The sequence below is a fragment of the Podarcis melisellensis genome (assembly GCF_964234715.1).
Source record: "Podarcis melisellensis genome assembly, chromosome: 7".
Lineage (NCBI taxonomy): Eukaryota > Metazoa > Chordata > Lepidosauria > Squamata > Lacertidae > Podarcis > Podarcis melisellensis.
In genome coordinates this window covers 33230427-33290182 of record NC_138539.1, presented here as the reverse complement: position 1 = coordinate 33290182, position 59756 = coordinate 33230427, and the positions used below count along the sequence as shown (strand labels likewise).

Below are 59756 nucleotides of genomic sequence, written 5' to 3'. Positions count from 1 at the left end.
GCTTTCGAACTGCTAGGTTGGCAGGCGCTGGGACCGAGCAGCGGGAGCGCACCCCACCGCAGGGATTCGAACCGCCGACCTTTCGATCGGCAAGTCCTAGGCGCTGAGGCTTTAACCCACAGCGCCACCTGCGTCCCTTTTTAAGAGTACTAAAGTGCATTTAAGATGGCATCCATTCCGACCAAAGCGAGGAAGGGGCAAAAGAGCTATACCTTTCAGGAACTGATTTTAAAAGTATTAATTGGCGTAATGATTTTATGAGCAAGAACTATAACTGTTCTTATAAGCCCACCACCTCTACCATCAATCTCAGCTTGGTGTGAGTTAGGGGAAATGTTTTATTTGTTAAGTTGTATCCAACTGTAGTTAGTGACTACAGCTGCAGCTTTCAATGGCAAATGCCCAGATAATGCAGTAGCCAATATAGCTCCACAGCCTGAGTCCTAGGGTAGCCAGACGCAAAGAGGACAGGGCTCCTGCACATTTAACAGCTGTGTAAAAGAGGTAGTTTCAGCATCTACTTTCCCATCCCTCTTCTTCACAACTGTTAAAGATACAGGAACCCAGTCCACTTTTGCATCTGGCCACCGTACAGCAGAAATAGGCAGGTTACAGGATAATGTGGTGTGCTTTGGGTTTTACTAGAACCCTGAGGATCTGCTAAAGTGCTGAACGAAACCCCGTGGAGGCCCCTAGGCTAGGGGTCAGCAATCTTTTTCAGCCGTGGGCCAGTCCACCATCCCTCAGACCATGTGGTGGGCCAGACTATATTTTTTTTTGGGGGGGGGGGGGATGAACAAATTCCTATGCCCCACAAATAACCCAGAGATGCATTTTAAATAAAAGCACACATTCTACTCATGTAAAAACACCAGGCAGGCCCCACAAATAACCCAGATATGCATTTTAAAGAAAAGGACACATCCTACTCATGTAAAAATACGCTGATTCCCAGACCTGGAGCGGGCTGGATTGAGAAGGCGATTGGGCCGGATCTTGGGCCTTAGGTTGCCTACCCCTACCCTAGGCAGTCAAAATATCGGGGACCCCCGCTCTAGTGGGATAGCATTGAACTAAGAAAGCTTGACTGTAATTTTATTTCAAGGTCAAATCAATATTATTTTGATCCATTGTCACGTGGCCCCTAAAAGGCATGGAGCCCATAGGCCGGTGTCTACTCAGCCTATTTAGTAATCTGGCACTGCTGCTAACCAGGCACAGAGTCATAGGGAGGGCAGCAACATAATTTTAGGATTAAAGAACAGGTTGCTCATGCGCATACCAGGAATTTGTTTTCAGTCCCAGTTCTACCACACATAAATCCACTTCTGTCAACCTGCCAGTGAAGATGCCAACACTAAGGACTATTACATGAGAACCCATGACTCTTTGTAATAAAGACAATATCACATCACACAAACAGAAAAGCCCACAATCCTCCTTTAAGCAACACAATTCTTATTTACCTTTGTAGATTGTTTACATCTGAAATCCTGTTAAGAGGCCTAGAGCACATAGAACACATGATTAGAGTCACCAGTTTTGACTGTGTCCATTGTATTTTTATGGGGGGGGGACACTGTTGCACTGATTTAATCAATATGATGCCATGTTTTTAGTGCAGTTTCAACCCAGAAACAAACTTCAAAGGGTTTAGGCTTATATCATTCACATTTTGAGAGAGGAAAATAAGAAATCCTAAACTTGCTAGTTTTTGTATGCTAAGGGGGCAAAGTATTCTGAATGCTTTGCAGACTCCCCACCCGCACCGCACACACTTTCTTTAAAATAAAATTTAAACCATCATCTTTCCATCAGTAAATATGCAGACTTTCACCCATTTAATTAACCTAGGGCTAAATCTAGATTGTTATATTGTTGGGTGGGGAAAAAAGAAACAATATCGTTTAATCCCATCAAGGACGTTTTCTGCATCTCCCTATAAGTCTTACACTGAAATATCAAAAGGCTTTTTATATAAAATGTTACATTTTAAGTCAATGCCTAGCGAGCCGCATGCCATCCAGTGACAATAACAAGATTTGTGAATAGTACTTGCTGCACACACTGCTTGTAGAACCCTTGTATTCATGAGATCTCTTTGTATCTTGTCATCTACCATGTGACATATGTGCTAACAGGCAGATGTAAGAGCCAGATGGAGTTTGAGCAACCCAGTCAAACCTCAGGACTGAATCTCTCACACTCACTCACTCTCGCTTCCCTTTCATTTCTGAAAAGAAGGAAGCCAAGGACAATGGAAAGAATGTTTTACAGAGCATTCTGATTCCAAGCATAGAACAAATAATCTGCTGAAAGAAAACGAGCAATTATTTCTTATTTACCGCAGTTGCATTTATACTGTGCCCTTTCATTTAGGGTACAGCATTTTAAAACAATTTAAAGCAATACAATAAGATTAGAGTTCTTTTCTAGAAAGTATCATAGCAAAAATAATCCCAGTGTAAGATGCCTCCAACTAAATAAAAACATCTAACCTCCCATTTCAAGAAGATACTAAGGGCTACATCCAACATTATCTGCTAGAGCACATTTTCGCCTTCCCTCTGCTTACTGGCCAATATTTCAGAATGATTCTGCACACTTCCTATAAAGTACGCAGGTGCTGTGGCTTTTTCTGTTGGCATGTTCACTCAATGTTTATTGCAAAGATGCTCTGTTTGACTCCTCTTTTGCTGCACATGATCGAAAAGGCAAAATTGAGGGGCACAGAAATATACAGGGCAGGGGCACTGCCAGCTACTTAAAAAGCCGCAACCCCAGGTGCCCATATGCAAATTTGCATAACATCTGCATATGTTAGATTCTATATAGAGATGCTTCTGGGCAAATTAAGACAGCAGGTAGCTGGGGTCTCAACAGCAATTCACTTTGCAATATGACGGCAAAGTTTTAAAACACACACATTTTTTAAATGTTTAAATCAAGAGAGGGAAGGGGGCAAGAGATCCTGGACCTTGCACAAAAGATCCACCACTCAGTGCAGAGCCCCAGGCCACCCCATAAGAATTAAGAATCCATTGGCTAACTATTTAAAAAAAAATTTTTTTTTACATGAATGAGAAGAGAGCAGTTATTCCTTATTTTATTCCTTGACTACGTGACCTCTTTTTGTGGATTTGTTCTTGTGGACTGTTTTCTAAAATGCAGCCATCAGCGGAATGACTAACAGGATGAATAGGATAGGGATTCGCAATTTTACTCCAATGCCAGAATTGCTTGAGGCATCATGTGTATTTTTAAACGCTTCTGTGCCAGAATGGGCAAATGTATAGTGGGTGACTAATTCTAATGCTTGGAGTATGTACATATTTGCTTCCCTTAATTTGCCATCTACAATTTTCAGCCATTTACTCAGGAGACCTCCTAAATGTTTAGTTATAGGGGTCATATCTGAGCACATTGTGCAGCATCCTCATTTCACACATGCAGGCACATGTGATGTATCTTGCTTTATGTTCTGCTTTCACATATAAAGCACAATCCCACCAGCAGTTGCAGACCAGAATGTGTTATTCCAGCAGTAGCCAACTGTCACCAGCGAGCATATCAGGGATTGTAGGGGTCAGGGATTGTGGGAGCTGCAGTGGCGTAGCGTGGAGGGTGCAGGGGGGGCCGGCCGCACTGGGCGCAACATCTGGGGGATAGGGTTAGGGGGCGCAAATCCACAGGTTAGGGGGTGCAAATTACTTGCGTTGCCCCGGGTGCTGACAACCCACGCTACGCCACTGGGGAGCTGTAAGCCAACAGCACGGAAGGCATCAATATTATTTGATTTGATTTCCCTGTTCTATTTCCAATACTGCAGTGACATAGTCAACCAATGGACAACTTTTTCATAAAAGCATCTATCGTACATTTGCAGAGCAGCGCATTGTGATTATTTTCATACATTGAGGTATTGATTTTGCACATGTGGTGCCATCAGGGAAAGACTTTGAGGAAGAAATTCAGGTCCCTACTTAAAAAACTTTAAAAAATAAGTTATAATATTTAACGCCATCTTCTTTCAAACTGGCTGCAGAATAATTCTTGGAACAGGGAAGCACTGGGGTCTTTTGCAGATTTTCACAGGAGAGGCCAGAGAGATTTTCTGCTCTATTTCAAAAAGCCACAGTGTGCATTTTATCATAGTACTGCTGAGTGGTAAAAAATCATGACAACCCCTTTTAAAAAGAAGTACAAAGTGGAGGGAATCCCATTAAAGCACTTTTCTATTCCCATCTAGCCAGAGTGCTTGCAAGCCTTGCATCTGACTCAGAGTTCTTGAATAGAGCGGCATATGATGGGCAAGTTATCTGCCTGACTTTGCTATTTGTGAAAATATTTTCAGCTGTCAGGCATTTCCCTATTTTGAGGAGAAACTGTTACTCTCCTTCTGTTCTTCCGGAGCCTTTGAATGCCATAAAAATTAAAAAGTTAAAGGAGACTTGTCATCATGGGTGGGGAAGGCTTCTGGCCCAGCAGGGCAAATTTTTATCTCCCCACTCCCACCCTAGGGGCTAACTTTCAATCATCTGATGTAATGACAGTGTCACATGACTGACAGGCAGGCAGTCCCACCCACCTGTCAAAGTTGACCTGGGAGTCAGGGGCTGCACATTCCTCTCAGGGAGCACACTGACAAAGCAGTACCAAGCAGTACAAACCCATTGTAAAAGGCAATCCAAACTCAATAAAGCCCAATCTTAAAAGTTTATAATATGCATTTACTGTATTTTTTTCTTGAAGTTTTTAATGTAAAATACCATGGTATTTTACCACAGCAACTACATTGCTTGTTTGTTTCTTTCTTTGTAACAAGCTGGACCAAACAAGGTCACAAAACATAAAACCAAAACAAACTATTTTAAAGTACAAGCTTGAAGTTGATTATAAAATACAGTGATTCTAGCATTACTACTACTACTACTACTACTACTACTACGGCTACTACTCCTAGCAGTTGTGCTGTTAATAGCATGTTCTTGTTGAAACTTAATTTCAGAATTTCATGCTGCACTCTCCCTAATTCTTAGACTCCATGAGCCTTAACAGTAGTAGATTCTTGCAGGATCTGTTTCTCTAAGTAGAGATCTTCGTACATATTTCTAGATAGGATATTTTCATGACTTCTATTTATAGATGGTTATATAAGGGGTGGAGATGCAGAGTGTTGTTCACTTTGATGATAAAACTGTTTTTCCTTGATAGGCAGATAAAAGCCCAACTAAATATAGCAATCATCTGGTTATGGAATCAAAGGAGGCAAAACCTTTTGAAAAGAAACAGGCAAAAGTGGCAGGCCGAAATTCTGAAACAACTACCTGGTGCTCCTATGCACACAATATATGTGTAAAAAAAGACATGCCCTCTCATTAGGATAATAAAGATGATGACGACGTACTACCTAGCATTTGTAAAGTGCTTTTGAGTGTTCCAAGCACTGTACGTATATTATTATTACAACAGTCCTGTGAAGTAAGCCTTTATTATTGTCCCCCATACTGCAGAAGGGGTGACTGAGGCTGAAAGAGAGAGTAACATAGTTAGGGCCAGCTAGTAAATTCATAGTTGAGGCAAGATTCAAACAAATTCTGCTCTGTATCACAGCCTCTTAGATGCTATGCTACACCAGCTCTTCAAACATCCACCACCACTCTGCAATTCAGGTATGCTCTTCACATTCTGCGTGCTTAAATACAGCAGAGAGAAAAATGTGCAGGTTTTCAGGACAGTGCTTTGAGTCAAGAGAAAGTAATGTGTGAAGGAGCTCTCGGTAACACTTGCATATCTTTTGCAAATAAGAGAGTGACACTCAGGAGTCCATAAATAGAACAAATATGTTTGCTTCTCCTGATTCATCTGGCCATATGCAGTGCTCTGTGTTTTTGCAAACAGCCTTTATTTCTTCATGCTGCAAACTCCTGTTTAACGGAGGAAGCACTCGCAAGACACCTACTGGGCCGTACCTGACTCTACAGAACTAAAGAAGGTAAGGCTAGCTACAATTTAAATGTCACAGTTCAAATCTAAGCAGCTAGGCTTTTAAAAATAAGCCAGAGAGACACACGTTTCTGAGTCACAAAAGCCATTTTATAATTTGTCCAGAAGAGGGCATTGTTACTTTATTGCTTTAAAATGCTGGTTTTAAATAGAAAATGTTGGCGCCTGGTAAAGAATCAGCTTACAGCCGAAGGAAAAGGCCAAAGCCAATTATTTGAATGTCACATTTGTTGTCTCTGCACAATCCCACTTCATAAACAGCTAACCATTTTTTACAGTGCAATATATAAAAGATTCAATAATACACAGCACACTGTAAATGTAATGGGTTGTTTCCTTAAGCGTGTGTACACACACAGTAAAAATATGGCTTCAGAATTCATAATTCAGAAGTGCCTGGCAACCAAATGACCAGTTTTAAGTGAAAATGGGCACAAAGCTTTGCTTATTCATAGTGCCCTTTCTGACTGTTAACATTTAGTGGCGTGGGCTGTGGAATCCACTGCATGCAGCTGCAATTTCTATCCACACTGCTTGGTAGTATCAGAAAGTCTTGCTGGCTTGTGAGGAGACCATGCTCTCTATAGCTTTTTCCCAGTACTGTGCAGTTCTCAGGAGGAGCAATGCTATGGTGAAGGACTCTCATTCAATCCACTCTTCCATTGCAACCCAAGGTGACTGAGGTCATTAATGAACACTTGACTGCAAATAAGCTGTAAATCCAGACAAAACAGAGATGGTGAGTTAGACCGAGTAGTCTGGGAACAGCTAGTCTTGGGTGGTGCTGTACTCCCCTTGAAGACTCAGTTCCACAGCTTTGCTATTATTTTCCCCTAAGAGGTGATAGCTAAATGTTTTAAATAAAAATAAAATAAAATAAATTCTGTGGGGTGGAAGCAGGGAGAAACTATATTTCCATGCTGTTTACGTGACATATGTTCATGGTTCTAAAATTAGAAGCAGGAGCTCTCTAAGGCAAAAACAAGTTCGTTGGGGTGTGAATTCTTCTCTTCTCCCAACTATTTTTGTGAGTAGTAAAATAGACTGGTTGGGTCCAGAGTGTGATTAATGCTTCGCTGTGTTGAGGGGTTGGACCCAGCTGCATTGAAAGAGGCAGTGGTGTGGCCGCTGCTAAAGAAACCAGCTCTGAACCCTTCGGGTTGGAACGTATATTGGCCAGTTGCCAATACCCACTTTTGAGAGAAGGTGGTGGAGGGGCCTGTGGTGGGGCAGCTGCAGGAATTCTTGGAGGACACAGATTATTGATCCTGCCCAATCTGGGTTCAGACCTGGCCACGGAACTGAGTTGCTCTTGGCTGAGCCACAGAGAACAGGACAGAGAGAATGCAATCTGGCTCCTGCTTCTTGATATCTTATTGGCATTTGATACCATTGACCACAGTTATCCCTCAGGACTGGCTCTGGAAAATGGGAATTAGGGGTGCTGTATTATGGTGGTTCCAATCCTACCTTTGGGACCGAGTTTAGAGAGCAGCATTAAGAGAGTGATCCCTAGTGGCTACTTAATATCTGCAGGCAACTCATAATAGATATTTTCATAATAGTTTATTTCTGATTTTAACTTTTTAATATGCTTTTATGATATGGTTTTATGTAAAATTGTGGTAAACCACTCTGGTGTTTTTTTAATGAATTGTGACATATAAATATTTTAAGAAATAAAAAATAAAATATTTTATAAATAAAAAACAAAATATTGCTGTCTGATAGGTCATTACTCGTACCCCTATTGTTTACTTTGTTTTGTTAAAATCGTTGGCGTGCACTGTGTAATGTGAATTTTTCAATAAAATTACATTAAAAAAGAAGAGCTAGCTTTTTTTGAGATGAAAATAAGCACTAGAGGCTGAGGCACAGTAATTTTTGAAAACCCCAAAATATGTCAAAGAGAGCTGAGGCCAATATAAGGCTGTTTCCAAACTTGACGGACTGCCTTGTCTAGTATATCTCTGCCTGGCAAGCACACCTCTCCAAAGAGCAGGGCTTTGCGTATCACATGGGGTGCATTAACCATGCTCTAGAGACCAGGCTTGTGGTGTTACATCATCCAGTTCTCTGGAATCAGTTACCAACTGAAATCAGGCAAGTGTCTGATGTTTGGACAGTTGGGCACCTACTGAAGGCATTTTTTCTAAGAGGCTTCCCCTGAAATTTGACTCATTTTAAATGAATAATAACTGTGTAATTGTAGAAATGGGTCAATTGCTTTTATTCTATGGAGTTTGTAACCTTTTGTTACTTACCTTTTTATATCTAATGTACATTGATTCAGTAACTTTTTCCTGTGAAGAAGTTGATAAATCTGCAAACAAACAAACAAATAAGGGGGGGGACTTAAGGTCAAATAGAGAAGGCCCCCAAAAGGCACATTTGGTCTATGGGCCGATAGTCCCCCTTCCTTGAGCTGGAGGTGTCAGATCTATGGAACCTCTTCAGCTACCAGCATCTTCCCAAGCCCTCAGTTCTCTTGGTTTCCTTATTGTTGCTCCTGCTTTTTCACTCCTTGCAGCTGTGCAGTAGGAGTAGAAACAGAGCAGCAACTGTTACAACAATTGCTAAGTTTGGTGAAAGTCGTAAATAAAGAAACCGCTATAATTGCCAAACTTTTCATGGTGTGTGTGACAGACAGATAGACCATCACAAATCAGATAACCATCACAAAGCAGACTCCTTGGCTGAGTTGCTCAGGCTTTCCTGAGGTAAAACCTGACTCTCAACATCTTTCAGAGAAGTGTGCCACAACCACATATCAGAGGGGAAATATTATCATCACGTATCTCCCCATCAGTGAATGTACATCAGTGACTGCAATGTATGTTAAACTGCCTTTTTATTTGTCATTTTCCTTTTGTCCTGCAGGTGGCACCCATGCATCATTTTTATGAGGTGGCATGTAGGCTAGAAATCAACCCCATAAACAGAAACTGTTCCTAGGAATGATAACAAGGGGAAACAGTCTAAAAGTGAGCATGCCTACAGATTTGAAAACAGCCCTAACATTTGAAAATTTTAAATTCACCTTAGTGCAAGTTTTTTGAGATGAGCTTGACCTTGAATCTCATTCTTTCTATAAAAAAACCTTAAAAAAAACACATTTCGGTTTGTGAAGACAAAGCTATTCTCCTCTTTCACTGTTTCTTTGTTATTTCTGCAAAAACTGCAAAAGTCAGAGCTTCCAGAAGACCATATATTTGTACTCTCCATGCAACCAGCACATGCCCTTCTCTGGTTTCCAGTTTCCTAAAGTGTTATTCAGAATCCAGCACAAGGAAACTTCTCCATTTCCGACAGCCTTTTAAATCCATGAAGTTTTATGAAATCAGTATTAGCTTTCTTTGGATATGGGCTTCTGATGGCACCTTGTCTTTTATCTAGCTCATTTTATGGTCCATTAATTGAATAGATAATGTTTCTCTGCAAGGGCTGAAGGGTCATTTAACATTTTCAACAGGATTGCATGTCTACTCAGAAGTGCACCTTACTGACTTCAAGGGGGCTTACTCCAAGGTAAGTGGGTATAAGATTGCAGTCTTAATGCATATATGCACCCTTGGAGGGCTGGATCCACGCTTCCTGTGAAACAGTTCTGAGCCATTGATTTCAATGGAGAGGCAAACATGCGCTAAATCTCTCCCACCAAAATTAGCAGGACTTAAAACTGCTGAACTGTGGCTAGATCACCTCTTATATTCTTAACATCTGTATTTAATTTAAAAATTAAAAATCCACAATTTATAGAAAATGGGGTGGCGGTGAAAATAATTTGGTAAATACTCCCCCCCCCCTCCATTCCTCATTTGAAGAGCCTAGATACACACTGATAGCATTGTTGCGGCTCTATGTATGTGCTTGTAAAAGTCCCATTAGTGAGGAGAAGTGCCTAAATATGTAGCAGGTCTGACCCAATACACTTTGCTGCCTCAGGCGTAAAAACCAATAGTTGCCCTGTCAAGGCGCAAAATCCAAATCCAGACAGGTTATTTACAGTGGTGAACAGTGGAGTGGGGTGGTGGCAGTTACCTGACCGCTCAACAGCGGAGTCGTTGTTGTTTATGGGGAAAATGGGAGGGACAAGGTAGCAGGGTGTGAGGCAAAGGCAGCAGTCCCTGCAGTCCAACTCTCCTGCTGGTCCATTTGCACCACGCTGACCTCCTCACCACTTTTCTCCTACACTTTCCTTTTGTTAAATAAATTTGTATTGTTTCCCACAATTTAACTCCACATTAACACCAATAAAAAAGAACACTTCTACCCCCCAATCCCCATGTGTAGCAATATCTTTTCAAAACCTTTTCTTCAAGATTCCAAGAATCTCCACTCTTCCCTCTATCCCCTCTTCTGGTTCTTTATATAAACAAAATTCTCTTACATTTCCATATCTATTTACCCAGTTCTCTAATAATTACACAAAGTTAATCAAAACTTGCTAACACTTCAAATCATTTACTATGTAAGCTCTCAGAATACTTAGAATTAGCCAAATTGACAGATGATAAGACAAAAACCAAAAAGTGAAGTAAAAAGAGAATGGGAGTGCCTAAATGAATACCTCAAAAGTCAAGGTTTGAGGGCAGAAATCTGGCTGAGTCTGGAATAACCTTGTGAAGTGAAAGGATATGAAAGAAGGATTTATATCTAGATGTTAGGATAGAGATGATAAAGAAAATAGGAAAACAGGAAGACACAATGAGAGATAAAGGAGGTGCTGTGGGATTGGTGGAAGTCAATGTCTTGTTGTTGTTTTAGTGTTTATAATATTAACTTGTAAGATATGGATTTGTTTTTTTGTTTTTGTTTTTTGTTGTTGCTTTCTTTAGTTTTCGAATGTTTATTTTTGTGTGTTGTGTATTGTTATTTTTTGATATCTTTTGTGTTCTTGTTTGGAAAATACTAATAAAATTTATTTTAAAAAAACAAAACACAAATCATTTACCATTGTTTAACACAGATTTTCTAATAATTACCCATAATTAATCAAAATCTGCTAACACTACAAATCATTTACCATTATTTAACACGTATGTCATTTAAGCATCTAGAATATCATTTAACACAACTACACTTTTCACTTCTAAGTAAGCAGCTACTACTCAGCTCAGCATCAACGCCACACCAACAGACACCAAGCTGTCCACTACTGGCTGCTTAGGCGGCTAAGGAAGGAAAATGAAGAAGTACTCTTTTCTGTCCCTAGAAGTGAAGCTGGAGGCAACACAGAGACTGTTGTCATTGATGCCTAGAGCAGCCCAAAGGAGACCACAGCCATTCATTCATTCATTCATTGTCCAGAGGAGCCTAGAGGATATGGAGAGCTGATGTCTGGAAAGTGATTGTATCAGGTAGTTGCTAAAAGGAAAGCAACACTTTTGAGTGATCCTTTGAGAGTTGTTCTTAATACTCTCATACAGTATTGAATATGTGGTTTTAGTGTTGTTTTTCATCGCAAATCACTTTGAGTATTATTTGAACAGAAAAGTACAGTAAAAATGTTAACTCTAGTTTAATCTAATAATAAATTATCTAACATTCATTCGCTGCCTGATCACAACACCCGAAAATCCAGCTACCTCACTCTACCTAATGCTAGGGCTGACCCTGGAGAAGCATGCTGCAGAAATGTAGCAGAACCAGTCATTCTGATTCTGTCCAATGTGAAGCTATTTGGTATCTGAAAGGGGCTTTTGTCATTCGTATAATTAGGATTGCAGATTACCACACAAATTTGCAGTTCTAGCAGATGAGAGCACATTTCCTCATCCTCTTCCTCATCAGGAAGAAAGATTACTTTGTGGGGATGGGCATGTAAGGCCTCCTAATAATGAAGCACAAAATATTTGAGTAGGATTGTTTCTCCTGGCATGCTATGGCAAAATTATTTTCCATGGGTGTTTGTTGTATCTATGTATCTATGCTGTTTGTTTTTTTAAAGTGCTTAAAATTGTCGTGTTCATTTGGCAATACACTGGAACTGCAATACACTGGATTCCAAACCAGATTGCCCTCTCAATCTAGTTTGAGACCCTTCGCAAATTATACTGGCACAGCACGCAAGATTCTGAGAAAAGTCCTGAAAAGACCTACTTCAGTTCCCAGTATGTTTCCAAGCAGAATACAAGGTGGTGCAGACCTTTAAAGCCCTAAATGGCCTCAGTCCCATATACCTGAAGGAGCGTCTTCACCCCCATTGTTCAGCCCAGACACTGAGATCCAGCTCCGAGGACCTTCTGGCAGTTCCCTCACTGTGAGGTTAGAGGAAACCAGGCAGAGGGCCTTCTTGGTGGTGGCACCCACCCTGTGGAACACCCTCCCATCAGATGTCAAGGAGATATTCAATCTTTAGAAGACATCTGAAGGCAGCTCTGTATAGGGAAGTTTTTAATGTTTAATGTTTACTATGTTTTTGTATATGCTGAAAGCCATCCAGAGTGGCTGGGGCAACCCAGTCAGAAGAGCAGGGTATTATTATTATTATTAATTATTATTATTATTATTATTATTATTATTATTATTATAGACTGCACCCTTCCCTCTCCTTTACTAATCATTAATGACTAATGACTACAGCCACATTCTTTTTTTGTTTGATCAACTGGGGCAGCAGATGCTTAACAGAGTGTCCAATCTAAAAGGGGTATCTGTCTGTCTGTCTGTCTGTCTGTCTGTCTGTCTATCCTTATCTCCTCCATCTTTTGGGGTCCCTGGACATAAGAATAAATATATATCAAGGTCTGCTATCCAGCTGCTATTTGGAAACTGCGAAGCCTAAGATGATCTCCTCGTTGCCATCACCGCTTATTAGAGGGTTTTTTTCTTCTGGTGGCAGAGGACAGAGCCACGAGACCGGTGTAAAACACTCAAACAAAGGTTTTATTACAGCTATACAAAACAACAAAAACAAAGCATGTGGATGTTCTCTCTCTGCAGGCAAATTCAAACTGCAACTCCTCCTCCTTTTGTACTCATCACCAGCTGTACCTAATCAGCCTAGAAAACCACTCACAGAAACAGTTCTTAAAGTTATAATCATCTTTTCTGTTTCTTTGCAGAATGACTTCTAACACCACTCGCTCATCCAATTGCATTCTTCCAAGGGAACACCCCAGACCTGATCCACAGCACATACTGCCTAGAACAGGAATGGAGAACCCATGGGCCCCCCAGGTGGTGCTGGACTCTAATTCCCAACAGCCCCAGCTAGGATGGAGTCTAACATGAGTCTATCATCATCTGGAAGGCTCCACATCCTTGCTTTAGATTATTTTCATTGTTGCAAGCTTGCATCTTGTAGCTGAAGATCAAATTCCCCCATGGGTTTGTGCCAGAAATTCTAGCTGTTCTTTTCATTTCGATATAAATTGGTAAATAAATATGCTGTCCTTTGAGTTTCCTCCAAAAGCAGAAGAGCTCCCTCATTTTCTTAGGAGGAGATAAAGACCTGCAAAGATTTCTGTGTGGAAGGAGAGTGCTGTGTAAGAGAACAGAAGGATTTAATGATTGGAGGGGTTGGGAACAGGGGGAGAGTGTCTATAACACTTTGGGAACTGGAGAAAGGTAATCCCCAGGCTGGGAAAGGTAGAGAAGATGCAGAGGAGGAAGGAGCTGGAGGTATAGATTACCCAAAAAGGGAGAGAGAAGGAGGGGTCGCTAAAGAAAAAAAACAAGGAGTCAAATAAATGCCTAAACTAAGATTTGGCCATAACTTGCCAGGGAAAAATTACTTGGAGGTGGACGCAAGTAATTTTGAATGCAATTTTGATATAGTTATACACGTGAATTCATCACTTACAACTTTCAAAGCTCCTGTAAACCAGGTCAGACTTTCCCCCCAGTTAGCTGAGTCTTGTTTATTCTGCTGCTTGATGCTTTTCATTGGAGGTGCAAAGAACCAAACCTAGCAGTCTGTACGCAAAGCATTGAGCTGTGGCTCCTGGTGCCCTGTTCATATAATTGGCTGCCCATGACCCTCCAAAGTGCAATTCACCTTCTAATACATTTAAAGTGTCATTTTGATCACACACACACACACACACACACAGACAGGTTTTGATATTTTTCTTAGGCCTGACAATTACTTCCACAAAGCATCCATCACGGCACTGTTGGATAAGCGCTCTTTTTCATTGTGAACAGAATTGTTTTGAAGGGGATGTGCATTGTTTTTTGCAGAAAGGGTAGGATAAAAACCAAATAAATAGTACTAGAAGAATTGGTAAATAGATTTTTCAGGGGGTGGGGTGGGGAATGGCCTATAAGGAGTACATAATTTAAAGGGAGTAAAATATATGGGAAAGGAAGACAGAAGTACAATTCACAAGGACGACTCTCAATACAGCTCAGCACTTACAGTGAGGGGGGAAAGTATTTGATCCCCTGCTAAACCTTCTGGGTTTCTGGGGGTTTTCCTGTTGTTATTCTGTCTCTCACAGCTACAATAAACCTACCATTAAAATTATGGACTGGTCATTTCTTCGTCAGGGGGCAAACAGGCAAATTTAGATCAAATACTCTCCCCCCACTGTAGCTATCAAAGATTTTAACAGTATTTTGTAGGAATCAAAACTGCAAAAATGGGTTTTTTTTTCTATACATACACTGTATATACATTGTAATGTAATGATTATGGACTTCTTTAGATTCCTCTATTTACCTAACAAAAGGTCTGATGGAGGCTTTTTAGACTTCCTTTGCATAGATCCATCAAATGATGACATACCTAGAAGCAGGATGAAATCAGACAATGTCTCAGCAGGTTAAGGTAATATCTACTGTTTTGTCAGAAAGATCTGATAGGTATGTAGCCTTTTGACTAAATAGAAACCTTATGAGTTAAAGCTAATCCCAATTCATGCAAACCCTTTGGAAGAATTAAAGCTTATGAGGGGGTCTTAAAGCTGCAAAACTGAAATGTAAAAAGAACTTACTCTGTTGAATTCCCAACAAGTTATTTTATATACTCATTTTAACCATATGAACACCTATTTATTTATTTATTTATTTATTCAAAAATGTATATTGCAATTTTACAAAACAAATAGCAAAACCGTCTACAATGTTTTTCACTGAGCACACTGCACTCAAGCATAGGCATGTTTACACCAAATAAGTCATTTGCCCAAGTAAAAAACAAGGAAGGACATTTGTATGTTGCCTAGCTAACTCTTCCAAAACAAAGGAGGAAAGAACCATAAGTGGGGGGGGGGGAATCACACGAACTCTCTAAACAATGAAAATTGTACAAAAAGTTATTTAAAAGTAGGCAAAACAAGACTGCATGCAAGATGAATAATATACATAAATAACTGGGATGAGATCTCCTTGACTACATCCTGTTTCATGCTTCAGAAGAACAAAATGGCATAGCCTCATTTGATTTTTCAAAACTGTGTTGCTCTATGTTCATTTTAAATAGTGTAATAGAAGAAATTACCCATTTGAATGCCCAGAGCATCGGCTCATAGTAGGAAAAGCTTTGAGGTGTTTGGAGAAATAGTTGTAATTGCTATACCACAGTGGTTAAGACTCATATTTTAATATCTGTTCATTCTGCATGCAGTGTTACCTACTTATAATTCACTTTTTTATTCCCAGAGAACTCTTTTCACTGGGCACCTTGTAAAAGAATGAATGAATGAATGAATGAATGAATGAATGAATGAATGAATGCTGTAATGGTATGCATGTTTACCCAGCTGAATTCAGTGGGACTTACTTCTGAAAAGACATCCATATGATTACACTGTAAATTACTTTATACCAAATGAAGAGTCATTCTGTTTAGCATTTCAGTCTATATTCTTATCTTGTTTCCACATGCTGTGCATTTTTTGTTCTCTCTGAGCAGAGCTGGGCTTGCACAGAGGAATTATAGGCAGCACACTCTGAGACCCAGATTTATTAATGGAGTTGTAGGTCATACCAGGGGCTAGGTCTCAGGAGACATTTCTCAAGGAATAAATGAAGATCAGTCATCCAGTTAACAGAATGACTTATATCCCAGTACTCAGCACATTTACACAGAAGTAGTTTTCATTTATCTCAATGAGTGTGCACCCTAAAACAGAAACGAGCTTACCAATACCAGGATATCTGTTCTGTCTATGACTGTTTCCTGTCCTTTGGTTCTTTGCCCCACTATAGGTGTTAATACAATCATCTCAGCACGGCTAATTAAATGATCACCCATCTGCTACTGTAAAAAGTTGTGCCTATCTAATATACATTTAAGTTCTCGTTATTCATTCTTAAATCATGTTTTCTTTTGTTTTTAGGAGCATCATAAACCATGTCATTCAAGAAGGGAACTAACAAAAAGGAGAGAGAGAGAGAGGGGGGGGAGGGGAAAGGGCGAAAGAACAATGGGAGAAAATAGGGCAGTAGTACACTTTCCCAGTAGTGATGTATGGAAGTGAGAGCTGGACCATAAAGAAGGCTGATCGCCGAAGAATTGATGCTTTTGAATTATGGTGCTGGAGGAGACTCATGAGAGTCCCATGGACTGCAAGAAGATCAAAACTCTCCATTCTGAAGGAAATCAGCCCTGAGTGCTCACTGGAAGGACAGATCCTGAAGCTGAGGCTCCAATACTTTGGCCACCTCATGAGAAGAGAAGACTCCCTGGAAAAGACCCTGATGTTGGGAAAGATGGAGGGTGCAAGGAGAAGGGGACGACAGAGGACAAGATGGTTGGACAGTGTTCTCGAAGCTACCAGCATGAGTCTGACCAAACTGCGGGAGGCAGTGGAAGACATGTGCTCTGGTCCATGGGGTCACGAAGAGTCAGACACGACTAAACAACAACAGTACACTTAAAGTGCATTCCCAGACATATTTCTTCTAGTCCAACCCCCGGCAATGCAGGAATCTCCCAACCTCTACTTAAAAACCTCCAAGGAAGGAGAGTCCACAACCTTCCTGAGGGGAGACTTTTCCACTGTCGAACAGCTCTTACTGTCAGAAAGTTTTTCCTGATGTTTAGTCAGAATCTCCTTTCTTGTACAGTAACTTGAAGCCATCTCTGATCAGTTTGTGCGATCCCTATTAAAGCTCTACTTATTATCGGCTATAATTTTTGCACCTCGTTGTTCAACTCTCACCTTTTGATTTTCTCCATTACATTATCTGCCATGAAAGCTTATGACGTAATAAATTGATTTTTTTTAAGGTGCCACAAACTTCTTGGTTGCTTTATTCCCAGAGAACTAATATTATGTTATAGATATAATTCATGTGACTGTGTGTTAGGGATTATTCAAATACTCAAATTGTGCAAACCAGTCTAAATTCACAGATACGGTTGCTGATTTCTTGCACAATCCTCTTTTGTAGCTCAGGGAACTTTTCATGTAATGTGCAAAAGGTTGCTGCTTAGAATTATTTAAAGTCTGAGAAGCAAGTCATTCATAATGGGTTTTCTCTGCTGGGCAAGCTGCTGCAACTGTAGCATATTTAATTGTTTTTATAAGTAGAAGCTCTTCTACACTAGGAAAATGTGTTATAGAAAAATAATCCCCAAGCACTACAGTTGTTTCAGCTGTGCCTTTGGGAGCCCAACTTGAGACCTCAATTAGCTTTGATGTTGTTTATTAAATGTCCTAATGAAAATGGAAGGTTCACCACAAAACCACTTTGGAGAAGAACAAAAGTAGTCACAGTCCTCTAAGGTTCATCTTGATGTTACAAGAATGACCTTGGCTGCAATACTATGCTGTATCTTTAACACCCATTTCGGGGGTTTTCTTTATTTGAAAAGCAAAAGCAAATAAACTATCGACATGTGCAACTACTTAAAGCAATACTGCTCACTTTTCTATGGCTTTAATTTCTGTTCCTTGACCTGGTATGGATTAACCATTATGCTAAGTACATTATAGCATAGAGCGCCAGCAAAAATTTGGTACTGTTGTGATATGAGTTTCTCCATCATTCAAGGAAAATCTCCCCTCTGCTCTTCAGCTTATTACATGTTAGAGGTAGACAGGCTACACCACTGAAATGCTCCTTACTGCAGGGAGAAATCTCACATTTGAAATGTTCATCCTTCCTGATTTTGCATCCCTATTCCTAAGCCTCTCAGTAGTTCAACAAGCACGTGAGACTTGGATGAAATGTATGCTGTCCCTCACAATTCAGAACACTGATAAAAATGCTACTGCATTTGTGAAAAATTACTATCCTTTGCAATGTCACTAAAAGCCAATTATGGATGTCTGCCAGAAACACTGTGAGTCCTAGACTGTTGTTAGTCACTGACTAAAATTCAAACCACAACATACTATTTTATTTTACACCATGTTAAGCATTGTTATTATCTCTGACAACCATGACGAAGAGGTTGCTTGAGAACTCGTTAAAGGAATAAATAGGACCTAATGGACAATATGAAAATAATGTGCAAGTACTTTAATAGATAGAATAATCAGAAAGCACTACCTGCAGTGGATCACTGTCCCTCACAGCCTATGAATGGTTTTTAATAACCTTCCTCTATAATTTAAATAATGTTCGTATAAGCAAGAGAAAGAGAGAGAGTGAGAGAGAGATCATTATATTTTATTATTTCCTGTTTCTAACTTGTGCATTTATAGAATCAGTATAGGCTACAATAAAACTTAGTTAATTAGAAGTCTGCAATGGTAAATTAACACCCTCTTGTAGCCAGAAGGAGACTCAAAAATTAGAAGATAATGAGTTTTATCAGCACTCATAATGTCTTCAAAGCAGTGTTGCCTTGAAGTATTGGATCATTTAGGTACTTACTCCCCAAAGAGCTCCCTATAGGACCAAATGGATCAATGGCAAATTGATCTATTTGTTTCCAGTCTGTGACTCAAGCGATAACTACCAGCTGATAAGATACTGCTGCCTCTGATCTGGTTTGTCTGATTTGTAATGTAGTGAATTTGGGTGTTTCTCATAACACCTGTACAAGAAGTCAAGACTGTTGTAATTGCAGACTCCTGTACACAGCGGAAGGATGAGCAGTATATGCCACATGCTTAACTTTACTTTATTTACACTTCAATGCTGAGAGATTACAAACATGCATCTTGCCTCTGCGAGAGCAGAGAAGCAACTCCTTCCTCCTCGGAAACAAAGAACACCGAGAGAAACTGTGAAAAACAGGAAACCAGTGTACGTCACATCCAGTCTCCCATTCCCGTGGGAAACCCAACAGTACTTTGACTGTGGAATGCAAAACATTGTCCCGTGACAAGCACTTCGCTGCACAGTGAAGGAAGCAGAAACCAACATCTGGTATGGGGTTAAGAGGATCTGAATTGTTGACATGATCTTGTAGTGAGGACAAAAACCTAACCATTCTTATCACAAATCGTCCTAGCATAAATCCTAGGATTACTCAGAAGTGCTTCCTTGCATGCACCCATTCTTTGAATACTTCGGTTAATATGAGTGGGGAACACAGGTATGACCAGTGACCACAGACTGAATCAATTTTATTAGCTGATTCAATTTTATCAGACCAACAAACTAGCATCATATCAAAAAAGCCACCAAAATGGTACAAACATTTTGCAGACAAACAAAACCTAGGACTCAGCTATACAGTTGCAAATAAAACATTTTAAATGTGTTGTAAAGTACAATATACAAATCTGACACTAGATGGCGAAAATGAGCTACGCCAAATTCAATGTATTTTTCAAAACATTTTTTTTAAAAAAAGCATTTTCACAGTGTTTTTTATAAGTGTGTAGATTCCACCCCAGTCTGAACACCAACCCGGAAAAGGAAGTAGCTTTAACTGTAATTCGCAGGACCTGCCGGAACTCAGAAATCAACAAGCACACTATCTGATTAGCAGTCGGTTCTAGACCTTGGATCCATCCATCTGATCTACTTGACAGCAAGGCCCACAGGTGCTTCAGTTCTTGGCTCTGAACGTGTCCAGGTAAAGAAGGGGCTAACATGCTCTCTGCAAGAATACCAGTTCCTGTCTGCTCAGGGTTAATGCAACAGCTCCACAATGAAGATCCATTCCATTGCTACATATGCCAGACTAAAGCAACAGCAACAGGTGTCTAAATTTGTGGCCCCCTTTGAGCTTGAAGCCCAGGCCAAATGGCCCTCCTGCCCTCCCCCCATTAGCCCTTTGCTCAAACACACACGCCTAGATCATGTACATAGCAAAGAAGGTACAGGATTTATGGTCACATCCCTCTGATTTCTGCCCCCCCCTCCCCAACTCACTATGATGGACGTTGACCAGAGTTCAAAGGACTGACACATCTTCCAACCTTTCACATTTGGGAGGCTTCAACATCTCCTTTAGACCAGTCATTATTTTGAAAGGTGGACTTGTTTCGTTGAAATGGATAGAGAACCAGGTTAGAGGCTACGACAATAAATAATATATGAATGACAGCTCAAGAGCACAATTAGACCAAGGTTAATAAGCATTAATTCCAGAGGGCAGAGGCATTGTCCTTAAAAGTAACCACCATATAATAAATGTTCCTTACTCATTGGCTGTAATACCTGCTTGATAACCGTTAATTATATATCAATGCATCTAGGAAAAACTAAGAAAAGATCCACAAATTGGTCTTTGACGCATCAGGCCGCAAATTGTTTGCCATCAATCAATCAGAATCATAGCAGTGGTTATCTTATGTGGGCATACCAAACAAATCTGAAAATAATGTGTGCACTCAATTGATTTCAATGAGAAAGAGGAGTGCAAGTGTTTAATGCTCCAGCTAAAATCAATGCAACTTAAACAGAATTAACTTGGGATAGATCATGACGTTTTTCCTCATTACCTCTTTTATTTCTTCTGTCAAGCCACATCCACACCATACATTTAAAGCACTATTATACCACTTTAATAGGGATGTGGGTGGCTCTGTCGGTTAAACCACAGAGCCTAGGACTTCCCAATCAGAATGTTGGTGGTTCAAATCACTGCAACGGGGTGAGCTCCCGTTGCTCGGACCCTGCTCCTGCCAACCTAGCAGTTTGAAAGCACATCAAAGTGCAAGTAGATAAATTTGTGTGTTTTTTTGTTTTTTTGGCAAGTAGATAAATTTGTTAAGGGTGCAGAGTTGTTAAGAGACCACATCTTCCTAGGGAATTCTGGGAACTGTGGCTCTATTATTATTATTATTATTTTATTAAAGATTTTCTTGTGTTACAAAAGTGTTTGCAATGTCTCTCTCGTATTTTTTCCCCTCCATGTAACATTTTTACAAATCAGTTTTGTTTGTTGAGAAAAGGGGGAAAGAGGTGGAGGGGGTGGGGAAAGATGGGTGGGGGTGAGGTCGGACGACGGTGTTGCTATTTTATTTACTATATGTAGGGATTATTATTATTGTTTTAAGGCCAGGTTCCAAAAGTCTGCAAAACTAACTCCAGGTGCTCAAATGGAGTTTTGAACCAATTTTCTGTAATGCAACCGTATGTTGCTAGGCAAATCGAGGGAAGTTTCAATGGCAGTTCAGTATATTGCAAGGGTGAAGGAGCCACTTTTAGCCAAAGGACTAGTTCCAAAAGTGTAAAATCCTCCGCAGGCCATTTGGACAGGTGAAGCAGGGTCACCAACCTGTAAATCACCTGAGACATTCCATAATGTCATACATTTCTGGAGCTTCAGCTGTGAAGGAAGATTCATCCTCTGCACCTGAAGATTGAACTTGGGTTTTTTAAAAATTCAAGCCATAGCTACAAAGCCATTACAGCCACAACTCAAACTTTACTGCACTGGATGTCATATGATGCCAGATGTCATAAAGGTGAGCACAGTTTGCCCAAAATGACCTCATGGGTCAAATCCAAAGGCTCAGCAAGTCTAATTAAGGCCACTGGCTGGAAGTTCCCTTCCTGTGGCATTTATGGCATTGGGACTGGCATTGGGATCAAATGCAGAAGGAAGAATCCTTTAAGGGAGACTACAGGAGGGCTTGAGATCTTGGTCAGCTTTAATAATAAATAATGATGATGATGATAAAATACCATTTCTATGCCGCCCATCTGGCTGGGTTTCTCCAGCCACTCTGGGCAGCTCCCAACAGAATATTAAAAACATGGTAAAACATAAAACATTAAAAACTTCCCGAAACAGGGCTGCCTTCAGATGTCTTTTAAAAGTCAAATGGCTGTTTATGTCCTTGACATCTGGTGCGAGGGATTTCCACAGGGCTGGTGCAACTACAGTGGTACCTCGAGTTACAAAAGCCTCAGGTTCCAAACGCTTCAGGTTCCAAACTCCGCTAACCTGGAAGAGTTACCTCGTTGAGAACTTTGCCCCAGAATGAGAACGGAAATTGTGTGCTGGTGGCGCAGCGGCAGCGGGAGGCCCCATTAGCGAAAGCACGCCTCTAGTTAAGAACAGTTTCAGGTTAAGAACAGACCTCCGGAACGAATTAAGTTCGTAACTAGAGGTACCACTGTACCAAGAAGGCCCTCTTTTATTATTTGAAATACACAACTACCGGTAAGTATATTAGCCCACCCCAAAAAAATATTTCAAGACGTTGGAAGTGGCAGATTTAGGTTAAATGTTAAGAGAAAGATGACCAGTTGCCTGCAAGGAATTCTAGGAGATGGGGGGTATAAATGGAGGAAAGACCATAGGTTGGTTGTAGTGCACATACATTGCATAGGGAAGATCCCACATCTGATCCCTGAAATCTCCAGGTGGAGCTGGGAAATGTTCCTTTCTCAAACCCTGGAGAGCCACCACTAGTCTGTGAAGACAGTACTGAGCTCAATAGACCAACCATCTGACTCTGTATAAAGCAGCGTCCTATGCCAAATCCTCTACCGCTCTTCTTCCATTCTCACTACCCTGCTCAGATTCTCTTCTCTCTCCCCCCACTGCACACACCATCTCCCTTCTCCTGTTTCCTTTGGGGTTGGGTTGGGCTGAACGGAGGAAACCTAGTCTTGCTAATTGTACTATTTCCGTATGGTTGGGACACCATCATAATGACCTCAATTCTTGTGTGCCAAAGATGAATACCCAAAGAGACTTATTAGCCGCTCTGGTCTCTCGTGTATTATTTCCACCTCTGAAGGAATAAACGACACGGAGCTTGCTTGGATGGTCATTATCACTTGGTTTCAGAATGAATCAAGGCACACACTTGCCTTAAGGAACTGGTGTTATTTGTGTTAAAAAGAAATAAGGATATTCATATCCTTTTAACTTCTAATAATCGGAGAAGTTTGGTCCATTGTCAGCCCTAAATATATTGCACATGCATATGCTGGGCCAAATTGTCCTTTTTATTTAGCTTGGATTCTAACACAGAAGACATGTTTTTAGGAGTGAGCAGCCAAACTTGAATGTTATATCATAGCAAAAAATTACAGATACAAGAATGCATATTCTTATAACCTCCTACTAAATTGAAATAATGTCCGAAGCACTAACACGTGGATGTCACAGTTTTACACATACGGAATGGACACCGCTTCCAAAGTCGGAATATTTTTCAGGGACCCCTTAACAAAGAGTTAGAAGTTAAAAGAAGGAATGTGAGTCTTCCTTCTGCACTCTTCACTCTTCTGAATCAACTCATCAGGCCATGCCTGGCTGAAAGAGCAAAGCTGTGGTAATTATCAATGATCCCTGTGATAAACCCATCATTATCTATAAAACATGTCAGATTCTTCTGAATGCTAATGTATCACTTAGGTGAACATATTGCACATGTCAAACCCTGATGATGATTGAATTCATGATTTACAGCCTCTGCATTTACGCCACTATTGACCAATAAATGCAAAATCTCTTACCATTGTTAGAAGAACCCATTTTCATCACACTAATTATAACATTTGGAGAAAACACTAATGACATTCACAGTGACAATATTAATGACCTGCCTTCTCGGGGGGCGGGGGGCGGTGTAAGCACTCCAATGGATTGCTCATTCAACTTTTCGACTATTGCCAATGAGTTGGGACTCCTACCTGTGTATAAAGTTAATACAGGAAGGAGGGAGGGCAGGTTGCATGAAATACACACAGGACACTTCCTGCCATATCCTCTCCCAAACACACTGTACAGTGCATGACTTTCCTAACATTACACACTGTTACCATACCAGGTCCTGCTTGCAGGCTTCCCTTAACAGCTGGTTGGCCAGCATGAGAACACGATGCTGGACCAGATGGTCTTTGGTCTGATCCAGCAGGGCTTGCTGGGACACATGCTCTGAAATCTACATTTTCATATTTGGGGAACCAACCCTTCTGCAACACAAATGTCTGGGGGGAAGTTAGAACTAATGCTAGGGAAATTTCTTCTCATTTTTGGCCCCGGTTCTGTTCTGCTGAAGGCCAGAGCTGTCCCAGAAACATGCCTAGAAGCCCGCTTCAGACCCTTCCACCCAATGCAGGAAGACTAGGGGAGAATAAGGTGCAAGTATATTGGGACGCGGGTGGCGCTGTGGGTTAAACCACAGAGCCTAGGACTTGCCGATCAGAAGGTCAGCGGTTCGAATCCCCATGACGGGGTGAGCTCCTATTGCTCGGTCCCTGCTCCTGCCAACCTAGCAGTTTGAAAGCACGTCAAAGTGCAAGTAGATAAATAGGTACCACTCCGTCGGGAGGGTAAACAGCGTTTTTGTGCACTGCTCTGGTTCACCAGAAGTGGCTTAGTCATGCTGGCCACATGACCCGGAAGCTGTACGCCAGCTCCCTCAGCCAATAAAGCGAGATGAGCGCCGCAACCCCAGAGTCGGCCACGACTGGACCTTAATGGTCAGGGGTCCCTTTACCTTTATACCACCTCTATCTTCCAATAATCTCAAGGTGACTTACATTGTTCTCCTCCTGGCCACATGACCCGGAAGCTGTACGCTGGCTCCCTCGGCCAATAAAGCGAGATGAGCACTGCAACCCCAGAGTCGTTCGCGACTGGACCTAATGGTCAGGGGTCCCTTTACCTTTTATATTAGGAGTGGGCCAGTATGAACAACCTCACACCCCCTAAATGTGTTGCAATTACCTCTTCACACCAAACACTTGAACAGGGCTTGTGTCACTGCCTAAATACCTATGGTGAACCCTGAGTTTTCTAGTGTCCTCACAAGAAGTCTTGTCAAGTACCCTATTCCTCTTCTTTTGTAGGAAAACACAATCATATTTCTTTCATTATTCAGCTGGACCATCTGAGTCTGCTGTTTGTTTTCTTATACTACAGCTAGATTTAAACATAAAACCTAGTGAAATCCTAGCAAGGCTCCACAAGAACACGTCAGCAGCGTAACTCGCTTTAAGCTCAAGCACTCTGCCTGACTGGTTTTTGCAACTAGGTGCCCCTTCTAGCATCACTGAACCCCTAATACTGGTTTTTGTTTTTAATAACCTTTATTTTTGCAGTTTCATATATAACAAAAGTACAGTATATAAAACTCTGTATACTTGACTGAATTTTCACACTGCCTTTTAATGTTTTTATTGATCTATTGTGTATACAGTATTTCTACTGTATATTCATTCTGCAATATATATTAATGCTGTTTATCACTTTGGGGGCCTTTGAGCCAAAATACAATTTGTAAATAAACTATATCACACCAAAGTTACGCATTTAGGTACATGCAGCTCACAACTTCAGAGACAGATAGGTAGCCGTGTTGGTCTGCCATAGTCAAAACAAAACAAAAATTTAAAAAAATTCCTTCCAGTAGGGTTGATGGACTTCCATTTCATGTGGCTCAATGTGGTGCCTTCCATAGTTCCAGTTACAGAGAGGTAGCCGTGTTGGTCTGCCATAGTCAAAACAAAAAAAATTCCTTCCAGTTTAACAGAAAAACAAGAAACTCTCTAACCTTTCCAACCTACAGGCTGCTAATCAAAACAAGATCAACAATATTGTCAATCTCTCACAGCAAGCACTCAGCCCAGCTGAGGAATCAGTCCTTTCACGTGGACTGTCATTCTGCCCTGCCAAATCCCCACACATGATTCAGTTCTGCGGGGACTTGGAGGCATTTTTCCGCCGTTTACGCCTGAAGGAGTATTTTCAACACACACAACAACAAGACAAAGCAGAACAAGCAACAACTTCACAACACAACACCTCTCAACCCACTGGAGAACAACAACCACCCTCCCAACAGAACACTGACCACCAACTACCACCGAAAAAGTGTTACACAAAAAGGGACTCCACATGGACCCCTCCTGATGGACGCAATACCACACTGGACTTGTACATTGACTGCTTCCGCCACAGAATCCAAAGAGATGTGACCAGAAAACACCATCGCTTACAACAAAATCTAAACCATGCTGAAAGGAGAGCCATAGATAATCTCAGAAACAACCCAGACATTATAATTAAAGAAGCAGACAAAGGTGGAGCTGTCGTCATCAACCACCCTTCTGAGTAATACCCCTCCCCACCTTCTCACTATATAGAAGGGTCTCGTAACTTCTGTTTCAGTGTATCTGAAGAAGTGTGCATGCACACGAAAGCTCATACCAAGAACTAACTTAGTTGGTCTTTAAGGTGCTACTGGAAGGAATTTTTTTTGTTTTAACTTCAGAGAGGTGTCTTAAGTACGGTACATTTAACTGAGCATGCTTAGAAGTCCCCTTCAGACCTTCACATTCAATGGGACGGGGACAGATTAGCACATGCAACTCCGTGACTCCTGCTGACCTCTGCTAGTGTTGCAATTTACTTTTTGGCACAACACCTTCATTGTTAGGGCACAATGCCTACAGTACTGCAGTGGATAAATTAGGAAACAGAAGAGATTAACATGTCACATGCTACTGTACAGAAGGCAAACCATTCCCATTTCATAGACTGTGCCAGAAAAAACTGTGAAGGGATTTTGTCCTTGCTTGAATAAAACTATTGGTAAATCTCCTCATATGTCCCGCCTAGTTCTCCCTGGTGTATGGCTTCAGATTAAGAGGGGCAGGGCAAGGAGAGACTGAATTATCCCCATCTACTTTTCTCTGTGATGAAACCCCTAAGCTACAATTCCCAGAGTTCCCAAGGAAAGGGGGTTGATGGTTAGTTAAACCACCCTGAGAAGTGCAATGTTGTGTCTACATTGCATGAGCGCTGTTGTTTCTTAATAGATCAAACTGTGCTTATGGATTACGTCAAAAGTGCATATGTCATTCTAAGGAGAAATGAATATTAACTGAGAGAAAAATAAGACAGAGCTTGAACTAAATCACAGAGATGTATAGTGTATATTGTTCTTAAATTTGTACGACATAAAAAATGATCCTCTTTTGCCATTAGTTGTAAAAAAACCAGCTACCTTAAGTTGTGAAAGGCAGATTTTTCATATCATTGCAAAGAACATGTGTACAACATAGCTTCTCTTAATATTAATTGAATGTGTTATCAACACCCTTTTTTGGAAATATACTAGACGTGTTTTGAATCATTAGACTGTCTTCCATGTAGTCCTCTTTGCTAACAACCAGCCAGGGTGATCGTAAAAATCACAGCAATTAGTTGCGAAATACAACCTCAGGGACTATAAACTTGTCTCCTAATGAAACTGCAAAAGATGTCTGATGCCTTTCAGTGGGGTGAGGTGAAACAGAAAACTTTATATTTATTTTCCTGTATTGAATTCCATGGCATGAGTCTTGCAGTAAACTATAACATTGTCCCAGTGTGCTAATCGATCTATTGTCTTAACAAATAAACTTTCTTGATTAGGTTTGTAAGCCCAAGATCAGTAAATCAAATTACCTTGGGGTAAACAGGCACAAGCAGAAGTAGCTTCTGCTGAAGGACCCAATAGCGCCAAAATAAATCTATTTCAAATAAACATCACTTCATTGTCAATTCAATAAGCTGGACTAAATGACTTCTGTGGACTGATTTATACATTTGTCCAGCATCATTTGCCGATAGGAAGCTGGAAACTGTACCTTGGTCATTGGGCTGATTTATTCCAGAAAAGTGTACAAAAGAAAATGGAGGTTCTCTATCTTGCTCTTGTCCTTTCCTAGACTCCTGTTACTATATAACTGGCATCCTTTTTCTTTAATTACCTTCTCCATGGCTTGAGAGTTTTGATGACTTGATTAAGCCTTGCAGTGCAGTTCCAGTCCCTACCCATCTGATTAATTAGCCAGAAGCTTATTAACTTCCTAATTCCAATCAATAAAGCACCGATGCTTAGCAGTACAAGGGCAAACTAAGGATAGTACTTTTATTTCAATATATGGAGCTTCAAATGTTGCTTTCTCATTTACTTTTATTTTATTTCCATTTTCTCCAGGAGTGTTTAAAAAGAAGATAGTCTGTTGTAGTATGCAGTCCAACTTATAAGCACTTGATAGACTCATTACAAAAAAACTGAGGAGGCGCATGTTTGGAGAAAAGCTTGTTTTGGCAAGTAAATATTGCATATTTCTGCCCCATGACACTTCTGTGAATGCAGGTTAGCCATTAGATCCCAACAGCTGTACTGGAGCTAAAGACAAAATACGTAAATTAGAAAATCAGGTTAGAAGGCTTGTGGTTGTCATTAGCTACCAACATTATCTACTTTAATTCAAAATGGTGAACTTTTCCTAATCTGTACAGGAAAAATAAAGGCGGGGAAAGAGATGGGCATTAATGCTGTGAGCCCCTCCATCATAAGCTCAACTTGTATATGTGTGTAAATAAACCATCTATCATAAAGACACCACAGTCTCTGCTGTCCCTCATTCTGAGCAAACCAAACCCTGGGCAGGGACAGACTTTGGTCTTTCAAATTTCAGTGTGAGGCCAAATTTTGTTCCCCACCACCACCTCTTGCCTTCTGTGCATGCACTATGTCATGTTTCCAGAGCCCTGTAGTACCCCATCTCAGCTCTATAGTCCAGGAGAACCAGTCATGCTACCCTAGATCTGCCTCTGGCTTTAGTAAGTACCTGGAACCCCTGAAATCTTGAACTGCACAGAGATTGGGTGGTGCAAGAATATCACATCCTGGGTTGTAGAGTCATTATATGCAGCACTGCAGTTAGGTAAAAAGGTTTTACAGATGTTTTCCCCACTCCACTTTTATTGATCCAGTGAGCTTACTTTGTAAAGTGTGTGTGTGTCTTCCTGATGAAGACTGTAATCAAAACCTATCGGGCTTATTTTACTGCAGAGCCTTCCCCAACCTGACACTACAGATGGGAATGTGTATTACTTCACTTACTGTATTTCTCTCCCCCCCCCCCCTCTATAAGACGCACCAGACCACAAGATGCACCTAGTTTTTGGAGGAGGAAAACAAGAAAAAAAAATATTCTGAATCTCAGAAGCCAGTGAAAGCAGCAATCCCTTTTGCTGTTCTGGCTTCTGGGATAGCTGCGCAGCCTGCATTCACTCCATAAGATGCACACACATTTCCCCTTACTTTTTAGGAGGGAAAAAGTGAGTCTTATTGAGCAAAAAATACGGTACTTCAAAACATGGTAAGCCATCTCTGCTGCACATTCAGCTGAGTGGGGCCCTGAACTTCTGCCCCCAGGATCAACTCTGATGGCATTGCTTATAAAGACCTAAAAATCTTGGATCATCTGGTCTCAGGTGAGAGAGGCAGAAAAGGCTTCATCTGACCCAGTCTAGTTATGCCCTTCTCCTCCCCAGTACATTGGTATATATATATATATATATATGCAGGTTTTGGTGTCCTCGGGTGTCTTCCCGTGTAAAAGTTGGGGTGTCTAGGCGACGTTTCGACGAGGTCGCCTAGACACCCCAACTTTTACACGGGAAGACACCCGAGGACACCAAAACCTGCATTCCTGTACCCGTGAAAATCTACGAAAGCATATATATATATATATATATATATATATATATATATATATATATTAGTGCTCTTATGGTATGGGCCTATTGCCCATGCTCTCAAAGCACAAGCTGTTTCTCTGCCCCACTTCACGTGACTCATCAGACCTATTATACCACTGAATGGTGCTGGTGAATGATTGCTGGGTCAGCAGCTGGCCAATTCAGTAATCTAGTTATACTGGTCAAACTCACTCTTTTTGGCCAGGCAGTGAGTTATTTTGGTAATCTGAGTAATCTTATTGCTAACAGGTTCATTCATTCATTCATTCATTCATTCATTCATTCATGCATTCTATTTCTATCCTGCCCTTCCTTCCAAAGGAGCCCAGGGCAGCAAAAACATCATTAAAACAATCTCACAGACAACACTCTAAAACACTTAAAAAAATAACTTTCTCTCGACCAGTGGTTTCAGGGTTGCCAGGAACAGTATCAGCCATCAAAATGTCTGGGTAAACAGGAATGCTTTAAAATCCTTCCTGAAAGCCAGTAATGGGGGAGACAGCTGCACCTCACCAGGACGGAATTCCACAAATATGGAACCACCCCCGAGAAGGCCCTGTCATGAGTCAACACCAAGCAAGCAGCTCTCAGTGGGCTTACTCCCACATAAGTAGCAGGATTACAGCCTGACAATGTAGGCCTGGACATGTCTACTCAGAAAGTGCATAGGGTTCAATAGGCCTTGCTCCCAATTAACTGTGTATAGGATTACAGCCTTAGTGTTTAAAGGCAGGGGTTAGTCACCAACCTTTTGGACCAGTGGGCACATTTTGGAGGAATGCTGGGGGCATGAGTCACATAAATGGCATACTCTCCAACATTTATCCCATGAAAATATGGACATCCCACTCCATAATGATAATTTTACTATTTATACCCCACACATCTAACTGGGTTGCCCAAGCTACTCTGGGCAACTTCCAACATATATCAAAACATCATAAAACATTAAACATTTTTTAAAACTTCCCTATACAAGATTGCCTTCAGACAGCTTGGGGGTCAGATAACTCCATACCCACCAACATTTCTCCAATGAAAATAGGGACGTCTAAGGGACACGGATGGCGCTGTGGGTTAAACCACAGAGCCTAGGACTTGCCGATCAGAAGGTCGGCGGTTCGAATCCCCATGACGGGGTGAGCTCCCGTTGCTCGGTCCCTGCTCCTGCCAACCTAGCAGTTCGAAAGCACTCAAAGTGCAAGTAGATGAATAGGTATCGCTCTGGCAGGAAGGTAAACGGCGTTTCCGTGCACTGCTCTGGTTCGCCAGAAGTGGCGTAGTCATGCTGGCCACATGACCTGGAAGCTGTACGCCGGCTCCCTCGGCCAATAAAGCGAGATGAGCGCCACAACCCCAGAGTCAGCCACGACTGGACCTAATGGTCAGGGGTCTCTTTACCTTTACCTTTAAGGAAAAGCGGAACATTCTGGGATCAAATCAGAAACTGAGATGTCTTCTCTAAATCAGGGATGCCCTTTTAAAATAGGGACTCTTGGAGGGTCTGAAATGACTGCCATGGAGAGTGTGGTATTACAAAAATTTAGAGAGAGAATCACCCCTGACAGCAGAGGTGGATTTAGGAGAACCTGCCTGATTTGGTTGCAGTGAGTGCGGAGCCTTGGGGGATGCCACAACTATGCTTTAGAATGGAGCGCAAGAGGCAGGGGTATCAAATTTTGCAGTCACACAGGGTGCCACTGAGATTTGAGACCCTTAGTTCTGCCATAGGAATCCAGACATATCCTGGTTGTGTAGAGCACACAAAACAGACTGCACACACTGATGCTGTCTGATAACAACATGAAACATTATTCACTAGCAGGAAAAATATGCAAAGTGGCCTCACCACACTCACTCTCGTTTTGCAGAAATCACTTAGAAGGCACCTTCACATTTTCACCCATAACCTTATTTCTGGGGTGGCTAGAGACTCTGAATTTTCATTTAAAGATGAAGTCAGTGTAAGGAACCTGCCCAGGAACACCAATGAAAGCCTATGCTGACAGCGTGGCCCCCTCAAGCACTGGGTTGGCGCCCCCTGGTTTAAGGTAACACAAAAGTCCTTACAGCCCAGTTAAATTTCTATGCATGTGGGTTAGAGATAGTTTGGATCTACAGTGGTACCTCAGGTTACATACGCTTCAGGTTACAGACTCCGCTAACCCAGACATATTGCCTTGGGTTTAGAACTTTGCTTCAGGATGAGAACAGACTCCGCTAACTCAGAAATATTACCTCAGGTTAAGAACTTTGCTTCAGGATGAGAACAGAAATCGCATGCCGGCGGCGCAGCGGCAACAGGAGGCCCCATTAGCTAAAGTGGTGCTTCAGGTTAAGAACATTTCAGGTTAAGAACAGACCTCCAGAATGAATTAAGTTATTAACCCGAGGTACCACTGTATTATAAATTCTCCTAAGATACAGCAGAGGGGAAAGTAGAGCTGCTGAGAACATCAGAAAACACTTCAGTGTGAATCAAACCCAATGTACCACTTTGCTTTACAAGCTGATCCTTGCTTTCTGCTAGCTATCTTTTATATTCCAATTAAGTAATTTCTTTGATAATAAAGGCTGCCCTCAAAATCCATGGAACCGGAGAATCAAACAGATAAGTATGAAAGCAAAGCTATCCTATACAGACTATTTCACCCCACAAAGGAATTCAATAACTGCATGCTATTTTCCATTACACTTAGCATATGTTTTAACAAATGGATTTTTGTGTCCAGAGGACAGTAAAATTCCTTTATCCCTCACATACCCCATGGGAACTTGGCTGTAGCTTTCACTTGAGGACATTAATGGAAGCTTCCTAACCAGTGTGAGTTTTCTAAGACAATGACAACTCAAGGTCATTCCTCTTAAAAATGAAACATGTTCAATATCATAGCTGGAAAAGGCACAGATACAGCACACAGACATACTTGAAGATGTCAATCAGATTTGTTGCTACTTCTTCAAATCTGAAATTTAATGGGGGCATTTATGCTAAAAGGCATTAACCAAATCAAGAAATCAATTTCTAGTAAGAAGCATTCAGTATTAAGAACAGCAAATGTTCTTCCCATCTCTCTCCCCCTTTTTTGTCTTACAGACATTGCAGGAATGCAGAAGGAGATTTGCACCAGGTTATTGATGAAAACTGGCCAAGGACATCTGTATTCTTGGAAGCTAACACCAAGATGAATTCCAGAGAGCTGCCCAGTGAAAGAGGATTTTAAGTTAACAATATCAGCATGATTCAGAAGCAGACAAAAAAGGAGTGCCCACCAATGAAAACAGAGATAAATAATCCAGCAAATACTACAGATATATCACATGGAGCTTGCAGGAGGAAGAGAAATCTACAAATTGAAGCAAATATAGTGATGTATCTGTAAGAACCTAGCCAAAACCAAGTAATGGATGGTGAATGGGAATCCCCCTCATTCATTTTTGCTAGATTTCCAGTACAGTATTTCCCCCTCTAACTGTGTGTGTATCGACTTCAACCTACTTACATAGATAATAAATCTAATTGAAATCAACCAATCTTACTTCTAAAGTAAACATTCTTAAGACTTCAGGATTAAAACCCTGCCTGCATTAGGCATTCTGCCAAGTCTGCCTACCAATGCAATAGAGAACAATTAAGAAGCATTTGCATATCAATTCTTCTATCCAGAATGGATTAGGGTCAAAGAGGGTCGATTTGTCAAGGAAAGTTAAACTCCTGAAGTTGGAGATAATATCACTGCAGGTGGGGAGGGAAGTGGCATCCTTTGCCCTTTGCTCCACTCATCCTCCAGGAGCCAACCCTGATCACAGTCATTGTCATGATTATCAGGAAAATGTAGTGCTCCTCCTTCCAGGCAACGATCAGCTGAAAAAAGATGCAATACTCCTACCAGCTTGGTTAATTCTGAGTGACATTTATTGATAAGGTCAAGGTCAAGGACCCATGGATGGTTGCGTCCAGTCAAAGGTGACTATGGGGTGCTACGCTCATCTCGCTTTCAGGCCAAGGGAGCCTGCGTTTATCCACAGACAGCTTTCTGGGTCAAGTGGCCAGCATGACTAAACTGCTTCTAGCACAACAGGACACTATTTATCTACTTGCACTGGTATGCTTTCAAACTGCTAGGTTGGCAGAAGATGGGACAGAGCAATGGGGGACGCAGGTGGTGCTGTGGTCTAAACCACTTAGCCCCTTGGGTTTGCCAATCAGAAGGGACGGGGTGAGCTCCCGTACAGTTTATCACCACGTTGTCATTCAAACAAGCACTCCCCTGCCAGACCTTTACTATGTTATCACTGCATGGCCAAAACTGGGCTATAAGAACCTTTGCCAACCTGGTGCCCTTCAGATGTTTTGGACTACAACATTCATCAGTCCTAGTCAGCACAAAACATCTAGAGGGCACCAGGTTGGCGTAGGCTGGGCTATATGCTCAAGCCCCTATCACCTCCCATGCCCATGGGATTTTGAGGGTTAGCCTAGTTCTGTCCTGCTGTTTCAGAAACTCAAACACCATCAAAAACCAATATGGTTCTTCAGTTTTATGACATTTTGTTGGCATTTGATGAGAACTTATTTTGTTGTGACACCAGATTCCCTTATAGGAATTTCACAGTAATGCATCAATCCAAGATAACTGGTCAAAAAAAGTAGTGCAATGGCCTCAGGTAAAATGCATCTAAAGGAAAGGAAATAAACATTCTCTTTTAAAAATGTACATATTCAAACACTTAAATTCCACACATTTAAATCTCACTGAAATCAATGAGATTGAAGCATGCCAGAAGTATCCTCAGTTGTGGCCAAGATGTTAAAAAAAGAAATAACAATTTCCTTAACAGTGTGAATCATATTGCAAAACAACAGGAAACAAAAGTTCTATAACTAAAATGATCTGTTCCCTAAATATTCTAGATTGGGATTCAAAAACAAAACAGAACAGGGGTGAGGAAACATGTGGTCATCCAAACCCTGTTAGACTCCAACTCACACACTCACACCCCGAGACAGCATGAGCAATGGTCAGGGAGGAGGGGAACTGGAATCCAACAACATCTGGAAGGCCACAAGTTTTCCATCCCTGCCTTAAAGACTTGACAAGATTTTGAGGATAGAAGTTGTAGCCAATCAAGACAGGTAGGAGGAACAGAGAAAGTTACAGCTGGGATGACTGGCTCAAAGTCAGCCAGTGACCTTCATGGCTGCCTTTATTAGCCACAAACTAATTCAGGGGTCATCAGCCTTTTAGAGCCCTGGGCCACATCTGCAAATGTAAGTGCTGTGAACACCATAAAATGGGCAGCCATGTTTAATAATGGCTGCCAAGGGGACCTTCTTTGTCACAAAAGTCAAATAACCTCTGAAGAAACTGAGTTCAAGACAAAGATTGAGGCTGAGCCCCAAAATACCAAACTTCACAAAGAGCAACAAAAAAAACAAACCCCAAACTCATTTCACAGAAGGAAAACTGCTCTGAGAAGAAAATAAACAAGTTTGCTCTTCTATATTGAAACTAACAGTATCTACTTTGGCAGGATCTTCTCCTATATTCAGGAAATCAGAAGGGTCCAAATACATTTCAAAGGATTCTGGAAAATGTTGACTTTAAGATAAATTTTCTTAAATCATTTGCTTAATCTAAGGTTACAACCTCGCCACTACCCCCACCCCCTCCAGTAAAAGCCCTATGCATTAACATCTGCATGACAAAGTTCAACAAGAACAGCATTTCTAGCACTGACATTTAGCAATAGGAAAAGAGGCTCCCTGTTGAATTTTTGTCTGCCATGCAGCTGTGAAATGCATAGAGCCTCATTCAGGAAAATAATGCAGTGGCAACCCTAGTTTAATCCCATGAAGATTGCCTTGAGCTAGATGAAATATTTGCATTTTTAAAATCTACATACACAGGACAAAAATAAGATTTCTTGAAGTTTTTTGTTTGGGTTTATAATGTGAAATTCCTGGAGACATATTCTCTCTGTCTCTCTCATTTCCTCTTATCTACTTATCACATTGTTAGTTTTCATTCAATTATCCTTATAAGTCACATAAAAGATTGGCAGAGAAGAAAGAAATCCCATCACCACAAGCATCTGAGTTGTTTCACTGTACAATTCAAAAACAGGCCAGATCCTTTCCTGCGCTACTTCTTAAAGAAGAAAGCTGCCAAGTTTGAATTTGAGAGGAATAATAAATTTATTCCACCAGCAATTAAAATCAGATTGAAGGAACAGTGTGGAATGCAGGACTCACTTTGTTATTGGCCTTGTTGACTTGAAACTATTTCAGGAGAATTGTCATATCCCACCGATTTAATCCGTCATTTAATCTTCTGTGATTTGTTTTTAATGACTGTACACATTCACCTTTGACCTCAAGTTTAGCACTATTTACCCATTGACCTTTGTCTTGTCTCCTTGTAGAAATCTCTGAAACTACAGCTGAAAGTCTTTGTGTGATCAATACTAATATGTTAAACTAATGCATTAATGAGTCTTCCTTATAGACCACCAATTATTTTACTCTGTTCTTGCAACCAGCCCTACAAGACAGGAATACAGTAATTCAGGGAGACCCTTCCATTCAAGATTTCGCTATAGCATGGAGATTATTTCACAAAGACAGCAATAGAAGCTTAGTCCATGTCAGGCAACAGCTTTCAAGGGGGATTCACTTTAAGCCACAACTCCTTGGTGATCAAGAGGAAGACTGCCCTAATCAGCAGTCCCCCCAAGAAGGATGCTCACCATCTGCCATTGTTGTAAAATCATCTGCTCTGCAGCCTTTCAAGCCTGGTATGTAAATAAAGCGAAGGCACTAAAGCACCTCTTTCCCACTCTGCAGCAAACAGTAAAAGTGAAACGTAGAGGCAACAAGACTGCACTCACTTTTTAATTCACAGCTCCATCCAATGCTGTTGTTTTTGCTGTTGGGCCAGGACACAATCAGAAACTTTGGCTGTCACCACTGAAGCACCAGCCTATTCAGATTCCAAGAAGCTTCGCTTTCTTTTAATAACTCCATAACTCTTCCCTCCCTTGTGCCTTGGATTGGCTAGACCATGGGTAGGCAAACTAAGGCCCAGTGGCCAGATCCGGCCCAATCGCCTTCTCAATCCGGCCCACGGACAGCATGGGTATCAGCGTTCTTTTACATGAGTAGAATGTGTCCTTTTATTTAAAATGCATTTCTGGGTTATTTGTGGGGCTTGCCTGGTGTTTTTACATGAGTAGAATGTGTGCTTTTATTTAAAATGCATCTCTGGGTTATTTGTGGGGCATAGGAATTCGTTCATTATTATTCGTTTATTCCCCCCCCCCATTAAAATATAGTCCGGCGCCCCACAAGGTTTGAGGGACAGTGGACCTGCCCCCTGCTGAAAAGGTTTGCTGACCCCTGGTCTGTTATGGTTGTGGTACATAGTTATGGTTGTGGTACATAGAGCAAGCCAAACTTCTGGCAGGCAGCACTGGGGCTTAATGGAGCAGCAGAGCCATGGGCATATGCACAACACTGCCACTCATGCTGGCGAAGGTGGATGATTGGCAGGGGAAAGGAGCCCTCAGTATCTTTCCTGCACCAACTCCAGACTCATGCAGCAGTGGGGCCTAGATCATGCCCTGAGTGGCAACTTGCTAGAAGCTGAACCATATTTGAATCCAGACTGTCCTTAGCCAGCCAAGCTCCACCTCCTCCCTTCCCACTCCCATCCCTGAAAACACCTTGGGGGGGGGGTTTAGCTACTGTCAATCCATCATTTAGGGGGGCACAGCTGTTCTGCATCAGCAGAGGTGAGTGGAGAGACATCTCCACCCCACCCAAACGCCCTCCAGTACAGCAGATGTGGTATCTGGGTGGGTGTTGGGTTCCTAACTATCAAAATGAGCTCAGATACTACACAACAGAGCCTTGTGGCTTTCATTTGCTCCAGTCAAGGTCATTGTCCACAACGCAAATTGTCCATGGCTGTCCTCAAAGGAGATCTGCTAGAACAAAGAGAACCTCAAAGCCAAACTAGGCCTAATGCTGATCATGTCACCTAATGTGATCATGTCACATCAGCTGGAAAGAAAAGGAAGGATAAGACAGCACGGGTGGGGCAGGGTGGAGAATAACTACGGTACATAGAGATAGGTTTAACCTTTTTTCAGCACTGGAGCCCAGATAATGATTATCCTCTTGTGCCTGTTATTAGCCTCCATTGGTAATCCTGGGAGTTCCCCTTCTGGGGTAAGAGTAGGCATTGCAGCTGGGGATGATTTTTCTCAGGGCCATAGAAGGCAGTCTTGATGAGCAATAACCCCCTATGCCTATTAATATCCCCCCCCCCAAAAAAAACCTCTGATGTGGCTCCCAAAAGTGTTGTGTCTAGTTTGGCATTCAGTTTAGACTTTACAGCATTTAGAGACACACATGTGATAATAATAATAATAATAATACTGTAATTTATTATTTATACTCTGCCCATCTGGCTGGGTTTCCCCAGCCACTCTGGGCGGCTTCCAACTGAATATTAAAAACAAAACAGCATAAAACATTAAAAACTTCCCTAAGCAGGGCCGCCTTCAGTTGTCCAGGAATCTGGAGGTCCAGGAATCTGTTTGTGCACAATACATTTCTAAACATGGTGGGCGGGCATTTCCTAATAAACGTGATCAGCAGAAGTACTGTGCAAGGGCTTCCACTTGTGCAAAGGATCTTTCCTCCTCCTGCACACACCCAAAAATTGGCTTGGGAGCTTGAGAGAACCCCCATAAAAGTGGGGGAGGAAAGGTGGATCATTTCATCTGGCAAGCTGATACGTTTAGCAGATGGAACATTCAACATAGTGTGTGACGCTGAACTCCATAGTCTTACACTAAATCTGGTAATTCCCACCGACATCCTGAAAACTGAATTTTAATTTTTAGGAAAGATGCCATATATAAAAGGTAAAGGTAAAGGTACCCCTGCCCGTACGGGCCAGTCTTGACAGACTCTGGGGTTGTGCGCCCATCTCAATTAAGAGGCCAGGGGCCAGCGCTGTCCGGAGACACTTCCGGGTCACGTGGCCAGCGTGACATCGCTGCTCTGGTGAGCCAGAGCCGCACACGGAAACGCCGTTTACCTTCCCGCTGGTAAGCGGTCCCTATTTATCTACTTGCACCCGGAGGTGCTTTCGAACTGCTAGGTTGGCAGGCGCTGGGACCGAGCAGCGGGAGCGCACCCCGCAGCAGGGATTTGAACCGCCGACCTTTCGATCAGCAAGTCCTAGGCGCTGAGGCTTTAACCCACAGCGCCACCTGTGTCCCCTATGCCATATATAGATAGAGATATAATGTCTAGCCTGCACGGCTTGGATGATAAAAAATATAAAAAGTTAAATGGGTGTGTTGCTAATCCAGAATCTGATAGATGAGATGACTTAGTATTGCTTCCCAACACTGCAATGAGAATGGGATCATTTTATTAATATTTGTACAGGGCATTGCACTTGCATCATTTCTGACCACCAGAAAAATGATTATTTTAAGGTTGCGTGTTGTTGTTGTTTTTTTCCAGGAGACAAATATGCACCTGCCTTGTTACTGTTAGCTGCAAGTAAACGCTGGCTAAAACAACTTTATTATTTTTACTTAGCGGATATGGCCTTAGGTACACAGGACAACTCTGAGCAACTCTATTACGGCCCTGAGATAAAAAAGAACGTGCTTTTCATTAAAGGAATCACTTGAAAAAACATTGCTGAAACTGATACCACAGCCATAACCTTCCTCCAGCTCTGCCTTGGTGCTTTATAATGGCCTTTGCATTAGGCAGCCTGCTGGGGACCCCACTGATGTCCATTTACTTTGGTAAAGATTGTTATTGAATGGACCCTTTAATGGGAGGCGTTTATGATCCTACTCGGCTAAGAGCTCCAAGCCCTGTCTTAGAATAGTCTCTCTCTCTCTCCACCTTGACAGCTATTAGAGAATCAATACAGGTAATATGTCAGGCAGTGGTCAGCACTCATGTAAACAGTAAGGTAAGGCTGAAATGGAAACTGACAGGTAGCCACTTAGAGAGAGTCTGTGGGTCAAACACGTTGAAAAGTGAAGCTCCTCGAGGGAGAGCCAGCAGCAGGCTGCCCCAGGATTGGATGGATGGCACAAAGGCCAGACACCTATAAAACCCCACTGTATTTTCCCCTTGAACCCTGGGGGCAGTGGAGGGGAATGGCCTTAAGTCCAAGGAGCTACTGGGGACTCAAGACATGTAACATGGATTTTAGAAGGGCTTTTAGAATGCATCTGGGACGATTCCAGTTCAAGAGACATAATCTGAAATAGTTGGGGAAATTATCCTGTGTCTTGTTACTTAATTTTAATCTTAGCCCATGATCTTTTGAGGTTGCTGCTTCTGGCTGTTGCTTTGCTATCACTTTTGATTAGCTGCTTTGCTATCACACAGGGTAGGCCACTTATTATCCCCACTTAACAGTCAGGGATAGGAGACTTAGCAAAGTGATGGAGCCATGGCTATGGTGGGACTCAAACTTAGATCTTCCAGATTCAAGTTGAGCAACTCCATCAGCACCCAAGCTAAAGCCCCCTTCACACACACAGTGTGTGGGGGAGTCACTTCCATGTGGTGCAATCCCAAGCTGCTGGGGAGCTTTTCTATTCAATGCTAAAGTGTAATAAGAGACTAGAACACAGCCTTAGTGACACATATGCATAGCACCTGGGAGATGTTTGCCTGCTACATATGAAATCCTGCTTTTCCTCCAAGCAGCACAGGGCATTTCGTCCTCATAACCCCACTTAAGTTAATAAGAGACACAAAGAATGACATGCACGAGGCAGAGGCAGATTTAGGGCAGTGCAACCAGTTCCTCTGCACTCGTCGCTGAGCCTAGGGGGCGCCGCAGGGCATTGCAACTATGACATAGTGAATTGAGCAGAACAAAAGGCAAGAAGCAGAAGGGCGCCAGATTATTGCCTCACACAGGGTGCTGCTGAAAGACCAAACTCCATCCCTGCACAAGGAGAGCTCCATAGCTAAGCAGGCAATAGAAATGGAGCCACCTACTCCGAAGTAAAACTCTAGCCATTGTACTGTATTGGCTTTCTGGCAAGAAGACTGCTAAGAACCTGGCTTTCAACTCTATGCCAGCAAAGCAGGGACTTGCAACTTAAAAACAACCACCAATGAATTACTTTTTCAGAATAATGGACTGTGAGAAGGGTCCATACTAAGGGGAAATAGCTGTGCCGAGTAAGTGGGATTTATATTTGGCATTGTACTACTTGCATTAGTAATTGATTTAAAAAAATTTGTTAGCAAAATTAACAAGGAAAAGGAGAGAAAGGAAAAAACATGGGGGGGTTAAAGAAAAGGAAAAAAATAAAAAAGATACACAAAGAATACTAATATCAACAGTAAAAAAAAAGCCACCATCGGTGTACACTGTAGATACAGTGACCATCAGTCACTTATCAGTCATTTATTCTAAAAAAATAAAATTCACCTCCAAACTTCTCCATTGCTACCTTGCAGTTCAGTGTTATGCTTGGAGCATAGTGCTCCTAATGTGAAAGCCTTGGGCTCACCAGGCATCAATAGCAGCCTGTGGGTTGTCCTTCCTTTTCTTTTCTAATGCTTTGCATGAAGGAGGTTGCAGGTTCAATTCCTGGCATCTGCAGGTAGGACTGGGAAAGACCCCTTTAAGAAAGAGCAATGGCCAGCAGTCAGTGTAGAGACTAATGGTCCAACTCAGTCTAAGGCAGCTTTCTATGAGTTAGCATAAACTGCAAGGTGGCCACTTATGCATCACCAAAAGACACACACAGAGAGAGATGCGTCACCAAAAAGAGGACAAAAACTGCCCTGTGGGAAGAATTCTGAAAGAGAGGGCTGGAGGTGAAGACCACCTCTCAGGGACTGGTCCAGCTGCACTCTCCTTCCCACAGGGTGATCTTCCACCAACTGTCCTGTGGGAATGAATCCAATGAGTTTTTAAGAGGTTAATATTGTTTATTATGCTTACAAACTATGTAATTGAATGTTACTTGTAAGCTCCCTAGGTAGATTTTACATCATGAAAGGCAGGATCTAACTAATTGTAATAATAAAAGATAGAGTTGCATATGTTAATTTCTTTGATTAACCCATTTATAAATCTTCTAAATAAGTGCATAGGTGCAAATACAGGAATAATTTATTATAATTTCAACAGAAACGCAATACATCCTGCCATAGTGGAGAAGATCATAACCTGGTGACTTGCATGCCTGCTCAGTCTTGTTGCCCAGCTGATGAAAGAACCATAAGTGGTCCATCTGTGTTTTATCTTCAAACCCTGGGCTAGACCTCTCAGGGTCTTTCAAACACAGGACTGCCCTCTAAAGTTGGTATCTTTTTTATGTAACATGAGGCAGGTTTGCTACAGCCCTTCAAAAGGAGACACACGGTAACCCTGGGGACTAGGAGGGCTATGCAGAGACTGTGGCACATAGTCCTACAATTTAGATCACACTTTTTTCTCCATTTGCCGTGTTCATGGAAATGTCTGCTCCTTCTTGTGCCTCATTCAAATTAGTATTTTCTCAAACAGCCCCATAAATGGGGGTAAGGAAGAGAATGACTCTTCTCCCTACGTCCAACCAACCCTTCAGAATCCACCATCTGAGAATACTGGTCTCTTCCAACACCAGAGTTGGGAGGCACACTGGGTAGAATGATTTTCCTGGTTTAATGAACAGTTTGGTTTAATCAATATTTGCTTGCTGCATTATCTGTAGCTCACTAATCTCTTGGCTGCTTTCTGCCGTTCCATGGGGAGAAGCAACTCTCCTCCTTTTATTCTCTTCTCCACCCCACCCCATTTAGTACAGTAGAACAAGAGCTATTGGCGGGGGGGGGGGGGGCAGGGAAAGAGGATGAAAACATCTGAACATTTGGTGTCATGCTGGACTCAGCTAAAGGGCAGCAGATGTCACTGGGGTGGCTTTTGTTGTGCTGCAAGTGGCCAGCCTGAGCTTTAAGGGCCATATTACTGTTTTAGCTGCTCTATTGTCATTCATGTTTGAGGGAGACAATCCCCATCCCATCCCTGTTTAAGATCCCAACAAAACATCTGAGATTGCCAGAAGCCTCTGCGGCTTGTGCTTAGATCACTTCTTGTTTTACATTTAAAATACTCTTGTGGGCAGAATGCAAAACAGTGAAAATAAGTTCTTTTTCTACTGGTTTGTTTAGGAAGCTTCCCTTGCTGTGTAACCCAACCATTTATAGGATATCAATCTTATATCTCATGACATGTTTCATGGTTTTTGAATGGCGTTATTTCTTTATAAAGCTTGTTGAATTGATTTTATTATTCTTAAAGAGTTTTGTTTTGTTTTTACCTGTAAACTGCTTCAGTGGTCTTTATATACCAGGAAGTAGTCTATAAATTTGTATAATGATAACGATAATTGGAATAGTTTCACTGTGATGATTTTCTCCTGGAACTTGTGCAGTACTTTTCTTCAATGGATCAACAGATCGAAGAAAGATATTCAACACCTCAAATTGAGAATGATGTGGAAATATGCCTACATTCAGGTTTTCCAGAGATAAATCAATGATAAATGTGTATTATCCAGCATTTTATTACGATCTATTCTCCTCTTGGCCTTTGGAGCATCTAATATTTGCAAGCTGGCAAACAAAAAGAGTGGCTTCAAATTTGAGCTACCTCTGAGTCAGTGCTGAACTGTACACTAATGGGTGACTGACCAACAACATCTGTTGGGGGGAGGGAGAGAATCAGCTGCAAGGATACTTGTGCACTAACATTCCCACTAAAAATGAAAGCAGAAAAGTGAGGACAGACATCTGAGCTAACCACGGATTCAGCCATTATTATTACACTTAATTTTTGGTCCCCTCTTGACTTTCCCATAGAATGTTCTTTGAATTATGGAGGAAGTGGTAAACGGGCCCTTTATGTTAAGGTGTAGACAATGCTGTTCACTGGGCTGCTGTTAGGGCAAACTGATTTTAAATGTGTTTTGAGGTATTTTAATTATTGCTTGCAACCAGTTTGTTTTATTACTTTATTTATTGTGCTGTTTTTAAATATTATAAGCCATCTTGAATCCCAGTTTGGGGAAAAGAAGGGATATAAATCTATTAAATTTAAAAATTAATTAAGTGTAACCCTGATATCTCCCAATTTAACTCAACTAATTGCACACACAAACATTCCTCCTTTAAAGATGTAGCTAAAGAGGCCATCACCACTCTGAGGCTGTTGTTTTTTAACAATCAAACAGTATAAATTCTATGAAATAAATAAAATAGACAGGGTCCCCTCCTGCTTCCTTATATATTGTGTCCATTTCTGCAGCTGCTTCTTTCCATTTGTCCCAATGCAATTCCCTGTTCTGCTTTAGGGTTATGTTTGGATACTGCTTGAACAAAGAAGAAAAACTGAAAACCATCTTGTCTAATACAGCTAGATATATCTCACATATACACACTTTACAAGAGCTTATACATACACACCTTAGTTTCTGTATACTGTACAAGATGGGTACTGAATGGGCATGAATCAAAAGCTACCTTTTTAAAAGGTTGATGTGTTTACGTCAAAAAGTATGGTAAGAATTAATATAAGGAGGAACATCTAAAACATACACTTGGAGCAAGTCCCCTGGGCTGTGAAAGGACAAACAGATTACCGGTACTTCAGGTGCTTCTGCATTACCTAGTGATAAATTTAGCTATAAGCTGTTAAATTCAAAGAAGAATCCCAATCCTTTGAGGAAAATACTAGAGGAATCGGCTTACCATAAGTTACCCTTTTTCCTGTTATGTATATTCTGTCTCCAATAGAACAAGAAGTATTTCCTAATAGTAAATTCTTAAAATTGTAATTTACAGTGACCCTTAGAATTTACTGTTTGTTTTGTTTTGGCTTTAAACTGGCTTAATCTCTAACTGTAAGTTTTTTTTTTAATTGTAATTTAAAGTGACTCTTAGAGATCAAGCCAGTTTAAAGCAAAAACAGTAAGAATGCATGCAACACACATCTATCTTGTACAAACAATAATTAAAGTTTATACATGGGGAGTTGATTACGATTGTCATTTCTTTCTTCCCAGTCTCCTCATTTCAACAGAGAACACACATTCTTCTATTTTAAATTCTGCTTAAATCAAAAACATTTTTGGAAGAGGCCTCTTTAACTGAAGAGACTTCTCACACTGAAGAACATCTAGAGAGCTGTTGCTTCTTGCCAGGAACCATTAAAACTTGCTTCTACAAAACCTCTGCCTGATCGGTCCATGGAGCTGTCCAGGGTACTTGTTTCAGTCCTGAACTAATGTCATAATTGTTCATGATGCATAACTGGTCAATGTGTTTGAGGGTTTTCAAGTTATTTCTGCAGTCTGGTTCTAGGGGAAATGTACATCATGACTCTGGGCCTATTGATAGCAAATAAAAGACTAGGTAGCTAATTAGTTTTTAAATAAAATTTATTTTTATCCCACTCTTCTACATCAAGCATTCAGGACATTTCACAAGTAAAAAACACAAGTCAAACATAAAAATTAGAACAGAAGCAACACACAAAAAGTAGAACAGAATAGTGTCAGAACAAAACATTGAACAGATGGGCTATATGCCAGAATGTGGGGACGCTCAAGACAGATTCAGTAATCACGCAGACTGGTTGGAAAGGAGACAGAACAAATAGTACATAGGTCCTAAACTAGGAGTGGGCAGACTTCAGGTTTGTTGGAACTACTTTGTTTTTTAGTAGAACCCCAAAATTTACTAGCAAGAGCCAGACTAAACCTTATAAGTAAAAAAGAGAGGGAAGGTGCCTCTGAGTACATTCTGAGTCTAGGCATTTTTTTTCAGTAGCGGAACTGAACTTTATTCATCGTCTTCATATTATTTCTGCGTAGCTCTCTTTATTTGGCAGTCTAATTCAGGTGGGGAAGGTCATTTTGTTAGTGGTGCCAATGTTCAAACAAATTGGGAGTCAGAAATCCTTGCAGATCTACTGAAAAACACTCCAAGATCTATCAGATGATCCAGAACTATCTTCAGCTTACCCCAAACCATGTAGGGAAAGTTGAAAGGAAAGTACAAATTGAGCTCAGTTGGAAACATTTAAGCACTAGCAAGCTACGCCCCCCAATGCCAGGTTCCAATCAGCAGCCCAGCAACTGTGCTCTGAACTAACTACAGTATCAAAATTCAAAATCTTTTCCAAGGGCTGCACCACATACAGCAGATCATTACATCTGAGGTCCCCAAGGTTCTTAATGCCACAGCTTACATCACATCTGTTCAAATATTACGAAACATAGACAAACATGCAAAAGGCAAGAAACAAAGCTAAAACACAACTCTAGCCATTCAGTCTTCCACATACTCTACAAATCTTAACATTCATGTAAAGAATTTTTATGTATATTTTATGCTTACAGGATTTCATTTTACCCACCAAAACAAGACAGACATTATTTTGAGCAGCAATAATAAATAGATCAGTGCAAGTCACTAACATTTGTATACCCAAATGTAAAATTACATTGAACTTCCAACAGCAGCACACAGTCACACTGTATTTAAAGAGTAAGGCAACTCTCAAGCCATAATCACAAACATTCTGGCCCATATTTCTTATACTTATGCGCAAAGCCTATAAAAAGTACAATTTGCTGTAGATTATGTTTGAACAATACTTCATAAACTTTGTATTTCCTTCCCCACTTCAAGAGTGCCAATAAGCTATTGTATCAAAGTGTTGCCTCAGTATTAAGCACGGGATGAATTTTGAGATTTGTTAAAGAAAATTGGGCACATTTTCAAAAATTCAATAGTGTACGGTAATTTTGAAAAGAAATATACCTGCTGATGTGTTGCCACTCTGTTCTCCAGCAATGAGCAGGTGAATGCCTAGGTGACAAATGGGCTGGCACACTGGACAGGAAGGGAGGTGGGCAATAGCTTAGAGCCCAAAGGAGAGCATCCTTGACATAGAGCCAACAAGTGTCCAAGCAGACAGGTAAGGGGCAGCAAGTTAACAGATGAGTGAATGGCTGGCAGCTAGTAACACCACAACTAGCCTTTTTGTGAGTAACTGTAATAAGAATAGAACAGGGTTGGAAGTGATTTTAGCAATTCTCTCTCCCTATGCCACCACCCCATTTGCTCCAGTGAAGATTTTTTTTGGGGGGTGCAGGGAGCAGGGGAAATTGCTGAAAACTGTTTCCTTCCCTGTTCCGCTGACAGAAGGCTTAACATCCACTGAGCAACACCACCAAATACAACCCAATACCCCTAGTAACACATTCACAAACCTTTCAAATTCTAGCAGCACAAAAACAGAAACGAGCCAGCGAAAATTACATACATTCTCTTTTTTAAAAATTGTCAGCAAATACAATGTATTGGAAGTGCAGAAATATTTGCCATAATTAAACATTGTGTTTTAATTTGGCATAGGTGGTTATTAAAATGTCAGGATCAAATTTTCTGGATTCTTCTGGGTAATCTCCATCTCAGTAGTTTTTTGCCCTAGCACTCCCCTGAAACCAGGCCCTCTCCTCAGGTGATCAGGAGAACCTGGTTTTCATTTCCAGGAAAAAGAAAGTTCTCCCCACCCCTTAGCCAAAGGGAGTGGAAGGTCATTTTCACACCACCACATCTTATAAGATCCAATCAACTGATGGGCCATCTCCCATTGCAGTGTGTTGGGAAGGGTGTGCAAGTGTGTTGAAAAACCTCCCTTCCTAACACACTGTGATGGGGTTGAAAACTGCTGCTTCCTGAGCTGATTACGGTGGGATCAGTGAAGGAATGGCTGGTTTTCATCCCCACTGCAATGCTAAGAGTGTTGTCTAAAGCCCTCATTCCATTTAATCAACGATTTATGCTTGCACAATTGAACTTTCCCCTTCTCCTCCTCCCCAATTTGTTCAAGAATTAGGAGAACTCCCATAAAAGATTGGGGGGCATGCGAAGGGAAGAGGGGAGAGTTCTGTTGCACGAGCAGAAATTTTGCACTACGGGAATGAATGACTTAGCACTGCTCAGCTGTTTTGCACAAATCAGCTGAAAGGGTGGGGGCTGAGAATGGGGGAGTGATTGGTGTGTGTGTGTGTGTGTTTTGAGCAGGGCAGAAAATAGTGTGGCACCACTTTGGCCCTCAGAGCATGAGGATAGGTTCCTCACGCCTGTACTAATGGGTGAAGATCACATTATCTCTATTGGGTGGGTAGTGCTACATTAAAACCAACACATAACAGAAAATGCTACACAGATGTCCAAATGGTTTGCATCCTATTCGTTAGCTTTCTGGCTAATGGCCTGTGTGAAACTTCATATGGAAGCGGAATTCTTCTACCTCTGAAAAGGTCTTGCCACACAAAGTACAGGTGCGGCAGTTGTCTTTAGCACCATGTGTGCGCCGCACATGGCTGTCATGGGCAGCATGGGAAGCAAATGCTCTGCCACAATGTCTGCATTTAAAAGGCTTCTCTCCTGAATGCTGGCGGATGTGAGTGCGCAGGATGCTGGAGGCGGTGAATGCCTATGGAGATGGTGAACAAAATGAATTGTTGGTGGGGCGGGAGGAGAAAGGGATAAGGAAACAGTTAGATGCAAGTTCCTAGAGATAAAATTAAAAAACCTAGGTCAGACAGACACCCAAACTGAAGAAGACAGGGCTAGACACATTAATAATTAAGCAAGATTATTTTAGATTTCAGGTGGCATAAAAAGCTTTTACACACAAACACACACACACAGAGCATTCACATACAAAGCTACAAGTGACAAACAAGATGAAAGGAATCACATGATCACAAAATTGCAATTAAGTTACGATGCTTGTTTCTACAGCAGGAGAACCAGTTGGGCTTTTGCTGGGTCTTATATATGGCAGATAAAATCCCAGCCTCACATGTTCACAGCCAGTGAAGGAGGGATGTGGGAAACTATGTGCAAATCACAGCCAAGCTATGGCATTCTGTAAATAGCCTTGAGCAAGTCATCATTATCTCTCAGACAAGCCTAGTTCACAAGATTGTAGTGGAAATAAAAAGGGGACTCGCTCCATATGCATTTCCACAAGCTCCGCTAAAGGGCAGGCAGGCAACGCATGTGACAAATCAGCTGACAAGTCAGTCATGGCAACTATCAAAAGGTAATATTTTGTTTTGCAGTCTGTGATGCTGTTAAGGGAGGACTTTGAGGAAGAAATCCACGGTCCCACTCAGCAAAACCAACCCCCTCCCTCCAAGTGGGGAGGAACCTAGCAGGGCTGCCTTGCCACTTTGTTTATCATCTAAGTGGAAGAGGGCTGCAAGAAGGTTAAATCCAGAGCCTAAAATTCCATCAACCACACCACTGTTTTATACCAGTCTGTTCAGGTGTGGGACCCCAGGAATAAAAGCTTGGCTCAGATAGCCTTATATTCACCTAAGGAAGCTGAGACTCCAGTTCATTGCAAACAGAAAACATTTTATTTCCATGCCTTCCCAGATGCAGTACGTAATAACAAATGCATATGTTGGGAGACCTGCTGTGTGCCTTCTGCATTAAATCTAACATAGTTGAGGCTAAATGTTAAATTCAGAATTAAAACAGATTAAACTGAGCATGCCAGAGAACATCCTACAAGCAACTAAAACCTCAAGGGAACTGCAAAGGGCATGGTTGTCCTCACCTTGTTGCAATACACACATTTATAGGGCCTTTCTCCAGAGTGTACTCTCATGTGCTTGTTTAGACTGGAAGACTGAGAGAAACTTTTGGCACATATAGAACACTGAAAAGAGAGAACACATAGGACAGTTTTGTGGCTGCAGCGAAAGTTACAGACATTTTTGCTGGCATGCAACATGTATGCACATTTAAATAGCAATACAAGACAGAGATTTAGACAGGAATACAGACAAGACAAACATAACTGATAATGTGCTTTTTTATATAGAATGTAGAAATATACAAGGTTTCAACCTATATGTATGAATCATGCCAAGAAGATTATTCTAGCCACAGCTCCTGCCTGTACTACGTGCCTTCGCTGTGTAGGCTTGAAACCTACACACTGATTTGCAGATTCCCCTCTAAAGATGCTCTGATCTATTTGTGGGCACTTGGGTGCACAGTGATAACAAGGCCTAAGTGTGTGATTCTCCCCACCACCACCACCACCACCACAAAACACTTTGGCATAAAGCCTGTAGTCTTGTCCAATACTGGAGTATCGGTGCCTACTATATAGTTTCACACATTTTCAAAGCACTGATATGTTAAAGCAGAGGTTGATCACACACACACACATATACAGGTGTTCCGGGCCCTCGCACGCATAAGTGAAATCGTGTAAAGTGGGGAGCAGCTAACTTTAATAAGGAGGGCATGAAGGGAGGAAGGGGAGGGAGGGAGAGACTCATTATTTGGGGCAGCTGCCTAGCCTGAACTGAGCCTGCCTACCTGAGGGGGGCCAGTGTGTGTAGCAGCAGTGGCTGGCCACAGAGGGCAGGGGCAGAGAAGGGCGTGCAACATAACTGGTACTAGGATGGGTTCATGGACCCACAATGGAGGTGAGGAGAAGCCACTAGTCAATCAAAGGCCACCTTCCCTCGCTGAGGCAGCAACTTCTGGCAGCAGCCCCAAACAAGAAGACATCTATCTATCTATCATCTATCTACCTACCTACCTATTATGAGGTCTCCGAGTTGGATGCATGTAAGGGGAGGTGCACTTGTAGTTTGCAAATATTTTACAAAACTATTTTAACATTGTTTATTGTGTGGGACTTCTTAATTGCTACCACTTAATTGCGACCAAGCTGAGCCTCTTTCTGTCCCTGTAACAAGGGATGAAAATGAAGGAAGATGTCTCACTTTTTCCTCCCGCTTAATCAGATTTCAAGGATAGGGAATGAGACAACTGAGTTGAAGTTGTGTTTATATGGCCAGCTGGGCTTGAAGAAGGTGTAATGCTAGTTCATGAGGTTGTTAGTGAACAGCCCTCAGTTCAGAAGTCATGGTTGGATGCTAAGTTAATGTGCTAGCTCCTCCCCATTCCTGTCACCCTTTGTGGAGAACAAAGCACCCAAGAGAAGTTCTACATCTGGGGTGTTCTCTGCAGGTTTTATGGCAGAGTGGCACAAATCCAGAAAAAAAACTAAAATGTTATAAAGCTGTCCTAAGTCTGTTGGATTGAAGTTAAAGAAAGTATTTAAAAATACTTTTGTTAAAAAACCAGAAGCCTTTTTATTGGGTATAGTGAAGAGATATGAAGGGAAGATTAAAAAAAACTGTTTATGTATGCAACAACTGTGGCAAAAATTCTTTTAGCTCAAAAATGGAAACAACAAGAAGTACCAATGAAAGAAGAGTGGCAGATGAAGATGATGGACTTTGCAGAATTGGCGAAGCTGACAGGAAAAATCCGAAACAAGCACCATCAAGTATTCCAAAAGGACTGGAGTGAATTTATTCAATATCTGAAAGATTATTGTAAGCAATTAACATCGCTAATAGGGTTATCTGAAGACTTGTAATGAGAAGTTTATTTATTTACATTTTGAGCTATTTTGTACTGAGTGTGATTAAAACTGGAAAACATACAAAATGTAATGATATAAAGGTTAATTTTGAAAGCCATGATGTGGGAGGGAAGGAAGTTGATAGACTCTAAAGAGTGAGGGTGGTAAAGTGGATAATAATGATGTGAATGTATATTATTAAATGGAAGATAGTACTCAGCTGTTGTCTGGAATAGCAATCAAGTCAAGTGACACCTTTTCAGAGCACATTCCTAAGACTATCTACTTAGAAGTAAGCCCTAGTTAATTTAATCACAGTTACAGATAGGTAGCCGTGTTGGTCTGCCATAGTCAAAACAAAAAAAATCCTTCCAGTAGCACCTTAAAGACCAAGAACTAACTTAGTTGGTCTTTAAGGTGCTAATGGAAGGAATTTTTTTGTTTTAATTTAATCAGGATTGCAGCCTCAGGCTATAGTTCTATACATACACAAAGGCTGTGCTGTCAGTAACTTCTAAGTAAAAGTGGGTGAGATCAGTTTCTCACTATGAAATGAGAGTTCTTTCCCCTCCCCTGCCAGGAGCTCTAACACAGTTCAAATACGGAGCTGCTCTTTAATATATGGCACTTATGGGAATTCCCCTTTGCCTAGTTCATCTTTAATTATTCCAGCCAACTGAAGATACTGGAGGAGAGGCTGCGGGACATTTCAGTGAAGTGGAATCCTTGGGTATAGGAGGGGAGAGGAGAGACAGAAACTAGCACACTTATCTATATTTAAAAGTTCCATACCCTTTTCATTTTGTAATTGTTTCCAAAAGTGTAGTGCAATTGCAACTAAATGCAACACCACGCTTCTAAATTTCACAACAGGTGAACTATCCAGAACCATTACCTTGAGGAACTCGATCCACCCGATTTCATTGCTAGGGGTTTTGTGTGAAGATCACTACCGTCACAAGCAAACCTCATTGGCTTTGAATGAACTGGGTCTGCTTTCAGACAAACGCGCTCCAGAGTTGAGGCCGAACATTTGCTCCAATAAACCGCAAGTAATCATGGTTTTAAAAAAAGAAAAAAAGGGGGGGACAGCAACAAAACAAGAGGAAAAAAGATTTCAGGGCAGAGAATCAGCAGAGGCGGTGCGTTTTGCAATTGTGGTTACCTGGCACTGCAATCACTCACTGCAGTGAAGCAGGCGAGTGGCTTGAACTCTCTGCGTTGTTTTTTCCCAAGAGAGGGAGGAGGGGGCACAATCAGGACCCCTTCCCGGGAGTGTCACCATGGTTTTCCTTCACTCCCTAACTCAGTGGTTCTCAGACTATTTTCTCTGGGCCACGCTTTCAGAACTAAAATTTGCAGGCGCCACACCGATTTTTTTTTATCGGTAAGTAATATATTGGGGGGGAAAGAAGGAACTCCTAGCAGTGCGTGACTTGTAACTCAGAACACAGCTGCTTTATAATATGATGATGGGACACGGGGGGGATGCAGCCGCATAATAACATATAATATTGATTGTATTTGAATCCTCCCGCCACCCTCTCCTGCCACACCCTTTGAGAACCACTGTTCTAACTAGACCGCAAAGAAAACGTGCTCTTAATAGATAACTACTGCACTGAGTCTCTGCCTCAGCCTACCGGTACTTTTGCGGAGCTTAAACGAAATCAGCAAGTGCCAACGGAGAGCAACCTATCACAGTCCAGTAGACTCCTCCGCATTCACACACACAAATGCAACACGTAACAGCTGCAGAGGCTTTCAAGGGCATCCTTTGTGACACACCGTATTTAAGCCCGATGTCATACAAACCAATGTTTACTCGGAAGTCAAATGGCATTGCTATCCACGGGACTTACTCCCAAGTAAGGCTACACGCACGGAGCCCTTTATGGAAACGACCAAAAGACCTTTTTAAAATTAAAAACAGGAGACTAAAGTGCCCGTTGGATGAAACCACAATCACGCAAAAGCAAGTCACAGAACACACACACACAGATGGAGAAAGATACACGGACCGTTCAACTTGCCCACGATTCAAGGCTAATTGAATCGTCTTATTGAGAACGATTTGGCAATCCTGAATCCACCACCTGAGATGTCCCTGCCCAGCAATGCCAACCCCCCCCCCCCATCGCACACATTCCCCCAGGCTTGCTTCCATTCCTGAAACACTTATTTCCTGCAGCTGCTTCAAAAGGCAGGGCGGGCTTTCCCCCTCCAGATTCTAAGAGAAAGGCGGCGGCGCCAGTTGGGGATCCCTTACTTTGTGAGGCCTGTGCTTCTCGTGCACGTGCAGGACGTGGATCCTCAGCCGGTCCCTTTTCTCAAAAGATCGCTTGCAAAGCTGGCACGGGAATTTCCTGTCCCCTTGGTCCACGCACCGGGTGTACTTCAGGTGCTTGTCGCGGTAGTATTTGTAGGCGAAGACCTTGCCGCAGCGTTCGCACTTATAGCCCTCCAGAGACTCTGAGGGTGAGAAAGGGAAGGAAAAAGCCACCGTCAGGGGTGGGTGGTTGGTTCATAGACACCTAGTTTCAGAAGCAGGCGCGCGCACAAAAAGTGAAAGAGGGAGGAGGAGGAGGAATAAATGCAATGAACTGGGAGTTTTATAAGTGGACAACCAGACTATAAAGTGAAGCATTTTACTTCTTTTGAACTTGCAAGCGGTATTGGGGGGGGGGGAGAGAGCCAATGTGCAAACAGAGCAGACCGTTCAGATTCCTGGCTGCAACAGCTCTGAGCGCGACTCTTACGGAGCCCTGGAAGGTTGCCAACTGACCTTCACTGTGCGCCTGGACAGGCTTCCCTTCTGCCGTTCCCTTCAGGCTGATAGGGATGCCCAAGAACTGCAAGTAGCAATCCCCGTACCAGACCAACAGCTCCTGGCCGGGCGTGACCTCTTTGCAGCTCTCGTAGAATATCTGCCCCTGGCACTGCAGGGCCGTCAAGTTCTGCTCCTCGGGGAAGCGGGCGCAGTTCACTAAGGACATCCAGTTGCCGGAGGAGCCCCTGCCGTCGATGAAGTGGCTCAAGCGGCCGTTCTCAAAAATCTGTTGGGATGGACACACAAACTTTATACACGGTTGCTCACCCGGCTTATAGCGACAGCAGCAACCCAGGAAGACAACGCCGCGCCTGGAAGGGAGGGGGGTGGGAATCTAAACGCTCCCTCGCCCCACTCACGTTGAAAGGAAGGGGTTTGGCGTTCAGCTAAACTGCAATCCTCATGGACACGCTCAGTTAGGAGTTAGCAATGGGGATTGCTTCTAAATCAATATGCGTAGGATCTTTTCATAGCCAAGCCACCTATTCCTCTAGACAGAGGTGGAGGAACTTCTGGACTTCCAGATGGGACTAAAACTCTCATCTTACATAACCACTGGCCGTGCTGCCTGATGTTGGTGCGAGTCCAGCATCATACGCCCTTTGTTTATTTTTTGCTTTTATATTCCGCCTTCCCTACAAGGAAGCTCAAGGCGTCATTCACGGTCCTCTCTCTCCCCATTTTATCCTCAGAACAACCCTGTGAGTTAGGCTAGGCTGAGAGACTGAGAGACGAGTTTCATGGCTCAGCGGAAATTTGAACCCTGGGCTTCCTAGTCCAACACTCTACCATTACTCCACACTGCTTTCTTCCTAAAACACGCAGCTGAGGAGGGAAATGCGCTATCTCCCTTAGAAAGCTGGAACCGGAGTAAGACCCCTTGGAACCAGAGAAACTGGTTTCACAAGTACTGTAAGCGCGGTGATCAGCTATGCAGAGGCGTGGCTTGAGGCATCCGGCCCCCCCACCTCCCCCCGGAGAAAAGAAAGCGACAGTACATTAGCGAATTGTACCTCCCACATCAGGGAATTGTCATCGTAAGTCTTGATCTCGCTGATGTTGACAACTTTGCCCTGGAAAGGGCCGAAGCGGACGCCGACGGGGATGGTCTCGGTGCAGAAGACTCCCAGCTGCGGACAGTCCTCGAAGACGGTCTGCAACACCGTCAGCCCTACAGAGAGGAAACGGGGGGGGGGGGCGGGGAGGGAGAGGAAGAAGGGAGAAGGATTAGTCTTTGGGTTGAAGAAAACGAGAACTCAAAAGGATCAGCCTTGATCCCTCTTCCCCAACCACCCACTTGACAAAAGCCAAACCAAACAAACGCAGCTACCTTCGGGAAGTTGCAGAGAAGACCTGTCTAGGAGCGGCGGCTGAGCATCCACTGCGCCTAACGGGAAAGCAAAGGGGAACTAGTATTGCAATCAGACAACTGGGAGTAACAGCGCAATCCCAATCATGCCTACTCAGAAGTAAATCCCACCGAATTAAATAGGTGATTCCCATGAAAGTAGAGCGAGGGTTGCAGTTACACCGGGTTTAAATAGGCTGGAATCAATATTTGCCTCATTGGAATTTGAATAGAAACGCACAGGATTCGTGCCTTTACAAAACTGTTACACCGGAGTAATACATCCGAAATAAACTACCCCACCCTTCAGTGCCAACAAGATAAGGTTAGGAAAGAACTGTGCGCGGGCACAGGCACATCTAAAGGTCCCCACTCTGTCCCCAGTTTAACCACTTCTCTGAAGCATATGGGATGGATGGTTACAGTGGGAGTGAGCGGGTAATTTATTCCATAGCCCTGCTGTTAAAGTGCAGGATTTCCTGACTCTTATCTGGCAAAGGCGTTGGAGCATGATCAGGGTCTTCTTTCGCAAGAGGAGCCCTTCTGAGAAAAATTTAGATTCTCTTATTTGGGGGTGGATTAAAGGTAACAAAAAAGGGAGTCAAGAGAGACTCTCCAGAAGCATTCAGAGTTTCTCCTTCTACAAACATTTTTGCTTTGAAAAAGTATTTAACCAGTACATGGAATAAAATAATTACACCAGTTCCTCACCCAATGCTTTTTTTAAAAAAATCACTGATAGATACAAGTTTTCATCAGTTTAAGCAATATACAGTAAACACATAGCCAAAATAAACTGTTGGGTTAAAATAAAATAGATAAAATTGACTCCAGCTGTGCCATTATCTAGTTTTTCCACAGAACTGCTCCGATTCTTTAAAACCCAGTTTAAATTTGCCTGCAATTAATGGTTGAACTACTTCACTCTCTCCTCCCACCCCCATCCTATTCCAGTCATTGGGTTTTTTATATAAAAAGGGGGGTGTACTTTTCTTTGCAAAATTTGGACAGAAGTTGACCACCGTTGCACCAGAGTCCTTCTAGGATATTGCCATCTGCCCAATAAAATCCGAGCCACTTTTCTTTCTGTGTGTACACCAAAAACCCAGAATTCAAAGTATTAGAAGGGTTCTTTTTGCCCCTGTTATTTAACCCAGGGGGCAAAAGTTTCCTAACGATCTTAAATCTAGGAGCAGATTTAATGGGGTGGGGGAAAGTGCCATTTTCATTTGACGCCACGCTTTCCTTTTATTTGAGGAAACGTTCCTATCCAAGGAGCGTCGCGTTGGGGCAGTGAGACGTCCCCGCAAAAAAAGCTCTTGTGCAAACTTGGCCGTTCCTTGTTGAAAAGTTTCTTCCTATGAAGCAGCCACCCTCTCACCCCAAGCCCGCCTTCTTCCTGCCCTCCGCCCTCCAGGCTGTAGGGAAACCCCGCGCGGGAGCCTTCCTTACCCGGGCTGCGAGGAGGGTGCCCGGCTCCCGCCACGGCGCCCTGCTGCCTCCCTCCTGGTCCGGCCCCGTAGAGGACGGCGTGCAGCTCCTGGGCGGTGAAGCGGTAGGTGGGCGCGCGCTGCTCGGCGTCCGGAGCTCGGTCGGGGCTCTTCTTCTTGGGCGACGCTCCCTCGGAGACTCGCCGGCGAGGCGACTCGCCCTTCCGAGCCAAGGGCGACGGGAAGACCACCGGCAGCGGCTGGGGCATGGGCAGAGGAGGACCGGGCGGCGGCGGCGGCGGCGGCGGCAGCAGCTGAGGAGGCAGGAAGGCGGCGGCGGCGGGCAGGCGCGAGAAGGGGAAGGGCGCCAGGCGAGGCGAACCGGGGCTCAGTCCTGCTCCCAGGGGCGTCTGGAAAGGGCACGAGGAAGGCTGCGCCTCGAGGAAGCGCGGCGCTGGCAGGACCGGGCCGAAGGGGGAGGCGACGCCGGGCCCGGGCTGGCAGCCCCTCAGGAGCATCAGCAAAGACTCGCTGCTGCCTTCGCCTCGGCTAGGCTCGGCGGAGAAGGAGGAGGAGGAGGCCATCGAGGAGCGCGGCGCGGCGGAAAGCGCGGGAACCTGTGGGGAGAAATAATAAGGCAGGGGGGGCGTGAGAGGCAGCGCGCGCCTCGGGGAGGGCAGGGAGGGGGAGGGGAGGGGGCTACCTGCTGGAGGAAAAGGTGCTCATGGAGACTCGTCACGGGGTGCATTGTGGCCAGAGAGCTGAGGGAACGAAGGAAGGGCAACTTTTCCCCAGGCACAGCTGAGCTGAGGTTACCTCAGCTACTGTCAGTTTCCGTCCCCGGAGGCTTATATAAGGCCTCCAGATCACTTCCCCGTAAGGGAAACGCTCTCCGCCCTATTGTCCCGAGACCCTTTCATAAGTCCCCACCCACGGAGGACTCTCCCGGAGGGTCGTCATCTGTGGGGTGTGGTGGGAACACCCAAAGCGAACATGAGGGGCTAATACGAGGCAAATGGACACGAAACAACAGGAACCCCAGCTGTGACAAGTCCAGGAACGCTTCCTGCACCGAGGAAGGGAGCGCCAGTTAGCGACAGAATACAGATAAACAACCATATCTTAATCCTAAGCATGGCTTCTCAAAAAGGCTGCTCAGAAGTAAGCCTCGCCGAGTTCAATGGGCCTTACTCCCAGGTGTATCGGGGTCGCGACCTTCTTCCCGCCATCTCCCCTCGAGCTTCGCTTTTTGGCGGGCTTCTGGCCTGTCAGTCTCCTTGCTCGCAGCCTGAACCTTTCCTCAGGTGTCCAAGTGGATTCGTGAACCTACCGGTTCTACATGAGAATGTGGGGTGCTTGGGGGGGGAGTCCCATCCCCATGGATTAGGGAGACTTTCTTCCGAGGGGACCAGAGAGCAATATTAACCTTCGTGCGAAAAACGGGCTTGAAATCCATCCCGGGACACCTTTCATCATGGCGCCATTTCCACAAAAACAGACCCGCCACACCGTCCTCTTAATGATTGCCATCTGCAGGGTGGTTTTAAACCCCTTTCCTAAATTCCAGCCCTTCGCCATTTACAGTGCTTGGGAGCCAGAAACATTCAAAATCAATCATTGGAGGGAGGGGATGTATTTAACCCCAAGTAATAAAAAATCTCCCCATGCTGCTTTTCATGGGGTAGAATAAGTAAGGGGAGGAAATGCCTGTCAGCGTTCATTTTTTAGTTTCCCATATCATGCTAGGCTTATTTCTGAATAAAGCTGCCTAAGATGAGGCTGTAAACGCATCTTGGAAGAATAAGCTCCTTTGAACTCGGGTGGAGTTACTCGCGAGCAAACACTCCTAGGGACTGGAAGGGATCTGTGACTTTGGGAAAGCTCTGGCCCAGGGAAGCGGGGCTTCCTGGTGCTGCTCCCGCAGCTCTCGTCGCCCTGACGGTGCCCTTTCCGCCAAACCTCGAGGAGCGCCTCCGCAAGCAGCTCTCGCAGAGGCGGCGCTCCCCACCAGAGCTGTCAAGGATTCCTCGCAAGAAAAGGGAAAAGTTGGCAGCTATGCTCCCCACTCGGGGGGCTTCTCCTGCACCTTCCATGGCTGGCCAGGACCAGCTGCAATGCCCCCTTCTGCAGCGGACCCAAAAGAGATGCAGCAGCCCCACCTCCTGAAAGACGTCGGATTGCGCACAGAGGAGGCCCTCCTGCGCTGCGATCCTGACCACCCTTTCTTCTCTGGGAGAGAAGTCCCATTGAGCTCCACTGCAGGGGCGCCCTTCTGGGAATGAATAAGCCAAAGAGAGAGACTAAAAAGCGAGGGATGCTATTCAGAATCCATGCGGGGAAAGTTATCTCTGCCAATGAAATAAAAATGACTCCAGGGACCAGCGGTGGGTTAAAGACTCCTTGATGCTCCCTACTTAACGATCAGTGAGATCTTTAAAGGGACTTGTGGTCCACGTCTGGGATTTGGCCCACTTCAGCAGCAGGACTTGCTGTTGTCCCAGAACCTCCCTGCCTTCTTGTCCTAGAGACCCAGGACCGGTGTCGCCTCGGGGAGGCTCGCGTGGCCAGCCCAGCCACCTGCTCTTCCGGAGCGAGGACACCAGCACCAGTCCTACCCTGCCAGATCTGGCTCTCCATCGCTGGCAAGGGACAGAGGGGGCCGGGCGCTCCTTCATTCGGAGAGTGCCCCTCCGCTTAAGCAACGGGCACCTTCCCAGGGCAGAGGCGGGCCCTCGCAGGGCAGATCTGCCCCCGCTGGCCGGCGGGCTGGAGGGGGAGGCAGGCGAGACGCCTTGGA

At 42.9% G+C, this 59756-nt stretch overlaps 1 protein-coding gene across 1 annotated transcript; it reads right to left on the bottom strand.

Annotated features, from left to right (window-relative positions):
- Positions 1–48061: 48061 nt before the first annotated feature.
- On the bottom strand, positions 48062–57228 carry PRDM14 (PR/SET domain 14; the record flags this gene model as incomplete). Its single annotated transcript, XM_081919984.1, has 7 exons — positions 48062–48381; positions 49519–49620; positions 53621–53823; positions 54137–54407; positions 55195–55352; positions 55512–55568; positions 56982–57228. The coding sequence occupies 7 exons, from the start codon at positions 57226–57228 to the stop codon at positions 48151–48153; spliced, it is 1269 nt and encodes a 422-aa protein (XP_081776110.1). The 3' UTR covers positions 48062–48150.
- Between the last annotated feature and the right edge of the window lie 2528 nt (positions 57229–59756).